The 72,089-nt window shown below is 37.7% G+C and overlaps 1 protein-coding gene and 1 non-coding gene across 2 annotated transcripts; both read left to right on the forward strand.

The window, feature by feature from the left end:
- Positions 1–30,110: 30,110 nt before the first annotated feature.
- LOC124233303 (zinc finger protein 345-like) lies at positions 30,111–53,302 on the forward strand. The gene is made up of 3 exons (XM_046650468.1): positions 30,111–30,517; positions 31,019–31,113; positions 51,117–53,302. The coding sequence occupies exons 2-3, from the start codon at positions 31,020–31,022 to the stop codon at positions 53,093–53,095; spliced, it is 2,073 nt and encodes a 690-aa protein (XP_046506424.1). The 5' UTR covers positions 30,111–30,517; position 31,019; the 3' UTR covers positions 53,096–53,302.
- A 13,094-nt stretch (positions 53,303–66,396) lies between these two features.
- Positions 66,397–66,469, forward strand: TRNAK-UUU (transfer RNA lysine (anticodon UUU)). Its single transcript has one exon. It is a non-coding gene; the product is annotated as a tRNA-Lys (tRNA).
- The last annotated feature ends 5,620 nt before the right edge of the window (positions 66,470–72,089 follow it).

A 72,089-nucleotide genomic window follows, 5' to 3' on the forward strand; every position in this document is an offset into this window, starting at 1 on the left:
TAGAACATTATTGTGAGTCATTAAAGAAGATTTAAATAAATAGAAGGTTATATTCATGACTTGATGTTTCAGTATTGTAAAAATATCATTTCTCCCCCAAGTGATCTAAAGATTCAGTTTGATTCTTGCTGCTGCTTTGTAGAAACTGTCGAGCTGATAATAAAATTCGTATAGAAATGCAAAAATCTACAATAGTCAAGATTCTCTGGAAGATGAAGAAAAGAAGGAGAGCTTGCCCTACCATCCATCAAGGTTTATTATAAAACTACAGTAATTAAGACAGTGTTGTATTGGCACAAGGATAGACAAAAAGTATAGAATATAGAGCCCAGAAACAAACCAATGTACATTTAGATGCTTGATCTATGACCAAGGTGATACTGCAGAGCAGAGGAAAAAGGATATTCTTTTCATGGTTTGGGACAATTAGCTGTATGAATGAAAAAAGAGGGAAAATTTATCCCCATTTCACATTGAATACAAAAATCAATTTCAAGTGGATTAACACACTAAATATGAGAGGTAAAACAATGAAGCTTCTAGTACATAATGTAGGAGAATATCTTTATGACCTTGCTATAGAGAAAAATTTCTTGATACCAAAGAAATCACTAATAGTTAAATTGGACTGCATTAAAATTAAGAACTGGTGTCAAAAGACACCATTAAGAGGATGAAATTGAAAATGATTTTGTAATACACAAGACTAAGAAAATTCCTATGCCCAGAATATTTAAAGGAGTCAAACAAATCAATAAGATAATCCAGTAGAAAACTGGGCCAGAGACTTAAATAGGTGCTCTATTAGAAGAGACATGCAAGTCGTCAATAAATTTATGAAAGGATGCTTAAAACTGGCTAGCAATTAAAGAAATACAAATTAAAACCACAATGAGACACTACTACACATCCACTGGAACGGCTAAAAGTAAAAAGACTAACTACTATTGGCAAGAATGTGAAACAACCATAACTCTGATGAGATTTTAAATTGGTACGGCTTTGAGAATGAGTTTGGTATTAACTAAGTTGAACATATATGTTATGACCTCATAATTCCATTCCTGGATAAATTCTCAACAGTGATGCATGGACAAGTGCCCTAAGCCATGTAAATGAATGTTCATAGGTGAATAATTCATAGTAGCCAAAAACTGAAAATAATTTGAATGTCCAAAAAAGTAGAATAGATAAATAAATTGTGGCATAGAATACTGCATCTAATTTTTGTTTTATGACATTAACATTTTTGAAGAATCAAGGTCAGTTGTCTGGTAGAAAGTTCGCAGTCAAGATTTGGCTAATTATTTCCATAAAATTAGATTCTGATTAAGCAGTTTTGGCAGAAGTACCACATAGGTAATGTGTTCTTCCCAAAATATCACATCAGAAGGCACATGATGTCAGTTTGTCCCACTATTGATTGATTGTTCACTTAGGTTAATATGGTGTCTGTGTAATATGTTAAGTTATATCTCTCCCCTTTGATCACTATTTTTACATACTCAAGGGTTCTTTTAAATAATTCAACATGTTATACACCATTACTGTCATCCTTTTTGATTCTCAAATTATCTAAAATTTTGCTAATGGGAGGCCCTTCAAGTTTGCTTCTGTGACTTTTTGCTATATCTCTGTCAGTCTTTGAGACCTTGTTTTCTGGCATAACTGGTTTTCTGCTTACTTTATATATCCCTTGCCTGAGAGTTGGATCAGTTATTTCTTCAAGGGGGCCTTTTTTTTCAGTTGGTTTGTTTGAGTTAGAGCCAGTTGGGGTCCATACATTGTGCTTAAGTCTCTCTCTCTTTTTAAAAGTAAACTTTTTATTGTAAAATAGTTTTAGATTTACAGGAACATTGCAAAGATAGTACAGAGAGGTCCTGTACACCCCTGACCTAGTTTCCCCTATTGTTAACATCTTATGTTACTGTGGTATGTTTGTCACAACTAGGAAACCAACATTGGTACATTACTATTAACTAAATTCTACACTTCATTAGGATTTCACTATTTTTGCTTCATGTTTTTTTTTTTTTCTGTTCCAGGATTCTATCCAGGATAGCACTTTACATTTAGATGCCATGTCTCTTTAGCCTCCTCTGATTTATGACATTTCCTCAGACTTTCCATGTTTTTGATGACCTTGACATCAACATACTGGTCAAATGTTTTTGTAAAATATTCCTTAATTAGGACTTTTCTGATTTTTTTCTCATGGTTAGACTGGGATTATAGGTTTAGGGTATGAAGACCACAGAGGTGCAGTCCCATTCTCATCACATCATCTCAAGGATACGTGCTAGTCACATGACTTGTCACTGATGATATTATTTTTGATCACTTGGCTGAGGTACTATTTACCAGCTGTTCCAACTGTAAAGTTACCCCTCCCTCTATACTCCATTCTTTGAAGCAAGTCGCTAAGCATAGCCCACACTCAATGAGTGGGAAGGAGGGAAATTCACTTCCCATCCTGGAGGGGAGAGTGACTGCATAAATAATTTGGACTTCTCTGTAAGGGAGATTTGTCTTTTTTTCTCCTTTTATTTATTCAATCATTTATTTATATCAATATCAATTCATAAATATTTATTTTATACTTTGTGTTATAATACAATGGTACATTACGTTATTGCTCAAATTATTTTAACTTTGGCCATTGTGAGCTCTTTTAGGTTGGCTCCTATGTCTCTTTGACATCTCCTCTCCCCATATCCTCTTTTTTTTTTCACTGAGGAAGATTAGCCCTGAACTAACATCTGTGCCAGTCTTCCTCTACTGTATATGTGGGTCGCCACCACAGCATGGCTGATGAGTGGTGTAGATCTGTGCCCAGGATCCAAACTCATGGACCTGGGCCCCCAAAGTGAAATGCACTTACTTTAACCACTACACCACAGGGCTGGCCCCTTCTCATTATTTTTTTAAAGCATTTCTTTACTTGCTGTCACTACAAGATGCTCCAGTCCCATCTTGTATTTTCTCTGTCCCAATCCTAGAGTCAAACATTTCTTCAAGAGGCCCAGATTCCCTTTATTGGTGAATGGTTTTAGAAACTAAGATCTAGGTGCTGGGTGTGCTCATTGTTACTGGAGTGCCACTGCTTCTAGGCCCTCTCAGCTGACAGTGTTAGAATATATATTTATATGTGTTTACCCATGTATGCATATCTATAATTATTTCTGTATCCATCCATATCTATATTAAGCTAAACATGAATTCATGTTGACATCTCTGACTCTAATCCAGTACCACAGGTATCACTTTTGCCTGTTCTCTGGCTTATGTCTAACTTCCCTCTCCAACACTGAGAAACCCAGCATTCACAGTCTACCATCCATTTACTTATTATATCAACTCCAGGCTACATGTATATCTATTTCAGAATTTCTATCCACATATTCCCATGAGAAACAAATTTACCAGCTAGGGTACATTGCTTATGTACGGTTTTTGTCTTTAGTTTTATAGTTCTCAGTCATTTCAGAAGGTACTTAAGTCATGTCCTTTAGTCCCCATCTCCCTTAGTGAGGTTATGTCATACATTTGTAATACAGTTAGAATCTTTTATCACAGCTTGCATTCTATAGGATCTAAGATCCTCAACCTCCTGATTGGAGTTTTTTAAAATTCTAATTTATTAAGGTTCAATATTTATGTTGTAAAGTTGTTGATTTTGAAAAATGCATAGTGTTGTTTTCAAAGTACAGTATGATACAGATTAGTTCCATCAGCCTAAAAAATCTTCTATGCCTCCCCTAGTCAAATGCCTTCCCCTCCCCAAACTACTGGCAACCCCTGATCTGTTTCCCATCCATATAATCTTGTCTTTCTAGAATGTTATATGAATGGAATCATGTAATATGTAGGCTTTTCAGTTTGCTTCTTTCATTTAACAAAATGCACTTAAGATTCATCCATACTGTTGTGTAAATTAATAGCTCATTCCTTTATATTTTTGGATAGTATCCTATTGTATGAGTGTATCACAGTTTATTTATCCATTTACCTGTTGAAGAACATCTTGATTGCTTTGAATTTTTGAAGATTATGCATAAAGCACCTGTAAACATTTGCATGCAAGTTTTTGTGTAGATTAAGCTTCTCTTGTTTTGTTGAGATAAAATTCACCTAACATAAAATTCACCATTTTAACCATTTTAAAGTGTATAATTCAGTAGTTTTAAGTATATTTACAATGTTGTGCAATCATCACAACTATCTAATTCCAGAACATTTCTATCATCCCAAAAGAAAGCTGGGGTCCATTGAGCAATTACTCCCTATTTCTCCCTTCCCCAACCCTGCCATGCACTAATCTATTTTGTCTCTATGGATTTGCATATTCTGGATGTTTCATATGAATAGAATCATACAATAGGTGGCCTTTTGTGTTTGGCTTCTTTCACTTAGCATAATGTTTTCAAGGTTCACACATGTTGTACCATCTATCAGTACTTTATTCCTTTTTATGGCTGAATAACATTCCATTGTATATATATATATATACCACATGTTTATCCATTAATCTGCTGATGGACATTTGGATTGTTTCCACTTTTTGGCTATTATGAATAATGCTGCTATGAAAATTCATGTACAAGATTTTATGTGAATATGTTTTCAATTTTCTTGGGTTTATGCCTAGGAGTAGAATTGCTGGATCATATGGAAAAATGACATCTAAATTTACAAGGAACTGCCAAAGTTTTCCACAGCAGCTGGACCATTTTACTTTCTAACCATTAATGCATGAGGGTTCCAGTTTCTCCACATCCTTGCCAACATTCATTGTTTTTCATTGTTTTGATTATAGTTATCCTAGTGAGTGTCAAATGGTATCTTGTGGTTTTGATTTGCATTTTCCTAATGACTAATGGCGTTGAGCATATTTTATGTGCTTATTACTCATTTGTATATCTTCTTTGGAGAAATGACTATTCAGATCCTTTGCCTGTGTTTTTTAAATTGGGTTGTCTTTTTGTTGCTGAGTTGTAAGAGTCCTTTATTTATTCTGTATACTAGACCCTTGTCAGATATATTATTTTCAAATATTTTCACCCATTATGTGGATTATCATTTCACTCTTTTGATAGTGTCCTTTTATCCACAAAAGTTTTTAATTTTGATGAAATCCAATTTATCTATTTTTTCTTTTGTTGCTTGTGCTTTTGGTGCCATATTTAAGACGCTGTTGCCTAACTTAAGGTCTCGGAGATTTATTCATATGCTTCCTTTTAAGAATTCTACAGTTTTAGGTCTTACATTTAGGTCTTTGATCCACCTGGAATTAATTTCTCTATATGGTGTGTGTAGGCGTCCAAATTCATTCTTCTGCATGTGGATATCCTATTATCCCAGCACCATTTGTTGAAAAGATAATTCTTTCCCCATTGATTGGTCTTGGAGCTCTTGTGAAAAATCAATTGACCATGGACACATGGGTTTATATCTGGACCCTGAATTATGTTCCATTGGTCTGCATGTCTATCCTTATGCCCATATCATACTATTTTGATTAGTGTAGCTGTGGTGAAATCAGGCACTGTGCATCTTCTTATTTTGTTCTTTTTCAAGATTGTTTTTACTATTTGGCATCTCTTGAAATTCCATATGAATTTTAGGATCAGCTTGTCCATTTCTGCAAAGAAGGCAGCTAAGACTTTTAATCATTGAATCTGTAGATCATTTTGGGAGTATTGACATTTTAACAATATTAAGTTTTCTACTCCATAAACATTGAGCATCTTTCCATTTATTTTGGTCTTCTTTAATTTCCTTCAACGTTTTATAGCTTTCATTGTACAATTTTTGCACTTATTTGGCTAAATTTATTCCTAAGAATTTTTTATTTTTCATGGAAAATGGAATTTTTTTAAATATCATTTTGGATTATTCATTGTTAGTATGAAGAAATACAACTGATTTTTGAATATTGATCTTGTATCCTGTAACTTTGCTGAACTCGTTTATTAGCTTTAATAGTTTGTGTGTGTTTATTCTTTAAGGCTTTCAAGATACAAGATCATGTCATCATGAATAGAGATAGTTTTACTTGTGCCTTTCGAATCTGCATGGCTTTTATTTATTTATTTATTTATTTATCTTCTAAATTTCCTTGGCTAAAGCTTCCAGTACAGTGTTGAATAGAAGTGGCAAGAATGGACATTCTTGTCTTGTTCCTGATCTTAGGGAGAAAGCTTTCAGTCTTTTACTGTTAAGTATGGTGTCAGCTGTGCGTTTTTTCATAGATGCCCTTAAGCTGGTTGAGGAAGTTCCTTTCTTTTCCTAGTTTGTTGAGTGGTTTTTGTATATTCTTTTAATTGTGAAAGGGTGTTAGATTTTGTCAAAGCTTTTTCTGCATCTGTTGAGATGATCAAGTGTCTTTTTTTCCCCTTCATTCTATTAATAAGGTGTATTAGATTGATATTTTTGTGTTGAATCATCCTGCATTCCTGGTATAAATCCATTTAGCCATGGTATATAATACTTTCAATATGCTGCTGGAATCAGTTTACTCGTGTTTTGTTGAGGATTTTGTCATCTGTATTGATAGGAGATATTAGCTAGTCTTCATATTATTTTGGTGGCATCTTTTGTCTAGCTTTGATATTAGGGTAATATTGGCCTCATAAAATAAATTAGGAAGTGTTTCCTCTTCTTATATTTTCTTTGAGTCATTCGTCCATCAAGCCACTAGACAGGTCAAAACAACTACCCACAGTTCTTTGTGGATGAGGTTTGTTCTGCTCCCTCTAGTACCTAGGCTGCAAATAGGGGCCATTATCTTCAAGGCCACTGCTGAACTGGGGAGCGTAGAATGGGACCAGTTAAAATGCCACAAAGTTAAAATGCCATAAAGCTTGCTGTTCTTACTAAGATTCAGCTACTTTTCTTTGATTAAGCATTCCACTGGTTGCTGCAAGCTTTTGGTTAATTTCTAAAATTTCAAAAATGTTGATTCTAGAATTCAAAAGCAGTTTTTGTGGGGCCACCTCATGGCGGAGTGGTTAAGTTCATGTGCTCCACTTCAGTGACCCAGGATTTTGCTGGTTTGGATCCTGGGTGCAGACATGGCACCGCTCATCAGGCCATGCTGAGGTGGCATGCCACATAGCACAACCAGAAGGATCTACAACTAGAATATACAACTGTGTACTGGGGGTGCTTTGGGGAGAAGAAGAAGGAAAAAAAAAAAAAAAAAAAGGAGATTGGCAACAGATGTTAGCTCAGGTGCCAATCTTTAAAAAAAAGTTTTTGCTAGAATTGCTTTGGTTGCTTTTTGGAGGGGGGACTTTTGGAGTTCCTTACTCTGCCATTTTCTCTGCCATTTTCAAGTCTCTTAATTTATAACAGTCTCCTTTCTTTTTCCCCCATGTCATTTGCTTGTTGTTGAAGAAACAGGGTCATTTGTCACGTAGAATTTCCTATAGTCTGGATTTTGATAATTACATGATAGTAATGTCATTTAATGATTCATTTGTCTGCTGTAATTTCTATAAACTGGAGGTTATAGCTAAAGACTGTATTAGATTCAGTTTCAGTTTTCTGACAAGAATCCATATATCTGGGGCTTTGTTCTTATTTCAATACCTCAGGAGGCATGTGATGGCTTAATGTTTCACTGTTAATGATCAGTGGGTTCAGGTGTCATCAATCTGATTTATACATTATAAAGATCTCCATCTACCTTCCTCCTAATAGTGTAACATCTTTTACGTTTGGAATTCTAGGTCCTCTACAGAGTACCGTTCAGTAAATGTTCACAATTGTGTTTCTGCCCACAGGTTCTCTGGATAGAGGCCTCAGTTTGGAGGTTAAAAGTACAGCTCAAATGCCAGAGATGGAGGTGAGCCTCCAAGGAAATTGCACCTCTGAAGAGAAGTCATAGTCTGAAGAGAAGCTTTAGCTTCCAGCTCCTTTCAGACATCTTCTGAACGGCTGTTTGGAGGAAAAGCTGGTAGTGCTGGATCAGTCAACAGACAAATAGGACAAAGCTGACTTAGAGGTCCTCAGAGCATTGGCACTGGCAAGATCAGAGAGATGGGGAATTACTTGTGCTGAAGCAATTCCAGACCCTCTTGAGCAAGGAATCTAAAATTTGTCTGAAAATAATGAAAACTCTGTGTCTCTGGAAGATTTAACCCAAATGAGGAGATAAGTATGACTTACAGAAAGCATACACTAATGGACTAGACTCAGAAGAAGGCAGTCGGTAAAGTGAAAGTAGGAAACATAATTTTTCCTTACCTTTCTTTAGGCATAGGGTCAATCCTAGGTAATTTTATTTTTTATTATTGCACAAGCTTTGTAACAGTAATGGAAAGGGGAAGAAATCAGCCAGAATCTCATTTCCATAACACATCAAGTGTATTTTCCATGTGTCCTTCCTGTCCTTGCCTATATAAATGCATACTTTTTACTCAGTTATAATTGTGGAGTAGAAACAATAATTGTTTCAGACTTTTCATTCTATCACAAGCATTTTATGCATTGGCTGTGTAGTTTTCATAATTACTTTGACAGTGGTGTGTTATTCCCTCAAGATGCCATTTCGATACTTTGTAAATTTTGTTTCTTTTTATGGGATATTTGCATTGTTTGGAATTTCTGATGTTTTCGTGATGCAGGACTCATCTTGTAGCATGTGGCATTTTTCTGTTTTGTTTTGTTTTGTTTTCTGCTAAGGAAGATTCACCCTGAGCTAACATCTCTGCCAATCTTCCTCTATTTTGTATGTGGGTCGCCACCACAGAATGGCTGCTGATGAGTGGTGTAGGTCCACGCCCAGGAACCAAACCCAGGCCGCCGGAGTGGAGTGTGCCAAACATAAATACTAGGCCACTGGGCTGGCCCCTGTTTTTTTTTTAAATGATTTCTTTATAAGTAATTGCTAACAGTACTATTACTGCAAAGAAATTCTGAACAATTCTGTGATATGAGGGGCCAAATTGCTTTCCAAAGAGGTCGTAACAATTTACACTGCTTGAGCACCTTAATGAAGTGGAGTTTCTCCTTAGTACTCTCATCTTCCTTTTTGTACCTATTTCTACCTCCTAGTGTTCCCCTGTCCAGGCAGCCTATGTCCTCATGATCCCCTTTCAGTTTCTGCCCGTAAGAGCATCCAGATAACTGTTGCCTGCAACCCACTTTGATAACAGAGATAGGAATTCTTTTCTCTGAATCTCGGGAACTGGAAATTACATCTATCCTTTTGCTTTCTTTGATAGCTTTCTTTGTAGAGCAGGTAGGGGTCACATCTGTTGTTCTGGGGGGCTTACTGACCAGTAATTTGTCTTTGGACTCCATGTTCTTCTGACATCTCTATCTTCGTAGGGTTCTCCCTCCCCTCACAATGGTGCACAAAGGAGAGAGTCTGGCTACCATGCTTCTGATTGCAAGGCACCAGGTAAGTAAGAGTTTGTTCCCAACAGAAATGACATTCAAGTGTTCACAGCATTAACACGTTTTACTCTCTCACCTTGAAATTTATGTTCTCATATGAGAATTCTGAAATCAAATGTTATTTGGCTTATTGTGGTAAATGGTAGGTTCTGTAGAGAAAGCTCTCTCTCAACAGTACCATTCTTTAGTAATTAGCTCCTCAAGCCATGCATTTATTTATGCATCCAGTAAACATTTTATATTAGTTTCCTATTGCTGCATAACAAATTACCACAGATTTCACAGCTGAAAACAACACCCATTTATTATCTCACATTTTTGTAGGTCAGAAGTCAGAGCAGGGCTCATCTAAGTTCTCTGTTGAGGTTATCATATAAGCTGAAATCAGGGTGTCAGCTGAAGTCACGAGCGCATCTGAGGCTTGCAATCCTCTTTTAAATAAACTCACTTAGTTTGTTTGGCAGAATTCAGTTCCTTGTTTGTAGGACTAAAGTCCCATTTTCTTTCTGGTTGTTTTCTGGGCATTGTTCTCACAACTAGAGGCTGTCCTCAGGTCTTAGACATGTGGCCCTTTCACCACATGGCAGCTTGCTTCTTCAAAGTCAGCAGGAGAATCTGTCCAGTCTGCTGCCATACAGTCTTATATAATGTAACCTAATGAAGGGAATGATTATCCAATTGTAGTCACGGGAGCTGCTCACACTCAAAGAGAAAAGATTATACAGAGTGAGTACAATGGGAGTAGAAAACTAGGAGACACCTAGAATTCTGCCCACCATACATTTATGGAAAACTTAGTAATTAATTCAAGCAGTGCTTATTAAGTATTCACTATGTGTTTTCTTGGGGATGCTAGAGAAGTAGGAAATAGAATTTCTACCTTCAAGGAGCTTGGCATCTGAGTGAGGAAGTCAACATACAAGTAATACCATTGTAGCAGTCTTAGGTAGTAAATGACTAGTATTTTTGAAAGGAGTGGTACAGAAAAGAAGTGCTCTAGGAATTTTAAGATAGAAAGTATGGACTGCAAGGAGCAGGAAAATTTCAAGTAAGAGGTGGAATCTATGTTGAGATGTGAAGGATGCATAGAATTTGAAAAATCTGGGAAGTGTGAGAAACACTATGATGGAGACTGTGGTTGTCTCCCAATATCCATATTCCTCTTCTCAGTAACAGAACCCCTAAATTTTAGCTAGCCACATGGCCAGAAAGAATAAATGCCATGCTTTTCCTGCTTCTTTTGCCCCTGTTTCATGTGACTAACTTCTAGTTGATGTATGCAAAAGTGTCAGGTGACAGCTTCTGGGAAACTTTCTGAAGAAATGGCTGATATGTGCCCTTCTTTTCCCTTCTGCCCTTCTGCAGCCATCTTGGATTATGAAGTAAGTTCATACATGATGGACCAACAAGATAGAAGAGCCTGGGTCCCTGATGCTTTGGAATGCCACGGCAGCCCTTACCACCTACCTAGACTTTTTGTGTGGTCTCTGGTTAAGTCACTGTTATTTTGAGGTTTTGGTTAGTTATAACTGAACTGAGTCTTAATTAATGAAAGTATATTTCCAACAAAGTGAATAATACAATCAAATGCTAAGAAATGAGACTAGTTCAGCTGATAAATGAGAAGTTCAGCTGGTAGAAATAAAGCAGTTGTGCTAGAAAATAGAAGAAAATAAGACTAAATTATATGGTAGTCTAGATTGTGACAAAAGAAGCACCAATGGGCCAGCTGAGTAATTTGTAATTTATCTTGCATATAAACTAGAGCCAATGGAGTATTTTTTAAAAGAAATAGGCCATAGTGAATGTAATGTTTGAGAATGAAATTATAACCAAATGGATATATGAGGTAAAGGAAAGTGAAGAATTGAAAATGGTATGCTGGTATCCTTGAGAAATGGAGTCCTGAGGAAGAAGGGACATATTTAGGATTGAGTTAGTTCTGAAGATATTGCTTTTGAGATGATAAGAACATGAAGTGAACATGGTTTATGGGTAACTGAAGATTCAGAACTAGAGCTTGAGGTGTCGGTTCTTTATTTAGAGGAATAGTGCTAATAGCTGAAACAAAAAGAATATAGAGAGAATTGCCATGCCCAAGGGCTGAGCTTTGAGAAATACTCCCATAAAAAGCATAAAAGGTAGAAGGTTTCATGAAAGATCAGAGAGATAGAAGAGCCAGAATAAAAGGAAGGGGAATGTATGGACAAGGAGTGAGTTTCATGACATGAAGGATGTCATCAAATCCAGCAGAAAAATTGAAAAGAATGAGGACAAAGATAGTGGACAAAGATAGTGGGTTTAGGTGTAGCAAAGGGAGTAATTGTTATCTCAAAGGCTGAATCTCAGAAATAGCCTGGGAAAACTAAAGATTTGCAGTTCCACAAGGAAGGAACTTTTCAGTCTTCAAGAAAAGAAATCCTAGCAGGCTGTAGTGTATAGAAGGAGAGACTAAAGTATAATTGGGGCTTTTGCTAGTTGGTCCCAAGCTTATTTATGTGGTTAAAGAGATCATTTACTCACAGTGAGGGTGGAGTGTGGAGGAGATTGAAGAAAAATCTGAATGATACCCATCAGAGAAGAGAATAACCTAGGGAGTCCATGTAATACAAATAGTAGTGTTGTCTAACAGCAGTGAGGGATATATTGAAGATGGTCTGAGAGAACTTTTATTTATTTATTTTTACCAAGTCAATATATCAATTGAGAATGCTTTTGGCTACAAATAACAGAACATTTAAACTAATAGCTTAAACTATAGTCTACAGCAGAGTATGGCAAACTAGGGCCTATAGGCCAAATCTGGCCTGTTTATGTAAATAAAATTTTAATGGAACACAGCCATGCCATTTGTTTACATATTGTCTGTGGCTGCTAGAGCACTATAATGGCAGAATTGAGTAATTGGGACATAGACTGGATGGCCTGTAAAGCCTAAATTATTTACTGTCTTTTCCTTTACAGAAGACATTTGCCACCGCTGGTCTAGACTAGAGGAACATTTAGTGCCTACTCAACCAGAAGTCTAAAGATAGACAGATTCAAGGTTGATTCACTGGTTCAATAATATAAGGAAATTATTATCCCTGCATATCTCTTCCTTATTTCTTATTGTTGCAAGATGGCTGCCACAGCTCCAACCATCATTCTACAGTGTTTAATGCAGGAAGAAAAGGCAAGAGATATGTGGCAGATGGCCATTTTCTCCTAAAGTGATTTTTTTCCTTTTATTAAGGAGCAAAAACTTCTAAGAAGTGCCCATCAGTGCCCTTAACTTTTCATTGGCCCAAACCATGAGACACTGAGAAATATTACTGCATAGAATACACAAGTGATGATAGTTCTCCTTCCCTAAGATCCAGTAGGTCATATTTCCAGTGTTTAAGGGGTGAGGAGAGGAAAAGGAACACACAGAGGAGATATAGGAAGAGTAGTCCTTCAGCTACAAGAAGAAGTAGAAGTGAGAATTGTTGAGGAAGACAAGGAAGTGGAGAGTTAAAAGAAAGAGGAGCAACCAAGCAGAGATTCTATAAGATAAGGACAAAAAATGCCCACAATATTTGGCAATTGAGTGGCCGCTGCTGACTTTAGTCTTTGCCGCAGTCTTTTAGACTTTGAGAGCAGAAGTCAGACTGAAGTTGAAAGTAAGGAAGTCAAACAGTGTAAGAAAGGGGAAAAAAAAAGACTGAATAAATATTAACCAGAAGAAAGATATGGGTTAAAGAAAGGGAATTTTAGGTTGAGAAATGACCTGAATATTTTTAAAGGACAAGGAGAAAGAGCCATTGAGATGAGAGAGTTGAGGATGCAAAGAAGAGACTGACTGCTGGAGTGAGATTCCAAAGGAGACGAGGAGATGAGGTCAGAGGTGCAGAAGATAAGATTAGCCTGGGGCAGGAGGGATGCTTAATCTCTGGGGTTGGAGGAAAACAGGTGAAGCGATGTGTAGAAAGAAACAAAAGTACCAGTTTGGGTGCTTTCATATGCTAGTAACTGAATACTAATGAGAGGTATCTTTAGCAGGAATTTTTAAATCATACACAAGAAATCCAGAGGTAGTTACAGCGTTGATTAATTCAGCCACTAAATGTGGAAAGTTCTGGAATGGCTTCTCTATGATTCTCTTAGCTTTCTCCTCTTAGTTGCAAGATGCGTGCCACAGATTCAAGCCCCATGTCCTCTCATAACAATGTTCAAAGGTGGGCCGGGGTAAGAATTCTTATCTTTCCCTGTCTGTCTTTTTTTTCTTTTGTTCTTTTTATTTTAATGTTTCAAACCTATTAAAAATTTGCAATAATAATGCGAGGAACTCCCATATGCTCTTCATCTAGATTCAGCAATTGTTTACATTTTGCATCATTTGCTTTATAATTCTGTGTGTGTATAATTTTTTTCTGAATCATATCTAAGCATGTTGCCAGCCCGATGCTTTTTTTCACTCCCATATACTTCTATGTATTTCCTAAAAACAAGGATATTCTCTTACAGTCATAGTATAATATCAAAATGTGGAAAATTAACATTGATACAATATAATTATTTAATCCACAATCCATATTCAAATTTCTCCTTGGTTGTACCACTAATGTCCTATATAGCTACCTTTTCCCCTTGTCCAGGATCCAGGCTGGACTCACTTGTATTAAGTTGCCATGTATTTAGGCTCCTTTGGAATAGTTCCTTAGGTTACTTAGCTTCTTTGTCTTTCTTGTTTTAACATGTTTGAAGAGCACAGGCCAGTAATTTTGTAGACTGTCCCTCAATTTGGATCTTCCTGATATTTCCTCATGAATAGATTTAGGTCACGCAGTTTGTGCAGGAATAACAGTGTGGTGTGGTGTCCTTCACCATGCATGATATCAGGGTTCACATGATATCTATTTGTCCCAATATTGGTGATATTAACCTTGATCACTTAACAGTTTTCACCACTGTTAAATTATTTTTTCCCTTGGTAGTTCGTAAGCAATTTGTGGTGAGACACTTTGACAGTATGTAAATATCCTATACTTCATCAACCTTTTACCCATTAGTGTTATCATCCATTGATGATTTTTAAATTCCGTCATTCCTTCTACATTTATTCGTTGGCATTCTCCTGTAGGGAAGAACTCTCCCTTCACTTATATTCATTTATTTATTTATATCAGTATAGCCTTATGGATTCTTATTTTAGTCAATGAGATACAATCCATTATTATCATTATTTATTTTAATGCTTAAAGCATCTCAGATTTGGCCAATGGCAGTCCCTACAGTCTGGCTTCTGTGTTCTTTTAACACGTCCTCATTATTTTTGGAGCAGTTCCTTGTTTTTTGGCACAAGATATTTGGGGCTTATCTTGTTCTTTCCCTGACCCAGCCAGTCTTCAAATCAGCTATTACTCTACAGAGCTCCATTTTAGTGGAGCATGAAATTTAGACATGAAGGTTGGGACACTAAGTGCCACTCTTCTTCTGGGATGTCATTGCCTCTAGGCCCTGTCAGTAACAGAGCTAACAAATAAGTCCTCCCCACCCCATTTACATATATATACACACATCTATTTTTGTATCATCTGTAGATAGATATAAAGCCATGAGTTTTTACTGATAACTCCAATTTCAGTCCATCAATAAAGAGTTCATTGTATTCTGCTGTCTTTCCGTAATTATTACTCACTTTTCTAAACCTGTCTCCCATTTGCCTCCACTTATTTAGTCATTTGCTCAAGCCTAGAATACACAGGCATTATTTTCAGATTTCCTAATCCATACAACTGTAATAGAAAACCTACTAACTAGAGTTTGACATTTGTTTACAGTTCTTTTTTGAGATAAGATTATATACAGTGAAATGCACAGATGATATGTTTAAATTTGATAAATTTTAATAAATGCTTATACCCATTTAATAACCACCTTAATCAAGATATAGAATATTTCTATTAACCCACAAAGTTTCTTCATTCTCCCAATCAGTTCCCACCCCACTCCCTGTAAGCAACCACTGTTCTGATTTTTATCTCAATAGATTTTGCCTGTTCTTGAACTTAATGTACATGGAATCCTATTATTATGTTCTCTATTGTGTCTGCTGTTTTCCCTCAACATAATGTTTTTCAGATTTATCCATATCCTGGGTGTATCAGTATTGCATTCCTATTTATTGCTGAGTAGTATTTATTGTGTGAATAGAACACAGTTTATTTGTTCAGTTACTTTTTGATGGACAGTCAAGTTTTTTCCAGTTTTTGGCAATTAGGAATAAAGCTGTTATAAACGTTCTTGTACAAGTCTTTTGTGTACATATATTTTACTTTCTTGTGGGTCAATACCTAGGAGGGGAGTTTTGGGGTCATAAGGTAGTTGTATATTTAACTTTATGTAGAACTGCTGAACAATTTTCCATTTACATTCCCCTTAGCAATATATGATAGATCTAGTTACTCCACATCCTTAACCAACAATCTTTTTAATTTTAACCATTCTAGTGGGGGCAAGTGATGTCAGTAAAATAGGGGCATAGGAATTTCTAACGCTCATTCCTCCCCCTCACCCACCATCAGTTTGAACAACTATCCATGCACAAAAATACCTTCAAAGAGCCAAGGATTCTACTTGAGGGATTATAGCACCTGAGTGAAGCACAGAAGTAAGAAAAGATGCATTGAGGAGGATCAGAAAGCTAGATTTACACTACTCCCATCACCCCTCCAATAAGCCCCAGGAGCCCAGCACAGAGAGAAACAGCCTCTTCACAGAAGAAGGAGAGTGAAGTGAGTGCCTGACTTCACCACAAACCCCAGAGCCAGCTGCCCCAGCACCAAGCTGACTTTCACAGTCCTAAGTGGCTTTCTGCTGGATCCCATAAATCCACGCCCCTGGCTCACCCCAGTGCCTGCTGGCTCCAGTGGCCTCAGGCATCCTCCGTGGCACCAGGATCCTGGCAGTCTTCTTTGAATCCAAGCCCTGGGTTCACCCCAGGGCCTGACAGCTCCAGGGGCCCCAGGTGGCTCCTGTGGCTCCAGGTGGCCTCCTCTGTTCCAGACTCCCAGGAGGCCCTCATTAGCCAATTTCCTCAGCCCACCCAGGTGCTGGCTGGCTCCAGCAGCCCCAGGTAGCTTCTATAGCACCAAGCACCAGGTGGGCTCTCATGAACACAGGCCCCCAATCTGCCTTGGCACCTGCTGGCTCCCATGGCCCCAGGAGGCTCCTGTGGCCTCAGGCACCCAATCACTCCCCGTGAACCCAGGTGCCAAGTGAGCACCTATGAACCCAGGTTCCCAGGCAGGCCAAGCACAAGGCTAGTTACTGCAGTACCAGATTCTGATCTACCCCGGTACCAGGCTGGGTCCCATGGCCCCGGGCTCTCAAGTGCCCCAACATTAGGCCAGCCCACATGGTCCTAGCCTTGAGATTGGCTCTTACACACCCAGGCTCCTACCCTGCCCCAGTGCCAGACTGGCCCCTGCAGACGCAACCTCCAGGCTGGCCCCTAAGTCCGCTGGTTACAGGCTGACTCCTGTGGTCCCAGGCTCCAAGCTTACCCTAGTGCATATAAAATTACAAATTTCCCTCTAGGCAATCCCTTTTAGCTATATCTCATGAATTTTGCTAGGTTGTACTTTTACTATCATTTAATTTGAAATATTTTCTAATTCCCCTGGTGATTTTTCTTTTGACTCATGAGTTACTTAGAAATGTGTTTTTTTAAATTTCCAAATATTTCAGGCTTTTCTGGATACCATATTGTTACTGATTACAAATTTGGTTCTGCTGTGGTTAGAATATATTATATTCAAGATTTCAACTCTGAAATTTATTGAAACTTAGACATATGGTGAAATAGTCTACTTTGAAAGATAAAATCAGCTGAGTAACTGACTGGTATGTAATCATCAGACAGACCAAGCTGTCAGAAAAATCGAGTTAAAGGAAAGGCATTCATCCATTCATTATGTATTTAGTAAGTATCTACTATTTACTCAGTTCTATTCAATATGCATAAATGAGCAAAAATTTCTGTTCTCATGGAATATGCAAGTAATGGGAGGAGGAGAGACAATTAGCACAATAAGTAGACTAGTATATTAGAGGCTGGTTCTGCCACCAGTTTGGTGGGATTTTCAGTCCTTCTTGGAAGCTACTGTTTGTTTTTTTCTCTCAAATAGGGCCCTCCAGGTCACCCTTCTGACCTCAAGATACTTTCCACTCTCCAGTTCTCACCTCCTAGATAAATTAGAAGATAATTTCTCATGGTTTCCCCCAAAGACCTCCCTTTGTCCTTTGGATCTTAACTGAACTGTGAATATGTTGCTCAGTCTGCTTCATGGCTTCTATCACCCCCACCCCAAGAAGGACTGAGAATCCCACAAATTTGATGGCCAAGCTAGCTTCTGTCTATATCCACAGAGAGAAGTTCAAGTTCCTGTAGGGCAGAAGTGAGTGGCATCATGTAGGATGAGAGATATGTACTCCCTAAACTTGCCCACTTCCAATCTTATATTTTTATTCTTAAGTAGAAGCCCATCTTTAAAATGCCACCCTCACCTTATATAAAATGAAGGAAAGAGGGATGTCATGATGGGTTGGTACTCTCTGTACTCTTGGAACGTCCTGGCAGGAGTAGCTATGCAGGCTCCAGAAAGTGGGGCTAGCACAGAGTAAGAAGGGAAACCTAGAGGGCAGCGATGGTGACATCTGTTAGTGTTGCTCCTTCCCTTCCTGGTGTCTGATGTTATGTACTGCTTCTGTGCTGTCTTCTCGGACATTTAAATTTCATCACAGCACTTGCTGCTCAGAAGCCTCCAGTGACTTCCCGCCTCACTCAAGAGTAAAAGCCAAAGTCCTTACATTCACTTATTAGGCCTCTTATTTCTTACCACTCTCCTTCTCACTCATTTTGATTCAGCCATACTGACTTCCTTGATAAACCTCAAACCCACTCTTGTACTTGCCATTTCTTTTCTCTGGAATATTATTCTTATGTATCTGCAGCCTTGCTCCCTTACCTACTCCGTCTTTGCATAGGATTCACCCTCTCAGTGATACTTGCCTTGACCACCTTATTTAAAATCGCTACCCTCATCCACCGCCCCCCCCCATATTGTACCTACTCCTCCTGTTTGTGAAATAAAGCATCTTATAATATGTGGTTTATTAATTTTATTTTTATCACTGCACACACTAGAAAGTAAGCTCTATGAACACAGGGATTGTTCTGTGTCGTTTATGACTTTATGCCAGGCACCTGGTGCTTGGCACACAGTAGGAGTTGGACAAATATTTACTGAATGAATCTTGACCTCTGTGTTTTGAATTTTTTCTCCATTAAAACTCAGATTTTGGGGGAAATTTTTCTCAGATAAAAACTCAGCTTTTATCATACACAAAATATAATTATTCTATGTATTCTTTTTTTTTTTTCTAAATGTTTGTCAAAACACAGTATTGGGGGCCAGCCCGGTGGTGCAGTGGTTAAGTTCGCACGTTCTGCTTTGGCGGACCAGGGGTTTGTTGGTTCGGATCCCATGTGCAGACCTAAGCACTGCTTGTCAAGCAATGCTGTGGCAAGCATCCCACGTAAAATAGAAGAAAATTGGCAAGAATGTTAGCTCAGGGCCAGTCTTCCTCAGCAAAAAAAGGAAGGAAGGTTGGCAGCAGATGTTAGCTCAGGGCTAATCTTCCTCAAAAAAAATCCCAAAAAACGTCAGTGTTGGAAGATGCATTAGAATTCATCTGAAGCATAAATATTCAACCCAATCAAAGCCAGTGAACCCTTTTTATAATAAATATTTCATAATGCTTCCTTTACCTTCTTGAAATTTCATAGATAATTAAAACTATATACACACTTCATTTTAAAAATCAATATAATGCTCTAATTGTAACATGAAGAAAAAACAAAAGGAGAGCAATTTATATAAAATAATATGTATGTCAACTTGTAAATGCTCAGGCATGACTGCCCTGGACCACATAATGAAGGTGCCAAATGCTTGCACCTAAAAATGAGGAACAAGCTTGGCTTTAAGACAAGGAAGACAATATTGAATTGAATATCATCTAGAATTTTTAAAAATATTTTATGTATTCAAATAAGGGCTAAATAAGTATATTAATATATATGTAGAATATCCATGAATGTACAGTTAGAAATGTAGACCAAGGACAAGTGTCTCGTCCTCTTGTATCGACAACTCAAATACCATGAGTGGCATTGTATCAATGAACAACTCTTGGCAAATATCTGAACAAAACAAAGTCCTCTTTTATCTTGATTCATCTGGCAGCTGCATCTTTGGAAAATTCAGACATTGTTAAAATCACACAAAAAGTACTGCATGTTTATTTAAAAAATGGACTTAGGTTTATATTCAGATAATTAAAAACTAATTTTTCACGTATACGAATGCACAATTTTTTACTGTGTGGGACTGTCGAGCAGTACATTGCAGAATATCTGGCATATCTGGTCCCTGCTCACTAAATTCCATTATATCCTTTAATCATAGTGACAACTAAGAACTGCTCAACCCATTCCAGAATGCCTTCTGGGGTATTATACTGTCCCTGTTGAGAACAACAGATCTAACCCTATCACCTTTTCAATGACTGAGTCCTTTTTCTAACATCCTACCAAATAACCATCCAGGCTATGCTCGAACACATCAAGGGAGGGGGATTTGCTGCTTTTCAAGAGAGCCTCACCCAGTGTCGGATTATTTTGACAAACTTTCCCCTTATAAACAGACCAAGTTTATTTCTAGTTATCCATCCTTTAATGTGTATAAGCAAATGTATTAAGTTTCTTGAGGGCACACAGACAGTATTTGATACTTCTTTATCCTGGCAAAATTCTTAGCATAGAGCAGGTATCCAAAATATACTTGATTGACTTCAGGCACTCAGAGCCTTAAGCTCCACTAACCACTTGACTTCATTCTGTTCATTCTCCTAAAACGTCTGGCGAACAAGTATTTGTCTGTTTTTTAGGAATCCGTGACTTTTTGAGATGTGGCTGTGTGTTTTACTCAGGAAGAGTGGCGGTGCCTGGACTCCATTCAGAGGGATTTACACAGAGATGTGATGCTGGAGAACTACAGAAATCTGGTCTCCGCTGGAAATCACAGTTTTCCCTTGAGATTCAGCATTGATCCAGTAGAGCAAATTGGGCTGTTAATAGCTGTGTGAAAAGGGCATACTTAAGTGGTGATTTGGGGTCATGCATCACAAACTGCACATGCTCCTTAGGTTTAGCAATAGTGTTTCTGCTACTCATTCCCAAGGGAATGTCTACTGTTAGAGTTGGAAATAGGCAGTGGGGCTGCCATGTCTTTGGCTGCCCTTAAGGATTCTCTCCAGGGAGCAGGGTTGATGGGGTGAGAGAGCCCTTTCTCAGTAGCAAGACAAATAATAAATGAATCTTCCCATGTCGGAATGACCTCCTTACCATGGTCCCCTTCCTATGAACATAATGCTGACTCACTTTCCCTTTCCTCTCTTTGTTGCCTTCAAAAGAAGTCTCGTGAGCCTCCTTCCAAGACTCCCTGTATTCTTATGTGATGAAATAATAAACAGTTTCAGATCTTATTATGTCTACTACTAACTGCCAGGTCACATGCCTTTCCTTATGAGTAGGGCTGCCAGTTTCCAAGCCTGATGCGATCATTTACCTACAACAAAGGGAAGAACCATGGCTGTTGAAGAGAGAATTTCCTACAGAAACCTCTTTAGGTGAGTGAGAACAATGGAAGTCAATGGAAGAAGCAACCCAATTGTTTGGTAACATATCTGAGGTAAGTTAGAGTTGTTCCTCATAGCCTAGCAAATCACTCTCCCCACATATTATCTAACATGTGTTTCTGGTCTCAGAGAAAGTGGCGTTCTTCCCTAAAGCTAATTACTCTCCCTGAGTTCTGGATCTCACCTCTGGATGTGGTTTTTTGGGACCTACCTAGCTCCTTCTCAAGCATCATCAGTATTTCATTTTCTATATTCTCCTTCCCTTGTGCCTTCAAACATTTATTGCTTTCCCTTATCTTAAAATTGCCAATTCTAGCTACTATTAAGTTTTTTTCTCCTGTCTTCTCTCAACGAATTCCAGGTTTGTGTGATATGCACCTGCTACCTCCACTTCTTTACCTTTTGTTTTTCTCCTTTGTAATTTGCCTTTCATTCATTCTCCTGAAAGTTATCTTCAGGAAGTTCTCAGCTTGCTTTGTTATATCTACCCCCTGCCATTTTATTTATTTATTCCCTTTTATCCTCATTCTGCATGCCTATTTCCCTCACCCTCTGTAGGCAACATTGTTTTTGAAATTAATCTATGTTGTTTGTGTATCAGCAGTTGGTTCTTTTTCACTGCTATGTAATAATGTGTATTTTTTTGGTAATGTTATAAGATTTCTATGGTTATTTTTAATTTACCTAAATGATTTTGTGTTACAAAGCTCATTTTGTTTCTTATTTTCTTCTCTTAATACTGTGTCTCTGGAGGTTGCTCTGAGCATCTCTAATCTGGTGCTTCTAATTGCCGTATGGTGTACACCCATCACATTTTCCCAGTGATGGGTACTCAGATTGCCTCCAACTCCCCATGACCAAAGTCATGCTGCTATAAAATCATGAGACTTCTCCTAGTGATCTATGTGGGAATTTCTTTGGCATGTATATCTGTGACTTGCTCACTTTATTCTAGTCATGTTCATGGCCTCCTTTTCTTCTCTGTCATTTTTGACACAGTGGACTAACTCTATTTAGTGCTCTCCACTTCCCTCTAGTATCTTTCATCATTCTTCTTTCTGTTCTCTAATAGTGTGTCTAAATTATTCATTTTTCATACTTCTGTTTCTCTTTGCCAGTGGTTTTCAACCAAGAGTGCTACTACTCCAGTAGGGGATATTTAGGGGGCATTTAGAAATATGTGGGGATGTATTAGAGGTGGAAGCACTACTAGTATTTAGTTCCTAGGGATGTTAAACATTCTATAACGCATGGGACATTCTATACAATGAAGAATTGCCCCTCTCACAATGCCCATACTGTCCCTATGGAAACCCTGCATGCTGATGACTTGGCTCTACCTCTCCAGCTCTAACCTCTCACCTTCCTCCATCTTCTTGTGTCACGTGCCCACATGTATGACCATCCATTCCCATAAGCTCAACTTGTCTAAGTCTAACTCATCATTGTTTCATAATCTCTCTTCTCAATATCCTGTTTCTTCAGTGAATTTGCTTTATAAACATTTTACTTTTTAAAAACTATTATGGAAAATCTCAAACATTTACAAAAGCCAACAAAATACTATAATAAAGCTCCATGTACCTATTGTCTAGCTTCAACAATATTCAACACATGGCAAATCTCATCTCATTTCCTTATTTTTTGAGTCTCTTAGGCTGAACATGATGGAATCATCTAACTATTCATTATCTTTTACTATCATATTCCTTTACTAGGATTGCTGTCATGTCCTATAGGGTCTTTAAAAGGTCTGTTAGATTAATCTTTGTTTTTTAAGACAAGTGGGAGTGTTCATTGATCTATTTACTCAAGAAGTATTTTTTGAGTGCCTGCTGTGTGCCAGGCGATCTTCAAAGTGCTGATGATGCAGCAGTAAACAGAACAGACAAAAATCCCACCCTTCAAGGAGGGAGTTTTTATAGTTGAGGGAATAATTTAACAAATAAGATAGTGTTAAGGGTTAGGGAAAAATAAAATCAGAGAATAGGCATAGGGAAGGCCAGGGTGAAGGAGAGATGCAATTTTAAATATGATGGTCAGGGAAGGCCTCCTGGAGAAAGTGATAACTGAGCAAAGATTTAACAGAAGGAAGTGAGTCATGGGGGTGTTAGGTAAAAAAGCAGACCAGGCAGGGAGAAAAAAGTGCCTGGCATGTCCAAGGAACACGAAAGAGACCAGCATGCTTGGGGGTCAGCTAGCAAAGGAGAAAGAAGTAGAAATTCATGTCAGAGGGTAACATGGGGCAAGATTGTTAGAGTCTTGTAGGCCCTTGTAAGGATTTTGATTCTACTCTGAGTGAGGTAGGAGACATGACAGGGTCCTGAGCAAAGGAGTGACATGACCTAACTTGCCTTTTAACCAGATCACTTTGCTTGTGGTGTTGAGATTGTGGGGAGCAGATTGGGAGAATATGGATGGTTGCAATGAGGAGAAACTGTCAGTCATGAGTTAGCCAGGAGACTCGCATAATTTAAGCACAAAGACCTGGATTCTAAGCTCAGATTCCTTTCCACAATTACTGTACATTGCATGTTTAAAGTAGGCTCGGGATTGGTGGGAAGAGAGCCTTCTCACAACGCCCCCAAAAAGAAACCCTGGACATTTCTAAACTAATTAGCCAACCATCTTCAAACTTGAAGGTTAGGTGGTCTGATAGAGCAGGAAGGAATGCAGCGTATCTCACCCTGGCTCACTACATTCCCCAGAACCCCCCCAACAAAGGCCAGATACCTGAAGATGATACTGTTTTGCACTTGGTGAGGTTTTCAGGTCATAAAGCTTAGTTTCATGATGTACCACATAGTTGTATATTTTGGGCATTTGTCACTATTCAGGAAGCACAATGCTTTCATTTAAAGAATGTTTACTCATATCGGGCTTTACTGGTTCTGGTATTGAAAACACCAGCAGGAAATGATATTCTCATTTGAGTGCCCAAGCATCTCTGAGCAATTGCTCTGCCTCCAGCTTTTCAGTACTTTCCCCCTCATCTCCCTAACACTCATTCCCCTACCCCCACCCCAATGCATTTCCCTGCAAATCCCATCATCATTTTCTTTTTGTCTGGGCCATGTGTCTAATTTCTGAAGATGCTTCCCACTGGATCACCTTCCTTCCTTCCCTCACATTTTGAAATATGCATATAGATTGATATGGCCCCCTTTCCCACAATTCTTTTCCTATGTCTGCCTTTTCTCCTTCCCGATCCCTGTGTGCTGTTAAATGCGAAGACATATTTTAGAGTGTAAGAGCCATATATATATATATATCTGTGGACATATTTTCATGATACCAGTTCATCTTCACCAATTCCCTGTCACTTAGCACAAGAGACATACATTAAAAAAATTTCTTTCAGGCTGGGAAAATAGTCTGGAGCAAGGAATCTATTGAAAACCAGGATGTTTCTTAAGAAGACTCAGCCTTGTGGCAGTAATGGAAAGACCCACCAATGATGGTCCTTGGAACTTAAACTTGGGAGAAGATGGGGAATGTGAGAATAAGTTGGAGAGCCAAAAGGGAGACCAGCAACAAGTATAGGATCAAAAATCAGTTGCTAGCAAGAAAATACTCAACAAAGAGAGGGGCCAGGCAAAGAGAAAATTTGCAAGAACTTTTCTTATTACACAACAAGAAATTCCTACAGGAAAGAGACCATATAAATGTGATATGACTGAAAATATTTTCAAACGGAATACAGAGCGAATGAAACATCATAAAATATGCAGTGTAGAGAAACCATACAAATGTAAGGAATAAAAACTCAGTTACCATTCTTTTCTTAATAGTCATATAATGATTCATTGTTTCTCATTTCATTTTGGAGAGAAATCTTCTGAATATAATAATTGGAAAGTCGTCAGAGATAATGTAACTTTTTTCAACATCAGAAAATACACAGTGGAGGGAAACCCTTTGAATGCAATGACTGTGTGAAAACTTTCAGCAGGAGTTCTTCTCTTATTAAACATTAGAGAACTCATGCTGGTGAGAAACACTATGAGTGTAAGGAGTATGGGAAGTCCTTCAGCAAGAGTTCATCACTTATTAACTATAAAGAATACACACTGGTGAGAAACTCTGTGAGTGTAAATAATGTGAAAAAGCCTTCCAAAACCAGTCAACTCTTATTCAGTATCAGCTAATATACACTGGAGAGAAACCTTATGAATTTAATGAGTGTGGGGAAAGCCTCTGGCCAAAAGTCATCCCTGACTCATTATCAGAGAACACATAAGGGAGAAAAATCCTATAAATGTGTTGATTGTGGGAAGGCCTGCAGAGACCACTGCTCTCAGAAGTCATTCCAGAACTCACACTGGAGACAAACCCTACAGATGTAATGAATGTGGAAGAGTCTTAGCCAGAGTTCACACCTTACCATACATCAAGTAATCCACACTGGAGGGAAGCCTTGTGAATATAATGAATGTGGGAAGGCCTATAGCCAGAGTGGAAATCTTGTCAAACATCAGAAAATCACACTGAAGAGAGACCTTGTGAACATAGCCAGTGTGGGAAAGCCTTCAGTCAGAGTTCACACCTTACCACACATCAGATAAACCATACTGGAGAGAAACCCTAGGAATATGGTGAATGTGGCAAAGTCTTCAGCCACAGTGCAAGTCTCACCAAATATCCAAAGAATACTCACTGGAGAAAGACCCTGTGAATGTAGTCAGTGTGAAAACGCCTTTAACCAGAGTGCAATTCTTTAAGCAACTGCTAACTCACACTTCCTAGAAAGTCTGTGAATGTGATGAGTACTAATGACTTCTAGTAAATACTAATGACTTCTGGTAAATATTGGTCATCACCAGAGATCAAAGATTTTACTGGTAGGACAAGGAAAATTTAAGTAAGTCTTGACATTTCATGAAAGGTCAGCAAGTTAATGTTGTGAGCAAGAGACCACTAAATAAATTTTGTAAGATACTTGAGGAGAGGTATTGCGTGGTTTTGACATTCTTTAGTAGCTTTTTATTAGGGTTTTGTACAAAGACTCAACAGTAAATGCTTGTATCATTTACTGATACATTTTTGGTCAAATCTTTTGTACGCTCACCCTCAGAAACTTTCTTAGGATTTTTAAAATAGGAATGCCCCAACTGGAAATGGAACTACCTAAATAAAATTGAGAAAGTGCTTTTAAGTGGGAAGAGCATCCCAAATTCTATATCTACAAGTTCTATTCAGAGAAGCCAGGAATCCAGGTATCTATCATGGGTCTTCTCAACTGTGAGAGACCAATACCAGAGGACTTGTAGGAGCAAAAGGATACCCTTTAAATAACTGACCCCTTTAACAGAGCAGTTCCATCACTATGCTTCTCTTTACCTCTTCATCCTCAACATCACAAGGTTGTATCTAAAGAGGAAAGACACGTGGGAAGAGAGTGACGTTCAAGATTTATTTCACAAGAATAAATTTTTACAGGATGTAGGCATGTACTCTTTGAAACCTATCTTGTCTCCTTTGAACACACCAGTGAACAAGTAAAAGATTAGGAAAGACACACAGATACTATATCTCTGAGCCTGTTCCTTATTTCTTGGCACTTGGTTTACAAAGCACCATGTAATTTTTCTTCATGCATGAATCCTAATTACTCATATTAAATGAGCCCATGCCGTTTTAAGAGATTGGGCCTTAGGTAGAAAGGTAAGATGATAGTAAATCAGAGTTCCCTTGAGATACCCACAACATACGAAGATGAAACCAGAAATGACCTAAACATGATGAAATCAGGAAACCTGACTTACTTCTTGCTTTCCCTTCATAGAAATGCTCTGCTCCCTCTTTAAAATTCATTTATATTTAGCTTTAGTTTACTGTTAATCAGTATAAGTTCAAATACGACTAAAGTATACTCCAAATTGTATGGCACTGCAGTAATTGCAATACAGACAAATAATGACAACAGAAATAGCAGCAATATATGGAAATTATTTCTCTAAACTTTTAGGCCCGTATTCAGTATGATAAAATGGAAAATACAAGTTAAACTTCAATTAACTTCAATTTTATCCATCCATTGATGAGTTAATGACAGTGTCCTTATTTGGGTACAGCTCTAACAGCTGGCATTTTGGGCAGTTTGAGTATGTTAAAGTCAATAATGCTAGTTTTCATTTGAAAAATCAGTCAAAGTTAGTTAAATGCCAAAACACATAGCCTCAAACAAAGTACTACATAAATTTTCATTACAGAATCTATGAATCAAATATATTTTTAATAAAAATTTCTGATTTCATATATTTAATGGGAATACATTAAAATGTTATATACAGAGATACTGCCTGCCAAAGGGCACAAAGGAACTTTCTGGGGAGATAAAAATGTTCTATATCATGATTGGGGGTGGTGGTCATTCAGGTGTATACGTCTGTCAAGCCGTTTACCTGTATACTTAAAAATTATACATCAATAAACCTTTTAAATAATAATATGTAAACAGCCCATTCAAAAATTTCTATTATTTCTCTTTCAAATCACGTAATTTTTTTTCTTCAAAATATGTACACTTTCTTGAGAAGTTTGTAAAACTAGGTCTTTATTTAGATTTGCAGTCTACAAGATCCAGATTTGAGTTCAGCAGCATCTACTTCTCTCTCCACACATACATGTATGTCACACACACACATACACGCATTTTCATCTCTTGCTGCATCATTGAAGGCCATGAACTTTAATCTTGCCTAGTTTATTTTAACAATAACTATTCTCATTTTTTCAGATAGCATTGCTTGTATTTTTCCAATTTTGCTTTATTTGAATCTTTCATGGCAGTTTTTCATTTGGGAGCACTGAGTTTCTAGATATTTAATTCTGAGTTCTGTTTGACTCTCTCTTAACTTCCCAGTTTCCTTGAGATGCTCCTTGTGTCATTTGCCAGGCTGTGTTCTCAGCAGCATTACATTATTAACGCGTTTAATCTTCACAACAACCTATAGAAGGAACCACCGATATGCACTAAAGGAGAAAGCCACATACTTGGAGGGGTCTCAAATTTTGCCCATTCGTAACCAAAGGATTGTGCAAGACTTGTTTAGATATAGGAATCAAGAAATGTAAAGAGCCAATCAGACAAATCCATTGATCGTTGTTTTCCCAGGCTTGTCCATTTAGGAAGGAACTGAAGAGCTTAAGACACTTTAAGAGAGACAGATATAGCAGCACTTATTCAGCACCATGCACTGTGCTTTTCTGTGCATTACTGACTTCTCAAAACAACTCATGTGCTCCTCAGTGCTAGGCCCCTTAACGTTCATCACTGTTAGAATGAACAACTGACATCAAGGCCATACCTTACCAAGGAATGGAACCTGGTTTAGTTTCCATTTTAAGTATGAAGCTAATGGAAACTTTAAGCAAGTGATATCTTGGGCCTGTTTTTATTTTTGCCTTTGGAAAGTAGTAAGGCACATAGCACAATAATTAAGAATGTGAGCTCCTGTAGCCAAATTGTATGGGTGACTTTGGGGTGAGTTACTTCTCTGAGCCAGTTTCATCATGTGTAAAATGAAGTTAATTATGACCTCAGTCATTCGTTCAAAAAATATTTGATTATCTACAATGTGCCAGTCTCTGTTCAAGCTTATGTTTTGAAGTAAAATGTGTTAAAGCACATCTGATAAGAACTACTAGGAATAAATTTATAGTCCAACAAAATTAGGCTTACTCATTCTCTGCAACAAAGTAGACTAGCACGAGCAGAAACCATGGGGCATCTCACAAAGGATGAAACGGGTATTGTAGGATTTTGAGGGAGGGTTTAAAAGAAGCAGTCTTTTGATTGGCTCAATGCAAGGCCACTCTGGATTAAAAGGTGGACTTAGGGTCCTGTTTCTTTGGAAATCTGTTAAGATAAATGTGATATGTCGTGACTGCAAATGCTGTATCTGAAGCTCTGCAGCTGGTTTGGAAATAGAGAATTTTTTTCTCTGCCAAAGATGGCTCTGATTCTCCAGGCAAGACTGGGATGTTCATTTATTATGATATGATGTCAATTAGTCTCTAACAGCCTATGATTTTAGCAAACAAGATTTCTTAGTAATTTTTTTTTTAGTGGCAGTAGCAAGGCAAAGGCGGAGATGTCATTTGTAAGAAAGCAGTAATTATTTAAAGAGGATCATTATGACACTTTACAGCTGCAGTATGATTTTGGGAGAAATAACGTTTCCTGTTAACTTTGCAGCAGGTTTTATCAGTGTCATCCAGGTCTGGTTAATGGTGGGCAGGTTTTTGCTTTTTCAAAGGAGACAACACATAAAATGTGTTTAAAAGAGGGCCTGGCACACAGAATGTGCTTAATAGTAATTGACTATTGTTATTATAAAGTAAAGGAGTCTGATTTTCCTGTGTTCCAGTGACTTTTAATTAGCTGTTTATGTTGTAAAAAAATAATAGGAACCTACCTTTGTCCTTTGCTTAGTAGAGAACAGTCAATGTTGTAATACAGAGGAACTCTGCTACATGCAAATTATTGACGTATACCCTAGTTACCGCAGAAGAGTCTCATAAATCAGGACCCCAAGCAAAATAGCCAGACAAGCAACGCTCTCCAGTGGCCACGCCTCTGTCCAATTAGGATCACCTGGGCCGGCTCTAGCCACGCCCCTGTCCCTGAATCAGCACAGCCGCAGACATGCCTGGGAAATGTAGTCCGCGGAGGGAGAGTGGCTCCAGCCGTGGCCAGCACCGCCCAGGCGTAGTTCTTCTGGGACTGGGGAACCCTTTGTTGGTACTCCTGCCGCGCGCCGTGAGGCTGAGGTGTCTGCAGCACGGCGCAAGCGGGTCCTAAGTTTCACGGGTTCTGAAGCTTCGCGAGGCCTGGAGCTTCGCGGGGGCTGGGCCTTGCCCTTTCGGAAAGATTGGGGGAGAGGGGCGGCGGTGTGCGGGCTGGAGAGGTGGGAGCGGTTCACCTTTTTACCTGCGGCTGTCTCTAACCCAGGAGGCGCGGGAAGAAACCAGGACGGTCCCTCCAGGCCACTGGACCTGCAGTGTCTCCGCGGGTACTCAAACCAGCTCAGGACCGTGCGGGATCGGGGGTCCCGAGCCCCGGGGTTGGGGCGGCTTCTGGGCATTGGAGCCTGGGGCTGAGACTATCCAGAGAGTGACGGCGGCTGGCCGGCGCCAGTGATAAAATACGAGGCCCAGCCTAGTGCCAAGGGGTCAGAAATAGGTGGGGGCAGAGAGGAGAACTCCCTGAGAGCCACAAACTGGAGAATAGACGCCCCTTGGCTAGTCTAGGGGCTTGTCTGGAGGAGGCCCAGGATCACTAAGGAAGCAGAACTAGCGGTAGTATAGGAAACAGCCTGTGTGATGTCACAGAGCCGGGAGCACTGCAAGGTGCAGGGGACGACTTTCCGTGAAGAAAGAGGTAAGAAATAGACCACGTCGGGTGTGGGAGTGATCCGAAGACTGAATTTGAGGAAAGGTAGCCTTCCTTTTGCTCACCTTAAGAATCCTGGGGAAAGAGCTTTGTGTGAGAAGGTGGGAAGAGAGCTTCTTTCCACGCCAGTGGTGGGGGCTGCATGAGAGGGAACGTTTGAAGCCTTGGCCGAAACCCCTCGTGTCACTTCGCATGACGCATTTTTCCCACGCCAGCCTTTTATCTATCATGGCACAATGGAAACAGTCTGGTTTGTTTTACTTAGTTATTTTTTAAAATGTCATACGGTGAAATTGATATGAGAGGGGCGTACTGTTCTAACATATGTATAGATTCGTGTAAGCACCACCACAATCAGGATGCAGAGCTGTTTTATTCACTCCAAAAACCTTCCTTGTGCTATCCCTTTATATTCACCCCCCCCCCCCCCGCCATTAACCCCTGGCAGCCACTGATTGTTCTCCATTTCTATGGTTTTGTCTTTTCCAGAATGTCATATCAATGGAATCATATGCTGTGTAACCTTTTGAGACTTGCTTCTGTCACTCAGCACAATGCCTTTCAGACTCATCCATCTTGTGTATGTGAGTTCCTTCTTACTGCTCAGTAATATTCCACTGAATAGTACCACAGTTTTTTTAATCCATTCATCTGTTAATGGAATTTGGATTGTTTCCAGATGCTTTTGGTAGTTATGAATTATGCTACTATAAATGTTCATGCACAGATTTTTGTGTGAACTTCAGTTTTCATTCAGCCTAGTGTTTGAAGGCAAACACATCAGAATTTGAATCCTGACTTTGAGACTTATGGCCTGTGTGGTAACCTTGGGCAAGTTAACTTTTTTGACTACCTTCATCAGGGAGTTGTTGTGAGGTTAAATGACCCAATGTATCAGTGTTCTCAACTCTTTCAGACCCAACAGGCCCTTTTTATAACAAATATTTTGTAATGCCCTTGTTTCTATTCTGAAAAGAAATTCATTAAATTGGTAAAACTAACCTACATGCATAAATTTTTAAAGCTATGTAATGCCCTTACTCTAAAATTAAGGAGAAATAAAAGGGAACACATTGCAACTCAAGAGAAAAAAATCACTGTATATTAGCACTGGGAAAAAAACCCCAAAACCAAAATTCTGTGGTTATGTATAAAAAAAGAGGTTCTGAGCTCTGATAAGTATCAACAGATTTTCACCCATGTGGATGTTCGGCAGGACATTTGAAAATTGTATGGAACTGTCCTGTGCTGAAGGGTGTGTAGCATCGCTGGCTCTCACACATTAAATGCTAGTGGGGCTCCTTTCTCTGGTCATAAGGATTGGTTCCTGTCCACTGAGAGCCTCTGATTTATGTGAAATGTTCAGTATATTTACTAACTCATGGCAGCCGCAAGCAACAACATTCTGAAACTCCAAGAGGAGATTCTCCATTGTTTTAGTAATTTGGGGACTGGCTCAACAGTTTCACCTTCTTCTAAACCAGTGCTTCTCAAACTTGAGTGTGCATCAGAATCACCTGGAGGATTTGTTCAACACGGATTACAAACCCACTGCTGGAGTTTCTGATTCAGTAGGTCTGGAGTGGGACCTAAGAATTTGTGTTTCTGGGAAGTTCCACGGTGATGCCGATGCTGCTGGTCTAGGGAGCACATTTTAAGAAGCAGTGTTCTAAACCTCTCCCTTCAAATGTTTAAATTCAGTAGGTCTTTTAAAAATTTTAATCTTGGTTAATCTCCGTAAAATTCTGTAAAGCAGTGGAAACAGATACTCTTATCCCTGTTATTTTGTCACTGAGGAAACTAATGTTCAAAGACATTAGTGACTTGCTCAATGCTTTACAGCATTTTGCTCACCTAGATATTAGAATCCAAGGTTCTTCATTCCCAGTTGAGTGTTTTTTCCTTTAAGTAACACTGCTTGTGATAATAAAGGCAGTATGTGCTATATTGAAAGAATTTGAAAAGCAATTTCTCCTAGATCCTTGAAGAACCAAGGGAGATGGCACTATTTTATATCACTTAATGATCCATTCTTCATTTCTTACACTCCTCTAGCTTACTACACTCTCCAGCCCCGCTAGCCTCCTGTTCTTCCTAGAGCATGCTGAGGGTATTCCTGCCTCAGGGTTTTGATGAAGGGACTTTGCACTTGCTTTTCTCTCAGTGTACCCTCAGATGTCTTCGTGGCTCACTCCCTGTTTTTATTCAAGTCTAATCAAATGTTGCCTCCCCAGAAAATCTTCCCTGGCCATCCTATCTAAAATAAAGGTCTTCTTTATCCACTTACCCTACTCTTTTGATAGCATTTATCACTACCTGAGGTTGTATATGCTTGTATGTATTTGTTGGGTTTTTTTTTGCTGTGTCTTTCTGAGGGACTTTTTTCTGTTGTGTCATTGTCACATCCCCAGTGCTTACAAGTGTCCTTAGCACAGAGTTGAATAGATACTTGAATCCAGTATGTTAGTAATTGGATTATGACTCCAACACAGATTTCAGCCCAGTTTATTCAGTTCAGCAAACATGTTGAGCACCCATCATATGTAGGTATGCACAGTGTTGGTATTAGGGATGTAAAGATGGATAAAATTTGATTCCTGCCTGAGGGAAGGGAGGAGAAAAGACACTCAAAAAAGTCATTTCAATACAGATAGTAAGTGCTATGATAGAGACTAGATTACTGCTCTTATTCTCTGGAACCTACTTTGGTCATTCATAGGATACAGCATGGGACTGAGGCCACAGTCTCTGTGGCCCCTCTGTGGTCATGGGATGGCACAGAATATCTAGATGCCCTTACTCACTGGAACTGAAGATTCAGTTGGTGTCGTCTCACAAAGTACCACATATGTGGATTTCTAGACCAGTGCTGTCCAATAGAACTTTCTGTGAATATGTTTTAAATCCGTGCTGTCCAGTACCATAGCCACTAACCACATTGGCCTTTGAGCAATTGAAATTTAGCTATTTCAATTCAAGAATTAAGTCATTAATTTTATTTAAGTAACTTAAATTTAGACAGCTACATGTGGCTAGTGGCTACCATATTGGAGAGTGCAGTTCTAGAATGTCAACTGTTGTAGCTGTAGACACAAACTGACTTCTTCATAGCTCCTGTCTCTCCCCTCAGTGCCACCATCTCAAGACTCTGCCCTTCCTCAAGAGCCCAAAAGAGGAGGGAAAGGCTGACACTAGGCCCATGATAGCCATGTTCAGGGTGAGTTGGATCTCCTTCCTAAATCCTAAAGTGTTAGCTTACATTTCCTACTTTCATTCTGTTGGTTTAGGTCCCAACAAAATCCAGTACAGTGATCTGACCCCAGATATTTTCTTCCCCAGTAAGTAAGGCCTAGTCTCTGACCATAGGCTTCATAAGGCTTGTCATCATTTGCCTCCTGCCTTCCCATGGTTTTTCTGTCTTTCATTAGGTAAGCAGCCGTAGCAGTTAGGTTCTCAAGTAAGCCATTGTCTGTGGTACTTAGTCCTTGAGGAGTCTATGGCCCAACCAAGGAGTTAAGGAAAAATTCAAGGAAAGACATAAATTATTTTCAAGTGATAAAGACAAAATATCCCACAGAAGTTCAGAGGAGAGAGAGTATAATTTGGAAAATTTCATGAAGGGGATAGAATTTTGGTCGGCACTAAAATATGGTTGGAATTTAGTCAAAGGCAGGACAGAGGGCCTTTAAGGGGAGAAAACATAAGGCCAGCCTTAGGAGTAGAAGTGAGCATGTTTCCTGTGGGGCAATAGGTGGTAGGTTTATATTGAAAATTGTGAGGGTGAGATTGAGTATACTAGATAGGAATGAGGCGTTTGGATTTTACTGTATGGCTGATGGTGAATTAGTAGAAATTTTTGAAAAAGAAAATCCCATAATGAAGCTTGTTTGGTTTGATTTAGATATAGGGGATAAAAGAGAGTAGAGTTAAAAATGACTCCAGTTGGGGAACCTGGAAGATTCGAGAGAAATTAGATGATTTGGAAGGGAAACCAGTGTGCTGTGGAGAGGATTCTGGTGGGAAGCTAATTAGGATGAGCTAATTTTTTAAGAATATATTTACAGCAAGGCATATAAGGCAAGTGAAAAGAGACCTCAAACTTAGATGAAGATAGGATTCCAGAGGTGAGGACTTGACGTGTACAGGCAGGGACCTGCCTGTGGTCTGCGTTATAGTAAGCACACTTTCTGAAGCTCTACAGTCTGGCCCTCATTACATCTCTGACCTCATCTCTTATCATGCTTCCCTTTATTCCTTTATTTCCAGCTGCGTTGATTTCTGTTTTTTTTGCATTGACTTCTTTTCTTTTCCTTGAATGTACCAGGCTCATTCTCTTGCCTCCTTCAAGTCTTTGCTCACATGTAACCCACTCAATGAAGCCTTTCCTGACTACTCAAGTTAAAATTGCACCACTATCCCCCTTACTCACGTCAGCATTTTCTATCTCCTTTGCCTGATCTATATTTCCCTACCGTACTTTTCACCTTTTAATATAATCTACAATTTATTTATGTGGTTAGCATATTTTTTGTCTTCCCCTACTATGGAGTACGCTCTATACAGGCAGAGTTTCTCTTTCTTTTCTTCCTTGTTTTTGTTTCTTATCCACTGCTATATCATCTGTGCCTAGAATAGTGCCTGATATATAGTAGCTACCCATTAAATTTGTGTTAAATGTTGAATGATTTAATACAATTATAAATTTATGATTTCCAGCCTCACATTGCCCCTTGATAATCTTGGTAATCCTTGACGCTTCTGTGGAAAACTTAGACTGCTATATCTATTTCACACTTCTTTTGTTTCCTCAGACCTTGAACCACTCTATTCTCTTCACAGATTACAAAGAAAATACAGTCTCTTAGATGGGAACCCTTTCACCATCCTGAAACGAACATCAGCCTGCCTAAATCTGTATAGTCCCGTTCTTTATCCCTCCCGTTTGAATTGAGGAGCTCTATCTACCCTTCTGTAACAATTCTTCTGCCTGTGCTTTGGATCTCATCTTTCCTGTATCTTCAATACCTTTATTCTGTTTCCCTTCTCCCTCTTTCTATTTTATACACCCTTGGCAGTTGTATCCTTCCTGTTATTTTTTCCCAGCTTTAAGGTATATTTTACATGAAAGAAAATTCATCAATTTCATCTGAATGTTTTGAATTTTAACAATTGTTTACAGTTGTGTAACTTCTACCACATCAAGATATAGAACTCTTTGTCCAGTATAGTACCCACTAGCCATATGCAGCTATTTAAAATTAAATTAATTAAAATTAAATGAAATTAAAAGTTTATTTCCTTGCTTGTACTAGTAACATTTCAAATGCTTAGTAGTCACATGCGGCCAGCAGCTACTGTATTTGACAGTACAAGTATACAGTGCTTTGATCATTTCAGAAAGCTCTATTGGACAAGGCTACTGAGTGCTGCTGTAACTATGTCTCATAAATTTTGATATGATTACATATATTACCATTATATTTGAAATATTTTCTTATATTTTTTGTAATTTCTTTGACTAATTGACTTAGCACTACATTGTTTAATTTCCAAATATCTAGGGATTTTTCCAGATATCTTATTGTTATTGATTGCTAGCTCAATTCCACTTTCCTCAGAGAATATATTCTGAATGATCTCAATCTTCTTATGTCTGAAAAATGCTTTTATTTTACTTTCATTTTTTAAAGATACTTCCTCTGGGTGTATAATTCTAGGTTGACAAGTTTTGTTTTTCTATTAGTACTTTAAAGAGGATGAGCCTCTGTCTTCCCAACTGCATGATTTCTGGTGTGAAATCTGCTGTCATCTTATCTTTGTTCCTCTATGTGTAATATGTCTTTTTTTCCTCTGGCTGATTTTAAGATTTTCTCTTTATCACTAGTTTTGACCAATTTGATAAAGTGCATTGGTTCTGTTCTCCATGTTTCTTGTGCCTAGAATTTGTTGAGCTTCTTGGGTCAGTGGTTTAGTAGTTTTCATCAAATTTGTACAGTTATAAGCCACTATTTCTTCTAATATTTTTTTCTGCCTCGCTCCCCCAATTTGGGAATTCCAGTTACACAAACATTGGTCTGTTTAAATTTGTCCCACAGTTCACTGATGCTCTGTTCATTTCTTTTTTAAAAAAAATTCATCATTCTCTGTTTCTTTTTGGATAGTTTTTATTGCTATGTCTTCAAGTTCACTGATCTTTTCTTCTGCAATTTTTAGTCTACCTTTAATTCTATCAGTGTATTTTTCATCTTGGTCATTTTAATTTTTATCACTAGAAATTCAATTTCAGTCTTTTTTATTTCGTCCACGATTCTCTACTTAACTCTTTGGACATATGGAATATAGCTATAATAATTCTAATTCTAACATCTGTCAGTTCTGGATTGGTTTTGATTAATTGTTTTTTGTTGTGAGTTGTAGTTTTCTTCTTATTTTTCCTAGTAATCTTTGTTTGGATTCCAAACATTAATTTTATCTTCTTGGGTGTTAGATGTTTTTGTATTCCTAGAAATATTTAAGAGCTTTTATCTGAGATGCAATTAAGTTACTTAGAAATGGTTTAATCCTTTCCGGTCTTACTTTTAAGATTTTAAGGTTAAGATATATATATATAGTAGATCTATTTTCCTTTAACAAACCTTTTCTGATGGGTAACACACTCCTGTGTGTTTCTCCTTTACTCTCATACTACTACCACACTCACAGCACTTCTGACACCAGATGTGTGGGATGTTTTTCCCACACCATGCAGTTCACTATGACACCAGCTGTGTGTCCTACAATTCAATTCAGTTCTGACACTAGTCAGAGTTAGTGAAGACCCCACAGGTTAAGGGCTTTTTCCTACAGGATTTCCTCCCCCTTCAGATGCCAATTGCAATTAGTAGGCCCCCAGGTTGCCCACAACTTCTGTCTGACTTGGCTACAAATTGGACTGTCCCATGACCTCCCTTTTTGGATTCAGTCATTTGCTGTAACAGCTCACAGAACTCAGGGAAACACTTACGTATTTATTCCAGTTTTTTATGTCATAAAGGATGCAGATGAACAGCCAGATGAAGAGATATAAAGGGCAAGGTACAGAGGGTTGGAGCATAGGAGCTTTTGTCTCTATGGAGTTGAAGTGTGCCACCCTCCCAGTACATAGATGGTTTCACCAACCTGGGGGCTCTCCAAACTTTGTACTTTGGGGATTTTTTAGGGAGGATTCATCATATAGGCATGACTGACTATTCATTCAATCTGTAGCCCCTCTCCCCTCCCTGGAGGATGGGAGGGTGGGGCTGAAAGTTCTAAGCTTCTAATCATGGCTTGGTATTTCTGGTGACGAGCCCCTATCCTCAGGCTGTTCAGGAGCCTATCAAGAGTAACCTCAGAACAAAGGACACTCCTATCACTCAGAAATTCCAGGGGATTTAGGAACTCTTTGTCGGGAACCAAGGACAAAGACCAAATATTAGAACAAAAGATACTCCTGGTGCTTTTATCACTTAGAAAATTACAGGATATTTTAGGAGCTCTGTGCCAGGAATGGGGTCAGAGACCAATATATGTTCTTTCTGTTATTTCTCACCTTATATTTTCTTTATGACAGTGCATTTGAGTACTTGTAATACCGAATACTTTGTAAATGCTTTTGTATTATATGAATAATTTCTGTGTTTAAAAGAAAGAGTCATGCAGTATATTTTAGATCCTACATTGCTTCCCAGATAGAGACTGATGAAGAGTCATTTATTTATTCAACCATGACTCATTGTACACTTTCTATGTACCAGGCACTAAGTGTGCCCAGGCACTACTTTGTTGTTACATGTTTTATGTATTGGCTATGTTCTCTCTGATATTCCTGGTGAGAGAGGCAGACTTATTTTTATCTGATCCTGAGCAATGTCACAATTCTCTTGTTCATTGTTTTTTATTGCTTCAACTATACCAGTTTGCATACTAAGTTTTCAAGATATTATTTGTCAAATCTAGTTCAGTTATATTTGGCCTTCAACATAATTAGCTGGTTGCTACTCTCCATATCCTTCTGCCCTCACACATGCATAATCTCTCTCATATCAACATGACTCATGAGGATGGTGCTTTTTTTTTTAATCAATGATGAACCTACAGTGACATGGCATAATCACTCAAAGTCCATAGTTTACCATAGGGTTTTCACTTTTGGTGTTGTACATTCTATGGGTTTGGACAAATGTATAATGCCATATACCTGTCATTATTATGTCATACAGAGTATTTTCATTGCCCTAAAAATCACCTGTGCTCTGCCTATTCATCTTTCCCCTCACCCCCAACCCCTGATCTTTTTTTTTAATTAAGATTACATTGGTTTATAACATTATGTAAATTTCAGGTGTACATCATTATATTTTGATGTCTGTATAGACTGCATAGTGTTCACCACCAAAAGTCTGGTTTCCATCCATCAGCACTGGTGTTTTTATTGTCTCCATAGTTTTGCTTTTTTCAGAATGTCATATAATTGGAATTATACAACATAGAGTCTTTTCAGATTGACTTCTTTTACTTAGTAATATGTGTTTAAGTTTTCTCCATGTCCTTTCATCACTTGATAGCTCATTTCTTTTTAGCACTGAACAATATTCCATTGTTTGGGTGTACCACAATTTATTTACCCATTCACCTACTGAAGGATATCTTGGTTGCTTCCAAGTTTTGGCAGTTGTGAATAGAGCTGCTATAAATATCCATGTGCAGGTTTTTGTGTGGACGTAAGGTTCAGCTCATTTGGGTATATACCAAGGAGCATGATTACTGGATCATTTGGTAAGAGTATGTTTAGTTTTATAAGAAACTGCCAAAGTGTCTTCCAAAGTGGCTGTAGCATTTTGCATTCCCACTAGCGATGTAGGAGAGTTCCTGTTGTTCCACATCCTCCCCAGCATTTGGTGTTGTCATTGTTTCAGATTTTGGCGGTTCTAACAGGTGTGTAGTGGTGCCGCTTTGTTTTGATTTGCATTTCCCTGGTGACATATGATGTGGAACATTTTTTCATATGCTTTATTTGCCATCTGTATATCTTTTTTGGTGAAGTGTCTGTTAAGATCTTTGGTCCATTTTTAAATCAGCTTGTTTGTTTTCTTATTGTTGAGTTTTAAGAATTTTTCTGTGTTTTATTAACAATGCTTTAACAGATATGTCTTTTGCAAGTGTTTTCTTTCAGTATGACTTGTCTTCTAATTCTCTTGATACAGTCTTTTGCAGAGCAGAAGTTTTTAATTTTAATGAAGTCCAGCTTATCAATTATTTCTTTCATGCATTGTTTTGTATCTAAAAAGGCAATCAGCATACCCAATGTTATCTAGGTTTTCTCCTATGTTACTTCCAGGAATTTTATAGTTTTGCAGTTTATATTTGGGTCTGCAATCCATTCTGAGTGAATTTTTCTGAAGGGTGTAAGGGTCTGTGTCTAGGTTCACTTTTTGCATGTGGATGTCCAGTTGTTCCAGTACTATTTGTTGAAGAGACCATCTTTGCTCCATTTTTTAAAGTCTTTATTCCGTTGTCAAAGATCAGTTGAGTATATTTATGTGGGATTATTTCAGGGCTCTCTATTCTGTTTCATTGTCTATTTTTGACCACACTTTCTTGATTACTATAGCCTTTATAATGAGTTTTGAAGTTGGGTGGTGTCAGTCCTCCAACTTTGTTCTTCACCTTCAATATTGCGTTGGCTATTCTGGGTCTTTTTCATTTCCGTATAAACTTTAAAATCACTTTGTTGATAGTCATAAGATAACTTCTTGGGGTTTTGATAAGGATTGCATTGAATCTATAGGTGAAGTTGGGAAGAACTGATATCTTGAAAATATTGAGTCTTCCTATCCATAAATATGGGATATCTCTCCATTTATTATTTCTTCTTTGATTTCATTCACCAGAATTTTGTAATTTTCTTCATATTGATTTGTACCTATTTTGTTAGATTTATGGCTAAGCGTTTCATTTTCTTTCAGTGCTCACATAAATGGTATTGTGGTTTTAATTTCAGATTCCACTGTTCATTGTTTGTATACAGGAAAGCAGTTGGCTTTTGTGTATTAACCTGGTATCCTGCAGTCCTGCTATAATGCCTTATAAGTTCCAGGAGTTTCTTTGTCTTTTATTTCAGATTTTCCACAGATGATCATGTCATCTGTGAACAAAGACAGTTTTATATCTTTCTTCCCAATTTGTATGTGTACCTTTTAATTACTTCTCTTGTTTTATTGCATTAGCAAAGACTTCTGGTACAGTGTTGAAAAGGAATGGTGAGAGTGGACATCCTTGCATTGTACCTGATGTTAGCCAGAAAGCTTCCAGTTTCTCACCATTAAGAATGATGTTAGCTGTTAGTTTTTTAAAAATAGTCTGTATCAAGTTGAGAAAGTTCCCCTCTATTCTTAGTTTACTGAGAATTTTTTGTCATGAATGATTGTTGGATTTTGTCAAATGCTTTTTCCGCATCTATTAATGTGATCGTATGGTTTCTCTTTTTTAGTTTGTTGATGTAATGGATTACATTAAGTGAAACCAGCCTTGCATACCTGGGATAAATCCAACTTGGTTGTGGTGTATAATTATTTTTATGCATCGTTGGATTCAATTTGCTAGTTTTTTTGTTGAGGATTTTTTGCATCTATGTTCATGAGAGATATTGGTCTATAGTTTCTTTTCCTGTAGTGTCTTTATCTGGTTTTGGTGTTAGGGTAATGCTGGCCTCATAGAATGAGTTACAAAGTATTCCCTCTGCTTCTATCCTCTGGAAGAGATTATAGAAAATTGGTACAATTTCTTCTTTAAGTGTTTGGTAGAATTCATCAGTGAACCCATCTGGGCCTAGTGCTTTCTGTTTTGGAATATTATTAATTAGTTATTCCACGTCTTTAATAGCTATAGGCCTATTCAAATTGTGTATTTCTTCTTGTATGAGTTTTGGCAGATTGTCTTTCAATCTGCCAAATAGACCAGGAATTGGTCTGTTTCATCTAGGTTGTCCAATTTGTGGGCATTGAATCATTCATAGTATTCCTTTATTATCCTTTTAATGCATATGAAATCTTTAGTGATGTCTTCTCTTTATTTCTGATATTAGTAATTGGTATCATTTTTCTTTTTTTCTTCATTAGCCTGAGTAGAGGCCTATCAATTTTATTGATCATCTCAGCTTTTGGTTTTATTGATTTCTCTATTGATTTCCTGTTTACAATTTCATTGATTTCTACTCTAATTCTTTTTTTTTTTTTCCTTCTGCTCACTTTGGATTTAATTTGTGCTGCTTTTTCTAGTTTCCTAAGGTGGAAACTTAGATTATTGATTTTAGATCTTTCTTCTTTTCTAATATATGCGTTCGGTGCTATAAATTTCCCTCTAAACACTACTTTCACTGCATCTCACAAATTTTGATAAATTGTTTTCATTTTCGTTTAGTTCAAAGTATTTTAAAATTTCTCTCACGAATTCTTCTTTGACCCATTTGTTATGTAGAAGTGTGTTTTTACATTTTTTTCTTTTTGAGGAAGATTAGCCCTGAGTTAACATCTGCTGCCATTCCTCCTCTTTTTACTGAGGAAGACTGTCCCTGAGCTAACATCCATGCCCATCTTCCTCTACTTCCTATGTGGGATGCCTGCCACAGCATAGCTTGCCAAGCAGTGCCATGTCTGCACCCAGGATCTGAGCTGGTGAACCCCAGGCCACCAAAGCAGAATGTGTGAACTTAACTGCTGCACCACCAGGCTGGCCCCTGTAGAAGTGTGTTTTTAAATCTCCATGTATTTTGGGATTTTCCAGTTATCTTTCTCTCATTGATTTCTAGTTTAATTCCACTGTGGTCTGAAAGCAGATATTGCACGATTTCTGATCTTTTAAATTTGTTAAGGGGTGTTTTATGGCCCAGAATGTGGTCTGTCTTGGTGAATGTTCCCTATTAGCTTGAGAAAAATATGTATTTTGCTGTTGTTGGATGAAGTAGTCTATAGATGTACATTATATCCACTTGATTGATGATGATGTTGCATTCAGCTGTGTACTTACTGATTTTCTGCCTGCTGGATCTGTCCATTTCTGAGAGAAGTTGAAGTCTCCAATTATGGCAGTGGGTTCAGCTGTTTCTCCCTGTAGTTCTATCAGTTTTTGCCTCATATAGTTTGCCTCTCTATTGTTAGGTGCATACACGTTAAGAATTATTATGCCTTCTCGGAGGATTGACCACTTTGTCATTAGCTAAATGTCCTTCTTTATCGCTGATAACTTTTCTTACTTTGAGGTCTGCTCTGTCTGAAATTAATATAGCTGCTCCTGCTTTCTTTTGATTAGTGTTAGCATGATATATTTTTTCCATCCATTTATTTTTAATCTATATGTGTCTTTATATTTAAAGTGGATTTCTGGTAGACAATATATAGTTGGATCTTGTTTTTTGATCCACTCTGACAATCTCTGTCTTTTAATTGGTTCATTTAGACCATTCAAATAATCACCATTCAAAGTGATTATTGATATAGTTGGATTAATATCTACCATATTTGTTAGTGTTTTTTATTCTTCCACTCTTATTCTGCCTTTTGTGGTTGTAATTGAGCATTTTATATGATTCCATTTTCTCTCCTTTCTTAGTATATCAGTTATGCATTTTTAATTTTTTTAGCGGTTGCCGTAGAGTTTGTAATATATGTTTACAACTAATCCAAGTCCACTTTCAAATAATACTATACCACTTCACGGGTAGTATGAGTACCTTATAATAACAAAATAATCCTAATTCCTTCTTCCTTTGTCTTGTATCATTGCTGTCATTTATTTCGTTAATACACAAGCATACGTATTATACATAGATATAGGATATATACATAAGCATACGTAATCTATTATTGATATTTAAAAAAAACTGTTATCTGTTAAATCAATTAAGAATAAAAATATTAAGTTTTTATTTTACCTTACTTATTCCATCTTTGGTGTGCCTCCTTTCTTTATGTAGATCTGAGTTTCTGACCTATATTATTTTCCTTCTTTCTAAAGAACTTCTTTTAACATTTTTTGCAAGGCAGGTCTGCTGGCAAATTCTGTCAAGTTTTGTCTGAGAAAGTCTTTATTTCTCCTTCACTTTTGAAGGATAATTTCACAGGGTATAGAATTCTAGGTTAATTTTTTTTCTGTCAATACTTTAAATGTTTCACTCCACTTTCTTGCTTGCAAGATTTCTGAGGAGAAGTTGGATGTAATTCTTATCTTCGTTCCTTTCTAGGTAAGGTATTTTTGTCCTCTGACTTCTTTCAGGAGTTTTTCTTTATTTTTTATTTTCTATAATTCAAAAATGATATGTCTAGCTGTAGTTTTTTGGGTGCTTATCCTGCTTGGTGTTTTCTGGGCTTCCTGGATCTGTAGTTTAGTGTCTGACATTAATGTGTGTCATTGTTTCAGATATTTCTTCTGTTCCTTTTTCTCTTTTCTTGTCCTTCTGTTATTCCCATTATACTTATTATACTTTCTGTAGTTGTCCCACAGTATTTGGATATTCTGTTCTGTTTTTTTCAGACTTTATACTCTTTGCTTTTCAGTTTTTGAGGATTCTGTTGATAATATCCTCTTGGAGATTCTTTCCTCAGCTGTGTCCAGTCAACTAATGTGTCTCTCAAAGGCATTCTTCATTTCTGTTACAGTTTCTCTTTTTATCTCTGGCATTTTTCTGTTATTCTTTCTTAGGATTTCCATCTCTCTGCTTACATTGCCCATCTGTTTTTGAATGCTGTCTACTTTATCCTTTAGAGTCCTTAGCATATTAATCATAGTAGTTTTAAATTTCCAGTCTGATAAATCCAGTATCCCTGCTATATCTGGTTCTGATGCTTGCTGTGTCTCTTCAAATTGTGTTTTTTGCCTTTTGGTAATTTTTCATTGATAATTGAACATGATGTACTGGGTAAAAGGAACTGCTGGAAATAGGCCTTCAGTAATGTGGTGGTAAGATATTGGGGGAAGGCAGGCATTCTATGGTCCTATGATTAGGTCTTAGTCCTTTAGTGAGCCTTTCTCTCTGGACTGTGAACCTCAGAAGTGTTTCTTTGTTTTTTCCTTCTCCCTTCGTCCCACAGGATAGCAGGAATGGGTTAGAGGATTTCTGCCATGTCAAAGGCCAGAGCCAGTTGGAGTTGGGTATTTCCCTTCTTTTAAGGTGAGTTAGGCTCTGATAAAACCCAAGCAGGTTAGGCTGAGGTTAACTAATTTCCCCTGAGGGTCAGCCCTGTTAAGAAGAACAGAATGTTCTGAGTTATTTCAGAATGGATCCTTTCTCCCTTCCCCTGCCAAAAGCCCAAGAGGACTTTTCTCAGATGTTTACTTTGGGAATTTAGTTGAGCTCTTGGAGCTAAATCTCACAATATTATGGATGCCCTCCCTCCCAATGACTGCATCCCCCTAGAGTGTTTTACTCTCAGAGTTGTCCACACTGAGCCTTCAGCAATTCATCAGTTATAGTTCAGATTTTTCTACCCCTGGCACTGGTTCCTGCAGCATTTTCCACTGGTGAGTCTCTGCTCCTATAAGTTGTGACTGCCTGTATTCCTCTGTCTTTCCCTTCTCGGGGGCAGTGGTTTGCCCTGTGTCCTGTGGTCTCTTAAGGATCAAAGAAGAATTGTTGATTTTTCAGTTGTCCACCTTTGTATTTGTTGTTAGGATAGAGTGGTGACTTCCAAGCTCCTTATATGCAGAAGCAGAAACCTGATATTTCTTAAAGTATGGATTATTCCATCATGTAGACTTAGGAAATTTGATTTTTTTGGGGGGGGGGCGGCCTCCACATAGAGCTACAAACTGCTAAAGTCTAAGAGTAATGGAATGGACAACCTGGAAGAATCAAAATAGGAGGTTTTGGTGAGAATGTGTGTGATGTTTGTGAGTTCAAATTTCAGAGATTTAGCACTCTGTGGAGATGGCTCAGTCTTACAGTTGACTTTGGGAATGGGTACAAGAATTATATAGAAAAATTAGAAACAAGATTTCTATATAAAATGAAAGCTGAAAGATCAAACATGCCACTTATAATAAAAACTGTAAATTGGATTAAAATACTTTCTAAGTATTCTAAATGCTTTACATATTTACATATTATTTACATATTAACTCATTTAATCTTTGTGATAAGCCTGAATTGTAGTACTTGTTATTGTCCTTATTTAAAGTACAGCCTCTTGGTTTAGTTGTGTTTTGGTTTTTGAACCAAAGTGATAAAGAAAGATTTCAAATAAAAGATTATACAGATATAAATAAAAAGGAAGCTGAACTACAGAATTAATTTAAAAATAGAATTTATAGCCAAAGAAAATAAGACAAAGGAGGTCTTTTAGGATTATGATTAAGTTTGCTTTTTTTGAATATCTAATACATCCATATAGTTCAAAAATAAGAAATTGGAAAAGATATACAGTGAAAGGCCTTCTTCATGTTCTTTTTCTGCCCAGTTCCAGCTCCCCACCCTCCTTAGATAATCCTGTTCTTATCTGACCAGACTTTATAACAAAAAAAGAACACGTTATGCATACTGTTTACCATCTTGCTTTTTTCACTATATCTTGGGGATCTTTCCATATCAGTATGTAGATCTTCCTGTTTTTTTACAACTGTGTATAATTCTGTTTTTAAATTTAACCAGTCAGTTCCCTATTGAGGAATATTTGGGTTTCCAGATAATGCTGCAATGAATTCCTCCATATATATGAATTTCCCAAAGTAGAATTGCTAGATAAAAGGTTCAGTTATGTACCTGTAATTTTGGTAAATATTACCAAATTGCTTACCATTAGGGCTATCCTAGTTTATACACCCTTCAGCAGGGTATGAGTATGTCTGTTCCCTATGGCCAAGATAAGCATTTTTGTTAATTTGAGAGGTATAATCTACAATAAAGACATACCATGGCTTTTTCTATCCTGAATAGCATAGCACCAGAGTTTATAAATATATATAAATAAAATATACATATGCGATATACAAAATAAATGTTAAAAATGCAAAAGAAATATTGACAAGTGTACAAAGATAATATGCCTTTCTTACTACTAGACAGAATCAAGCAAACAAAAAATGAAGATGTGTTGGTGCCGGGCCAGTGTCATAGTGGTTAAGATTGCAAGCTCCGTTTTGGCAGCCCAGGGTTTACAGATTCAGATCCCAGGCGCAGATGTAGCATCACTCATCAAGCCACACTGTGGCCGCATCCCACGTAAAATAGAGGAAGAATGACACAGATGTTAGCTCAGGGCCAATCTTCCTCACACACACACACAAAATAAATAAATAAAAAATAAAGATGTGGAATGTCTGGATAATTCATTAAAGTTGATTATGTACCTCTACAAATGGAGCATACATTTTCTACTATAAAATCCAGGGAAAATTACAAGGTTAATCATATATATTACGCAACCTAGCAAACCCTAATAAAGTTGTTGAAAACTTTCAGGCTCAATTATCTGAATCTCATGCTCATTTTTATCTTAGTCTCTTTATTCATGTTCTTCCATCTACTGTGCATGCTTCCTTTTATGCCAATCCTTGTGGCGGGTATTTACAGAGTTCCGCAGAATGATACACAAAAGAACATTATTTATGCTAACAGTTATATATTAGTGGAATTAGTTATAGTATTCATGATCTTGATATATATAATTTTTCTAAGTAAATACTTTTTTGAAGCAAGTTAATTTCTTTTAAAAGTGGTCATTAATGTTGCTTTTTTAATGATCACACATTTATTTCTTGACTCTATAGTTTATTTATCCCTCACCACTGTACTATAAATATGCTCATGAAGGGCATTCATTATTCCTTTCCTTTCAAAAGAATCTAGTGACTTTTTCTTAGCCCTCTTTTATCTTCTTAGATAAAATTGAGTTCATTGTCCTTATGAAACCATCTTTTTATGCTGTGCATGAGAGTGTAAAACTCTGATTTACCTAATTTTCTAACTACTCCATGAGTTCCTTTCGTGGTTTCTCTTTCTGTCTCTTAGTAATGGGTATCTGTGAAAAGTTGTCTCTGCAGTGGTTGTTACGGTTTATAGGTTGAATCTCCCCCTTAGCATTTATGCCTGTAATTATTTAAAAAGTAGAAACTTGCCACCAAACATTTACTTTTCCAAAAATTAGGATAGTGCTTTTATCTTAACTTTTGCTTTGAACAGTTTCCAGGGCTTAGTTAAAAAAAAAAAGTGACTGGACTGATTTTTAAAAACTACTGTCATTGTGGCATTCTCATTAAAAAAAAAAAAAACAACCAACATTTGTCCACTCACCAAACATTTGGCAAACATATGCTGTGTGCCAGATATTGTGCCAGGAGTTGAGGGCTCAAATGTTAAAGACTTCAGTCTCTCATCTCCAGGAGTTCAGGGTCTAGTAAAAGAGGCTGTGATAAGTGCTGTGGTGAAGAATATGCTGACCCAACATGGGGAGCAGTGGTGAAGAAAGTGGACTCTGGGCCCCAGCTGACTGGGTTGAATCCTGGCTCTGCCACTTACTAGCTCTGTAGCCTTGAGAAAATTTCTTAATCTCTCTAAGCTAGCACTGATCAATAGAAATATAATGCGAGCCACATATGTAATTTAAAATTTTCTAGTAGCCATGTTTAAAAAAAATAATGAGAAACAGGTAAAATTAATTTTAATCTTATCCCATAACCTAAAACATCGTCTTAACATGTACTCAATATAAAAATTTATTAATGAGATATTTTACATTTTTTTTTGTACTGGATCTTCAAAATCTGGTATATATTTTACACTTATAGCACAGCTCAATTTGGACTAGCCATATTTCTAATGCTCAGTAGCCGCATGTGGCTAGAGGTTACTGTATGGGATAATACAATTTTATGCCCCATTTATTCATTCATAAAATGGGGATAATAATAGTTTCCATCTCATGGAGTTCTAGTGAGGAATAGGTGATTAAATACGTGTAAAGTACTTAGAACAGTGATGGTTCTAAGCATGGTAAGCACTCATTAAATGTTAGCTGTTATTATTTTTAAGGATAATTATTTTATTGTTGTAGAGGCCATGAGAATATAGATAAGGAGCCTAGAAGAGGTGATGTTAAAATTGAATCCTGAAGAATGGGCAGGAATTAGAGCAAAGACTAGGTGATGGGAGGGGAGTTCTACATGAAAAGAGCATGTACAGGGAGACATAAGAAATTTGATGGAATACTAGGAAGTAAAAACAGTATGGTTAGAGTATAAGGTATGTGTGAAACTGACAGATGATGAGGCTGGATTGGTAGGTGGATCAAATCGTTAAGGACCTTTATCTCAAAGGGTCGGTCAATGACAAGCCACATATATGATGGTGATCCCATAAGATTAGTACCGGATAGCCTAGGTGTGTAGTAGGCTATGCCATCACATATAGCATGTGTGAGTACAGTTTATGATGTTTGCATAAGGATGAAATTGCCTAATGACACATTTCTCAGAACATATCCTGGTCGTTAAGCGATGCATTTCTGTATTTGAAAGATCACAGTATCAGCAGTATTGAGGGTTGGAAAGGGGCCAAATGAGAGGACTTCTTCTGATTTCACAGAGAGAGTCAGTAGAAAGCTGAGATTAAAACTGAGGATTTTATGAACCTGTAGCCATAATAATTTCTACTACTTCAGAGAGAGCAGTAGAGATTAAGTGCTTGGACTCTGGAGTTCTGGCTTATGTGTTTCTTGGGGCAAGTGACTTCAGCACTCTGAACCTCCTTTGAAATAGAAATTCCATTATCCACCTGATAGGCTTCTAATTAACTATTGTTAATATTGTGAGGCAGCTTGGCATAAACTCAATACAACCAAAAAAGGCATCAAAGTTTCTTTCTCTTTCCTCTAAGACATGAAGTAGTGACTCTGGAGACACATATATGCACACATGAAATAATAGATAAACGATGTAAAACACTGCTTTTAAGTGCTAAAATTAGAAGTTAAAACAGTAGAGCAAATATTGTGGGAGATCAGGAAAACTGGGGAATTAGGAATGTCATGGGAATAGTATAATTTGAGTGGGGCTATGAAATATGGTCAAGAATTAGATGAGCAAAACAAAGCAGGAAGGGCTTTTTGGGCAGGAGAAGCAACAATAAATTAGTTACAATGAGGAATGAATGTTGAATGTTAGTACAGTTAATTAAGTCATTAATTCCTCTTGTTTAATGCTTGCTTATTATATGCCAGCATCTAGGGGTCACACTGAAGGCATGTTTAAGTGAAAATCTACATACTGAATAAAGAGGCTGCCCCTCAATTTTTTCTTTCACTTGACTCAACATGGGCAGTCAGGCTTCTGCATACCACTCCTTCCCCAAGTAGAAGGTTGAAGTATTTCATTCTGGGGAAACTAATCAGCCCAAAATGAAAGACAATAGGTGCCAACGTTTGGGGGGTCCATTAACGATATGGGCAGGTGTCTGCCCAGTAATCCTGCAGTGAAACCCATTATTGATCATGCCTTTACACACAGACACTTAACTTTCAATCAACATATTAGAAACTCACTCTTAAGTATTAACCCATAGTGAAGGACTACTTCTAGATATGCTGATATATAAAAAGAAGGATCATCTGTCTTTTGTCCTCTATGCTTAATGTTTCTTGCCTTTCTGTCCATGACTGAGAGTAAAAACAATCTAGATTTGTCTTAGGAAAGCCCTAAGAATTGTTTTTCACTTTAAAAGAGTAAATTTTCCCCTTTTCAACCTTTCTTTTTTCCTTTAGACCTAGTTTCTGCTCTTACATCAAATGTAAAGCAGTAATATTAGCAATTATTCTGCAAAAAGGGATTAGGTAAAAGTATTGCTTTGTGTAAGTCAAAAAACCAAATCTAGTAGAAAAGTTTATTTAAAATACATTTAAAGAGCTCTTAATTGGCTTTAAGATAATAGTTTAAATGTTGATTAAGTAGTTTTCTCACTGGAGGCTCCCTAAAAGACCATCTCTCTTTGATAACAGTTTTTCTTTCTTTTTCTTTTTGTTTTTTTTTTTTTTTTTGAGCAAGATTAGCCCTGAGCTAACTACTGCCAGTCCTCCTCTTTTTTGCTGAGGAAGCCTGGCCCTGAGCTAATGTCTGTGCCCATCTTCCTCTGCTTTATATGTGGGACACCTACCACAGCATGGTGTGCCAAGTGGTGCCATGTCCGCACCTGGGATTCGAACCAGCGAACCCCAGGCCGCTGAGAAACAGAACATGCAAACTTAACCACTCTGCCACCTGGCTGGCCCCACAGTTTTTCTTTCTTAATCCTTGCTTATCTTCATGTGTTTTTTTTTCCACTCTCTGTAATTTAGCATTTTCCCTAATCATCCTTCTCTCCTGACAGCGTTTGCTTCATTCTCTTTGATTACATTATGTCTTGAATCAGACTCTTTCATACCACTAGCATTTTGAGTTAACCCCTCCCTAGATTACAAGGCCATGTTTATATTCCCAGTATGGTATGTTCTCGGTATTTGTAATTTCATTATCTCATTCCTAATATAGCAGCTTCTTTTCTCCCAGCATTGGACATATAGTAGATTTGTATTTTTATGTCTTTTAGATGAGAAGTCTGGACCTAAAGCCAACAAATCAACAGTAAAGCAGCAGGACATTTTCAACGAAGGTTCATTCCAAGGAATAAAGATGGAAGAAATTACAAAGAGAAAGTCTTTATTGGGAGAAACCTGGAAATCTAGAGGCCAGTTTAAGAATCAGCACCTAAACCAGGAGAATTATCTGGGACAAGATATACTCACCTGCATGGAAATTCCTGCCAAAGAAAGAGATATAGAGTCTAATGAATTTGGAAAAGGTTTCAGTATAAGATCAGTAGTTGTTTTGGAGCAGAATGATCCTGTAGGAGAGTGTTGTCATGAATATGGTACACCTGGAAAAATATTCCAACAAAACTCAGATTTAATTAGACAGAAGAAGTGTGATGGAAAGAAACCTTGTAAATGTAGTGAATGTGGGAAAACCTTCAGAGACCACACTACTCTTATTCAGCATCAAAGAACTCATACTGGAGAGCGACCCTATAAATGTAATGAATGTGGAAAGAGGTTTAACCAGAGTTCCCACTTAACAAACCATCAGAAGACTCATACAGGAGAAAAGCCCTACAAATGCAATGAATGTGGGAAGGCCTTCAGTTATTGCTCAGTCCTTATTCAACATCAGAGAATTCATAGTGGGGAGAGACCTTATGAGTGCGTTGAATGTGGCAAGACATTCAGTCGTAGTACATACCTTACTCAGCATCAAAGAATTCACACTGGTGAGAAACCCTATAAATGTCTCGAATGTGGGAAGGCTTTTAGCCAGAGCACACATCTTACTCTACATCAGAGAATTCATACTGGAGAGAAACCTTATGAATGCAATGAATGTGGTAAAACCTTTAGTCAGAGTGCACATCTTACTCAACATCAAAGAATTCATACAGGAGAAAAGCCCTATGAATGTAATGAATGTGGGAAAGCCTTCAGTGATCACTCAGCTCTTATTCGACATCATATTGTCCATACTGGCGAGAAACCTTATGAATGTAATGACTGTGGGAAAGCTTTCAGTTACTGTTCAGACCTTATTCAACATCAAAGAATGCATACTGGAGAGAAACCATACAGATGCAATGAATGTGGGAGTTCCTTTAGTGATTGTTCAGCCCTTATTCAGCATCAAAGAACTCACACTGGAGAGAAGCCCTACGAGTGTAATGAATGTGGGAAAGCTTTTGGTAACTACTCAGCTCTTATTCGACATCAAAGAATTCATACCGGAGAGAAACCCTATGAATGTAAGGAATGTGGAAAAGCCTTCAGCAGAAGTACATACCTTACTCAACATCAGAGAAGTCATACAGGAGAGAAACCATATAAATGTAATGAATGTGAGAAAAGTTTCACCCAGAGTTCATTCCTGACTCAACACATGAGAGTTCATACTGGAGAAAAACCCTACAAATGTATTGAATGTGGGAAAGCTTTTAGTGACCGCTCAGGGCATATTCAGCATCAGAGAACTCACACTGGAGAGAAGCCCTATGAATGTAATGATTGTGGGAAAGCTTTCAGTTTCTGTTCAGCTCTTATTCAGCATAAGAGAGTTCATACTGGGGAGAAGCCCTATAAATGCAATGACTGTGGAAAAGCCTTCAGTGATCGGTCAGCACTTATTCAACATCAGAGAACTCACACTGGAGAAAAGCCCTATAAATGTAATGTATGTGGAAAAGCCTTCAGTCAGAGTACAAACCTCACAAATCACCAGAAAACTCATACTAGTGAAAAATCTTATAAATGTAATGAATGTGGGAAAGCTTTTAGTTACTGTTCAGGCCTTATTCAACATCAGATGACTCATAGTGGAGAGAAACCTTATGAATGCAGTAAATGTGGGAAAGCCTTCAGCTGGAGGACAGACCATAAAAAACATCAGAAAACTCATACTGAAGAGAAACTCTACAAATGTAATGAGTGTGGGAAAGCCTTTAGCCAGAGCACATATCTTACAAAACACCAGAAAATTCATAGTTGAGAGAAAGCAAATACACATACTGAATGTAGGAAAACCTTCAGACAAAACTCTTCTGTTCCGCATGAAAAACCTCACACTGGAGAGAAGTCCTCTGAATACCTTGGGAGTTTGGCCAGTATGGTGACTCTTCCCAAGGAAACAGAAGGAGGATCTTGAAAACTGTCAGCTACCTAGAGTGGCCACATGGCTTAGTGGAAAGAGCACAATTCTGAGTTTTAGAGGTCCTGGACTCTAATTTCAGCTCTCTTACTAACTAGGTCTAGTACTTACTTCAGGGTAAGTGACTTTACCTCTTTAGACCTTAATTTATTCATCTGAAAAATTGGAATGCCTGATTAATCTTTAAGATTCACATTTATTTTATTTACTACTAGTGCAGGCTTTTATAGATGTGATTCTTAATTTGTGACTTATTTATAATAAATACATCAGGTGTGATTCACAGTGTGAGCATGTAGTAGTCATTAAGGATTCAATAAAAATGTAGACCACATGCTATATATACTATTTATTACCTTTGCATTGGTTCTCCAAAGTTCAGCATATCATGAATATTGAAGAAAATTGAGAGATAAAATAGTATAAGTTCTATGAATTATTGCAGTGGGAAAGTTGAGATCTTTTCTTGGTTAAGAATCTGGTTGTTAGATAAAACCTTAGAAAAGAATGAACTAAAATGTTGGTAAAGGCTAGATTACCTAGAATCTGTCCAAACTTAGTCTTGAAATATAAACTTTCTCTACTAAGTTTAGTATGGTTGCCATCATGTCCCAGATGAAAAGGAACTAGAAAACATGTCTTGGGCAGGTTACCAAGAAAAGATGAAATTGGAAAGTTTGTTATTTCCATACCTAAATATATGAAGGCCAGGTGGATGAGAATAAATGCTGAGATCCAACACATCTAGAAAAGTCTATTGTTCTATTGTCTGACTTTTTCCTGTGACTACAGAGACAATGGCCTGAAAATATGAAGATTTACCCCAGAAACCTGTGATTTTATTGGCCAGCTAGGGACAGAAAAAAGATAGAACTTATCCAATGTATGGTTTTGGAGACTCTTCTAGACTTACTGAATCTGGAGTTCATTTTGGTGTCCAAGAAGATTCTTCACACGTAAGGGTAGATTATTATGGACTTGCTACACAAGCTTTGAGAAAACCTGGACTTAAGGAAGTTGTGTTTAAGCCTGACTGAATTTATGTATCCTTCTAAGAACATGTGAAAGTCATGCTTTCTCATCAGAAAAATATGGGACAGATTTCATACAGTTTTGTGAGCAGTTACAATATATATATATAATACTGGTAGTTCTATAATCACATATATATTATACTAACGATAGTTCATTTGAAAGTGTAATGGAGAAGAGATTCTATTCACAATAGCTATAGAAATATAAAATATTTAGGAATGAATTTAGTAAGAAATATGTAAGACCAAAAATTCATTAAAAATTTTTTTATAGTGTGGCCCCGTGGCCGAGTGGTTAAGTTCGCGCGCTCCGCTGCAGGCGGCCCAGTGTTTCGTTGGTTCGAATCCTGGGTGCGGACATGGCACTGCTCATCAGACCACGCTGAGGCAGCGTCCCACATGCCACAACTAGAAGAACCCACAACAAAGAATACACAACTATGTACCGGGGGGCTTTGGGGAGAAAAAGGAAAAAATAAAATCTTTAAAAAAAATAAAATAAAAATAAAAAAATAAAAAATAAAAAATAAAAAAATTTTTTATAGTGGCAATAAGTTAATCAGTACACGAGAAATGTATCATGTACCTGTAGGGGATGAGTGAATAAAATTGTTAGTTAAAATCATTAATTAGCAAATTTAATTTGAGGTTATTCTAAGTTTAATATGAAAGAAAAAAGGGATGAGAATGGGCAAAATATTTCCAAAATATAATAAAGCTGGGGTGGGGAGGTGTGCAAAAACAATTGATCCATAAAGCAGAAAAGAAGACTCTGAAACAGGCCCAGTACATAAAAGAATTTAGCATGTGAAATTCTTCATTAGGAGTGGTTGGATAACTAATTCAGTAACAGTTTTCAGGCAAGTAGCTAACCTTTATAGTAAATAAATTTACCAAGTGGATTAAAGATCAAATGTAAAAATGAAACTATGAGAGAAACAAATATGTGTAGATAAATACCTAACTGATCTTGAGTTGTGGAAGCTTTCCAAACTGTTCACAAGAAACAATAGTTATTACTGCCAAAAAAAAAAGCTAAAATTTGTGTTTCAACATACCTCAAAAAGTGAAAAAGCAAATGACGGATTAGGAAAAGAACTTTCTTGGTGGTATATATGATGAAAAAAGGGTTAATATCTATTATATATGAGATTTTATGAAATAAAAAAAAGTAAAGGAAAACAAGGATATGACACAAAAGAAGAAATACAAGTAGCCAATAAAATGTGAAAAATAGCCTTATTTGTTTTCAGAGAATTGTGGATTAGAACAATTATTTATACATTTTTTGTTTCAACAAATTGACAAAGTACAAAAAATACAGTGTTATTCAATTTTGAAGGATGAATGCTCTAACCCAACCTTGAATACTATGTTTATTGGTACAGTATTTCTGGAGGCACTTTGACTCTATGTAACATGAGACTTAGGAATATATGTGTTGGTTAACCTAGTTAGGTTGGTTAACCGAAGTGGATATCACTTCTAGAAATGTATTCTAAGCAGCAGTCGTTGATGTGCACACACAGTTATCACCAAGGATTTCTATTTTAGCATTGTTACATGGATGAAAAGCTGGAAACAACCAATTTGTGTCAGACAATAAGAAACTGGCTACATCTGGAATATTTTGCAATCTTTAAAAATAATCTTATAGAAGAATATTTAGTGAAAACTAATTGATATGAAATAAAAAAACAGGTAAAAACAGTAAGTACTATATATATCTATGTATAGGAAAAAGGCTGGAATTATATACAGCAAAATGTGTTTATTTTTGGTGGTTATAGTTAATTTTGCCAAATTTTCTGTAATGCCTATGTATTGTTTTATAACCAGAGAAACTATTTTTTAAAGGAAATTGATAACTAAGCAAATTTAATGGTTTTGTAGAATATGAGAACACCTTAGTGAATTATGCAGTGGATTTAAATAGTATGGGTACAAGTGTAAGACTGTCATAAAGCTGTTACTTTATGACTTTTTTGTTGCTATTTCAACCTGAGACAATGTGTTCACTTCTTACACCTTCTCCATACAGCAAACACCACTCCACTAACTGAGATAGTTTCAGTCAGGCAGTTCTCACACTCCTGCTCCCGACAATTTGACCGTTGTGCTAACTGCAATTGGAATACCTCCTCATTTACTTTCCTTATTCCTGTCTCTTTCAAACTACATTTTATGGCCTAGCACATACATAGTGTCAGATTATTATTATTATTTGCCTTCAACAGCTCCTTGCAGTACTCATTTCTTCTTTCTTTGAATTTCTGTGGCATTTATTCACATGGTATTTAGTACTTAATGATTCTTTGATGTTCAATAATAAGTTATTTGAGTAGGATTCATACCTTAGAGTTTTATGACTTCACAGAGGCTAAGTAGAAGTGGATATATAGTAGATGCTCAGTAAATTTTCTTTGACTAGGAAGGGAGAGTGCTGTAGTAATATGGACTGAGGAAGGGATGATGCTGTAGTATGAAGACATGTGCTTTATCTGATTTTCAAGATGGCTCTTAGAACTCGCTGTCTTGTTCAGCCTACAAATATATAATCACATTTGCTTTTTACAATATATATTTTGTAAACTAATTAAAATTTATAGTGATTATATTACAATCGAAAGTGATACCATACATCAGTCTTTTTTCTTCTCTAAGAGACAGCTAAGGTCCATGAATATAGTTCTCCACAATAATTTCTAATTCCTATTTCAACACAACTATCTCGGAATTTTTTTTAACCTAACTTCCTCAATCTTCTCCAGCAACTTGCCACTGAACTCCAGCTACGAATACTGGACCTTCACACATATTTATTCTGACATGTTCTTTCATAGCTTGCTTTGGAGATAACTCTTCTGCTGAATTATTGAATCAATCATTCATTTTGGTCTCCATGAAGTATCCAGTTCCCTTCTCCTGTTTATAATAGAAGCCAGTTAGTTTTTATAAATGTAAGATCATTTCTTCCATTTTCTCTTTAGATGAGTGAGGTTAATTATTTCTTATACCTAGTTGATTTCCTTTATCAACCCGTTAGCAACCAGGTTTGACTTTGTATTCAAAGAGTTACATTTGTTAGGATATAGGGATATCTCTTTTAACAGACCCAAAATATCAGTGGTTATACAGAATATGGACATAAACAACCCAGAGTTCCTAGGTGTAGGAACTCTGTGATGTCAGGAACACAGGATCTGTTAATCTTGGTGCTCCACCATCCTCAGTGTGTGCTTCTATCTTGAGGTCCAGGCATCTTACCTGTTTTCAAGCCAGCAGGAATGGAAAGACATCTCATTCCCATTAGGGGCATGACCAGGAAGTTTTGTGCATTATATTACTCATATCCCGTTGACCATAAATGAGTTATATGACCTCATGTACCTGTGAAGGAGAATGAGGAAAGTTTTATATATAGTTTTAAGGGGAAGAATGATGATAAACAGCAGAGATCTTAAAGCAATTGTCTCTCTTATTGGTTAAATTGCAATCGAAAATGACCTGGTTTCATAAAGTCATAGGCCATGAATTCAGTCTGGAGGGTGGGCTGGTTAGATGTTCCAACTAGGGTAATCCAATAACAGAGGAAGTGGAAAGACTGAGAGCAAGCGTCTCCCTAGGCCAGCTGCACTCTCAGCAGGTGCAGGCCATGTTCAGCATGTGGCAGGTTAGCCCCATCCAAAAGGGGGATTTGAGCTTAATTCATTAACTTTTAATAGGCCTTTCTTTCCAAGTGATGTGCCCAGTTCTGAGTCAAGCCGAGTATAGGCACCCCCAAAACATATTACAAAGGAAATCTGAATCACATTTCAAGCAAGGTGAAGGTTTGTTGCTCTGTTATGTACTCATGTGCTCTCCACTCAAATCTGTCAGGGGAATTGGAGCATTTGTTTTACTCCAGCTTACCTGGAAACCAGAGTGATCTCTCTGCTACTCTTTCAGGCTAGTTCAGACGTAAAACTTAGTAACCAGACTAGATCCTGTGCACCCCTGACAGTATAATGTGGAGCAGTCCACATATTCCCTTAAGAAATGGAATGCTCAGTTGAGGAAACTAGTACGAAAAATGGTTAAGGGCACCAATTCCTCCACAAACCAATTGTGTAATATTTCCTCAGATAATATAATCTCTCAGAGTTAATTCCTTCATCTGTAAAATAGGGACAAGATTACCTATGTCAGAGTTACCTTAAGGATTAAATGAGATAATTTATAGAAAGCGTCACTTTGTTGGTACTTTATTATTGTTGTAGTTATATATTATACCTATTATATAACTTATGTGAACTGCTATTTTTATAATGCATTGATGACATAAGTTATGAATTATTGAGTCAGTCATAAAATGATAGGCTCAGAGGGAGTAGGAGATATCCTTTCTATTGAACAATAATACATAATGGCCCTGAATCCAAAATTAATTGGAAATGTCAACTTGCCAAAGGACATTTTTACAAGTTAGGTTTATTGAGGTATACTTGGATCAATAATTTAAAATCTTCCCACAACAAAGGCTCTAGGCACTGATGGCTTTACCAATGGATTCTATCAAACAGTAAAGAAAGAACTGTTCCATTGTTCCAGAAAGTAGAGCGTGTGCTCTCCCCAACTCATTCTGGGTGTAGTATAATCCTGATACAAAAATTGGACAAGGACAATATTTAGAAAGGACGATTATAAGCCAGTCTCATTGATGAACATAAATGTAAAACTCTTGAGTATATTATTGACCCACTGTCTAGTAATGTATGTGTGAAGGATAATATAGTGTGGCTAAGTTGGAGTTATCCAAAGAGTGAAAGATTGGCTGAAAGTCATAAAAATCAAGCCACGTTAATTCATCACATTGAAAGACTGAAGGAGAAACACATCTGGTCATCTCAATGGATACAGAAAAGGTGTTTGGTAAAATTCAACATACACTAATAATAATAATTTTAAGCAAACTAGGAATAGAAGAAAACTTCCTTTATCTGAAAAAGAATGTGTACAAAAAGCCAAAGGTAACGTCATACTTAAGTGAAATTGTGAAAGCTATCTCAGAGAGGAAATAAGGCCGCTACTCCTCATCACTTTGCTGTAGGTCCTAGCCAGTGCAGCAAAGCAAGGTAAATTATAAGAGAATTGGAATGAAGAAATTATTATTATTTACAGATATTACTTTAGTATGCAGAAAATTTTAGAATCCTCAGATAAATGATTAAAATCATTAAGAGATTTAGCAAGATTGCTAGATACAAAGTTTTTTTCTATATAGCTTACCAACAAATTAATCTTAAAAACACACCATTTAAAATGGCATGAGAATAAATTTAAGAGATGATGTAAAATCCTTCATAGTAAAAATAAAACTCTACTGAGAGACATTAAATAAGATCAGGTAAGTGAAATTATATATTATGTTCATAGATGGTAAAATGATACAGTATTGTAAAAATGTTCTTCTAAAATTGAACAGATTAAATCCAATTAAAATCTCAACACTTTTGCTGAACTTAATAAGCTCTTTCGAAACTTTTTTTATGGAATGCAAAGAGCCAAGAATAGCTAAACATTCAAGAAAAAGAAGAAGAGGCGATAGGGAGAGAACTTGCTCATCCATAAATGAAAACTTATTTTAAAGCCTTATCAACTCAGATGGTATAGTATTGATGCAAGGATAGACAAATGGCCAATGAACAAAAAAAGAGCACATTTGATATATAATAAATGGGATACTGTAGAAGAGTAAGGAAAGGAAGACGTGTTCAACAAATTTTGCTGGCTTAATTAGATATCTATATGGAAAAATATACCATACATAAAAATTAATTCCAGGTGTGTTTATGCTGAAATGTATAAAGCATTTAGAAGAGAATAACAAAAAATATCCTGAGGACTTTGGGATAGAAGAAGGTTTCTTAAGGAATAAGATACAAGAGCACTAAGCATAAAAGGAAAATTGATCAATTTAATGACATTGAATTTATAAAATAAGAATAAGTGGAATTAAGAACTCTGTTCATCAAAAGACACTATAAAAGAATGAATCTAAGTCACAGAATAGGAGAAGGTATTTGCCACATAAATAACTTACACAGACTAGCATGAAAATGCAGAATCTATAAAGACCTTCTATGACAGAGAGAGTGAGCCAGGCAGAAGATGCTTTGTCTTTTCCGATTTACCCTGAAATGTCAGGCATAGTATCACTTCTGCTTCATTCTGTTAGAAGTGAGTCACTAAGTCTAGCCCATAGTCAAGGAGATAGGATTTAGAATCCACCTTTTTTTTTTTTTTCAAAGATTGGCACCTGAGCTCACAACGGTTGCCAATCTTTTTTTTTTTTTTTTCCTATATTTTCTCCCCACGTCACCCCAGTACATAGTTGAATATTTTAGTTGTGGGTCCTTCTAGTTGTGGCATGTGGGACACCACCTCAGTGTGGCCTGTTGAGCGGTGCCGTGTTTGCGCACAGGATCCGAACCAGCGAAGTGGAGCACATGAACTTAACCACTCGCCCATCGGGCCGGCCCCTAGAATCCACCTTTTGATGAGAGGAGTGCTGAAGAATTTGTGGGCATATTTTAAAAGAACTACAGCAATCAGTTTTTATAGAAATGAGGAAAATGCTAATTAATCCTAGATGCTACTGATCTTCCATCAGAATTGCTAAAATTAAAAAGACGAGAAGCACTAATTATTGACAAGGATGTGAAGTCATAACTTTCATCGCCACTATTGAAGGTTTAAACTGATATAACTACTTGAGAAAACGGTTGGACTTTATCTAGTAAATTGAAGACATACATACTCTATTATCCTAGATATGTACCCAAGACAACTGTGCACATGTACACCAACAGATCTGTGTAAGAATATTCATAGTATTGTCGTTTGTAAAGGCAAGAATTGGAAACAACCTGAGTGAACATTTATGGTAAATTAGAAAATAATGTTTAATACTATTCAACAATAAACAACAGGTCAGAGCTACAGCAACAATACGGATGAATCTTACCAACATAATTGTGTGAAAAGAAGTCACAAAGGAAACATTTAGTATGATTATACTTATATGAATTTCAAAACCAGAACAAATAATAATATTTAGGCATGTATATGTGTGTGGTAAATGCATTAGGAATATAAAGAAATGATTACCATTAAAGTCAAGACTGGTTTTCTGGGGGAATAAGGAGAGGGTGGAAGACAGAGGTTGAGAATGGAAGGGACATATAGAGGGTTGCCTGAGTGCCAGCAATGCTCTATTTTTTTTGTCGTGAGTAATGGCTAAATGAGTATTCACTGTATAATTACTTGTTAAGCTATAGATACAGATTTTATTTACCTCTCTGTGTCTGACATTTTACAATAAAAATGTAAAACAAAACAGATAAGAAGCTTTCTATGTATTGATGTGTAAAGATTTCCAAAATATATCGTGAAGTATGAAAAGCAAGGCCCAGAACATTTGAATCTCTATATTTACATACAAGTGGATAAAGAAACTCCAGAAGAAGAGGTAAGAAATTAATAATAATAGAACCTGTGGAAGATGGAGGACAGAGTGGAAATCAGGTAGGCGGGTGACAGAGATGGGAGGGAAACTTCTCTGGAGAACTATTTATACTTTTCTTGAACTCTGTGAGTGTATTACCTTTTCAAAATACTAAATAAACAAATCTCTTAAAGCAGTATTCAGAAGCCTCACAGGAAAGTGTGTCTTCTTTAGAACAGATTCTCCTTCCCCCGGAGTCTCCTGTGTTATCTTCATCTTTAGGCACCAGTAGCTCAGGAGTCAGTTTATTCCTGGATAGCCTGAAGCTTTGGAAAGGGGAAGAACTAATGGTTACACAGATGAACATCTGCCGCTCTCCGGATGGTACTGGAAGTCTCAGGTGCTTAGTCCTACTGCAGGGTCAAGCTTTTAACTTCTTGCACAAGCATGAACCAGCATGGTGGATCACGTGATTAAACAGAAGACCCATGATTAGCAACTCCATCAGGTTTATACACACAACCACAACAGAGAGCTGTAGAAACAGAATCTAGAACATTTACCTATGAATAGACCATTCCTGTACCCTTTCAGGGTTAAACTCTTGAAATTTGCTTACACATCTACCTGTGGAAAAACATTGAGTGCTCCCTATGTACTCCAGTAGGGCATTCATTCAACATTTATTCAACAAAGTATTGAGTAGCTGCTGTATTGTAAGTGAAGAAAAGTGAGGCCATCTTGTTTCGCTAAATGGCCTCCTCTGTGTGACTAATCGCTGCTCTGCACATACTGTAAAAAGTTCACATTTTCTCCTGATGTATGGCTTCTGCTTATGTGTATACTCCCTGAGAGTTTGATAAATTAAAACTTTGTTCTATGAATTTCTCTCCAGTTACAGGCTGACCACAGGAGGGAAACACACTTACAAGGTATCCATCAGAGCTGACAGAAGAATGGAACAATAAAAGACCCTGGAATCCGTCATGCCTGAATGAAATCCCCTCCTAACTGCTCATTTTCCCTGTGTAACTACTTCAAGATTCTGCAATTTTTGAAGACGGGTTTTTTTTTGAGACATCAGTCTGCCATCTTCCTGATTATGCCGGCTAATCAAATTAAAACTTCCTTTCTTGATCCCTGACTCCTTGTGATTGATTGGCTCAGATCATGGAGAGCAGAGCCAGCCCAATGCTTGGTATCAATATGACATGTACTCCTCTAGATACTAGAGCTATAGCTATGAACACAGTGGGCAAAAATCTCTGTCCTCACGGAGTTTGCATTCCAGTGGGAAATGCAGACAAATGAAATGAATAAGTAAAATAGTATAATAACTAATGAAAAATAGCAGGAAAGATAATAGGGATGGCTGGTTTTTTAAAAAGTATTTTCTAATTTTAAATATGTTGAACAGTTAAGCCTTCACTGAGGAAGTGGTATTTGACCAAAGACCTGAAGGATATAAGGAAATGAGTTAAGCATATATTTGGGAAAAGTTGTTTCCAGGCAGAGGAATCAGCAAGTACAAAGGCCTGAGGCAGGAGGATGCCTGACTTGTTGGAGGAAGAGCAAGGAGGCTGGTGCTGGCTAGAGAGGAAAGGAGGAGAGAGGAGAGGGGAGGGCTCTTACAGGCCACTAGAAGCACTTTGGCTTTTATACTGGATGAGAGAAGAACCCTTGAGAGGTTTGCACTACTGCTGTGTCTAGACTAGTCAGGGACAAGGATAAATAAAAAACAGGGAGACCAGTGAAGCGTCTATTGCAAAAATCTAGGTGAGAAGTGATAGTAGATTTTCTAGTGTGCTAGCAATGGAAATAGTAAGAAAAACAGCTGGATTATGGATATATTTTGAAGGTGGAATTGATAGATGGGACGTAGGATCTAAGCAAAAAGGATTTACAGATGACGGCACAGATGGAGCAGTTGTTTACGGAGGTGGGGAAGATTGGTGAGGAGCAAATTTGGGAGGAAGATTAGGAGCTCAGTTTTTGACAATAAGTATAAAATACTTGTTGAGAAAGCAGTTGCATATGTGAATCTAGGGTTTCATGGAGCAGTCCAAGATGGAAAGAGATATTTGCATTTACACGGTATTTAAAGACTCAGCCTTGAGCATGCTAAGGTTTAGGGAAAGATTATACAAGGGATAGTTATAATATGTCATAAGTGCTATTAATAGAATTGAAATAATCTCAGGAACCCTGGGTGTATTCCAGGAGCTTCTAAACCAGTCTTGAGGAGTCAGCAAAAGCCTCCAGATGGAAGTAACAGAAAATGTCTGACCTGAGATCCAAAGGACTAGTAGGAACTGGGAAATGGGAAAAGGGGAAAGAATTCCAGAGGAAATGCAACTGCAAATCCAAAAACAAGAGATGACATGAAACAATGTGGAATTTCACTGTCCCTTTCCACTCCAACTCCTCTGTCATACCCTCCTGTTGGAGGAGAGACTACAGACGTTTAGGGGAAGTTAAATGGAGAGATTTAAAATTTGGATTTGGTGAGTAATATTTATGTGGCTTCTAATCATTTCTATGTGGAGTAAAGTTGTTATTGAACATCTAGTGGTATAATTTCTGGCATATACAGTGCAGAGGCAGCTTCAAACGACAGGAGCCTTCATGTACAGAGACTTCCAAAAGCCCTATTTCCCAAGATAAGTCCCGGGAACAAAAATCTTGTTTTCAGACACAGCAACTCCTGGTCCCTGTCAAAATGGACCCAAAAGTTATCCAGTAGGAAATGGAATTCTGAAAGTCTGGCTCCCTTGCAGGTAAAGAAAAAGCTTTGATACCAGCTGGTTAAAACATCGCTGCCCTGGAGGCAGGGGTGTTAATTCCACACATCCTCAGGTTTTTCTCAAGTGAGAGTTTCCTCAGGGCTTTGCTCTGTGGGCTCTTCCTGGGCTCCCTCTGCAGTTCCCCCTCAAGCCCAGAAAGGCGTTTGAAGAAGAGGGTTCAGAGGTTGGAGCTTTGGCCGATTGGGAAAGCGCAGACTTGCAAGCACTGCTGGAACCATCTGGTTCTCAAGGGGGCTGATTTTAAAGAGGTCAAGAAAAGGGAGGAGCGAGCAAGGAAGAAGGAAGGAAAAAGATGGATGCGGAGGAAAAATATGAAACCATTCTCCTGTTGGAGAAAAACTAATTGCGATAATGGAATTGAATATTAGCGGGGGAACATCAGTTTATAAGCAGAGTAGCACAGCGGAAGCCTGCTGGATCGGTAACCCAGATAGCAATGAATTAAGACCATCATTAATTCTAAATTTATAGCAACTTCATTGCTAAGCTGTATTCAAACAGTTGAACTAAATCTAGATCTTATATATTTAACCTTTCCTAAGGAAAAATCTTTCTAAAATTTGCCTCTCTGAGACTTAGTCTGCCATAGAAGTGTGGCACATAAGTTCAAGGAAAAAATCTCACCTTTCTGCTTGATAAATTAAGACATTTCTGATAAATTAAGGCTCAGTTGACGGTGGCATATTGCCCCAAGGGTGTAAAAATGCTTTCCTCTAGGTTTCTTGACATGGAAACAATTGGAAATACTGAGTCAGAGACACCTCTTTCAATGGAGGTGGTCTCTATATGATTTCATGGAGGAGGCGGAATGACAATTCCACATTTCCTTCCATTACAACTTCCAGTAAAGGGTTTTTCAAATTCTTATCCATTATTCTGCCTTAATGATTATGTGCTACAAGTAGATGCAAAAGTAACACAATCCACGAGAAATATTTTTAACAGAGATTTGGGGCCACAGGAAATAACAACATCAGATTTCAATATTTATACCAGTACTTGGCACAGAGAAGTATGGTAGGAAGATTTGAAAGACTACAAAATGATGTTGTATTGGGATAAAATTCTATGGGAAATATGGAATCAAAATAACGAAATCAAGGAGATAAAGGATCATTGTAAAATCTTCCACAGAGAGGGGCCTCTCTCTCACCCTCTCTCAAGGGATGTTGCTAAGTATTAAATTACTGTAGTTTTTAGATTCTTTTGATGTAAGTCACTATATCCTTCAGAAGAATTTAAACTTATGAAGAAAAATGTTAGATGTCCAGTGAAAACATGTGATAGGGAATACCAAGTTTGCCAAAATTATTTTAGGAGGTTAAAAAAATCCCCAAAGCAGTGAAATGTACAGAGTAGGTCCACCACAGTCACCACATGACATTTCCCTCCTTTTTAAGGACTTGATTTTTTTCCTTGGACTAAGAAAAACATTGGTAGACTTTACCAAATTTGGCAAATTCTTACCATTGTTCTCCACTGGTTGCTTTCACTTTTCTCTCCTTGTTTTGTTTTTTTTTTAAATTTTTTTGTTGTTCCTTATGTCTTTTTTGGGTTATTTCTTGGTGCCCAGTAACTAAGGGCTAACAGACGTAACTAAGCATTCCATAAATATTTATTGGGAGCAATCAGTTGGTTTTTTTTAATTTCCCATTCTATAACTGTACAGAAAACAGAAACAAGTGCTGGGTAAGTTGACTGTGGAGGTTAAAAATCTGCTCAGTTGCTTTTCCTGAGTGCAAGAATGCATGTGCCACACCGTTGAACTGAAAAAGTCATTAATCCTATTTCTGTCCATGGCTATGCCATACCCCTGGAGCCTGGGTAGCTCAGTTGGTAGAGCATCAGACTTTTAATCTGAGGGTCCAGGGTTCAAGTCCCTGTCCAGGCGCTGGGGTGTGCTATTCCCTTGGTCCAAAAGATACTTAATTCTCATCTGCTGAAGACAGAAATTTGGGTTAAAGTTTGAAGACTTTTACCTGTATGGAGTGAGTAAATGCCAAGTCAGTTACTTTAACCAGGAGCTGAGATTTGCTATCCTATTCCAAGCAGAAGATGACTTTAGCAGTTTTTAATAATGGAGATTTCCTGAGTAACACAGTACAAAGGCTTACGGCCCATGAAATATAAGAAAGCTATCCTTCTAGATAAGTGTGTTTTAGAAAAGGAACAAGAAACTGTATTTATTGAGTAAAGTATTCACTGCATCAGAACCCAGGACTTTTAGATTTTCAGTTCTTCACTCTTACAACTGAACTACATAACGGATGAGGAAAGCTCTCCACCAAACCATGGTAATGTCACATTCTGATGATAAACACACATGGTAGGGAGTTATATGACAAATACTGCAGTATGGTCTTTAGGCGAAATACTCACCCTATCCAGAAATAGCAGGACACTTTAACATTCAGTTCCACAGTTTTGGCCAATTGTTTGTTGATGGTGCAGTTGATTGCTCAGTGGATTGCATTTTTCTTTAGAAATATGCATTTCCCCTCTCTCTTTGCCAAAGAATTGTACTTCCCATTCCATTTGAAGGTTATATGATGATCTACATAGAAAATCGTAAGGAACCTAAAAACAAACAAACAAAAAACTTCCTAGAACTACTAAGAATGTTCAGTAGAGTCACAGAATACAAGATCAAAACAGAAAAATCCATAGTATTTCTATATACTAGCAATAAACCCGTGGGCGCCAGAATTAAAATACAGTACCATTTACATTGCTAAAAAAAGACAGAAAGAAAGAAAAACTTAGATGCAAATCTACCCGAACATGTACATGCTGAAAACTACAAAACTACACAACGCTGATGAAAGGAATCAAAGACCTAAGTAAATGGAGAGATATTCTGTGTTCATTGATAGGAAGACTCAACATAGTAGAGATATCAGCTCTCCTCAAAATGGTATACAGGTTTAAGACAATTCCTATCAAAATCTAGTAAGATGTTTTTGTAGATTTAGACATGACTATTCTAAAATTTATATGTAAAGGCAAATGAGTTAGAATACCTAAAATGACTCTGAAAAAGAGGAAGAGGGGCCGGCCCCGTGGCCAAGTGGTTAAGTTTGTGTGCTCTGCTTCAGCTGCCCAGAGGTTCGCCGGTTCGGATCGTGGGTGCAGACCTAGCACTGCTCATCAAGCCATGCTGAGGCAGCGGCCCACATAGCACAGCTAGAAGGACCTGTAGCTAGAATATACAATTATGTACTGGGGGACTTTGGGGAGAAGAAAGAAAAAAAGAGAAAGATTGGCCGCAGATGTAAGCTCAGGGCCATTTTTTTTTTTAAAGAGGAAAAAGTGTAAAAAAGTCTCTCACGATTTCAATACTTATTCTACTGCCACAGTAATTTAAAAAATGTGCATTATTGGCAGAGGGATAGACAGATAAGTCAATGAAACAGCATAGAGAACCCAGAAATCACATATAAATATAGCTAAGTTATTTTTGACAAAAATGCAAAAGCAATTCAGCAGAGGAAGGAAAGTCTTAGTCTTTTCAAAAAAATAGTGGTGGAGCAATTGGATATCCACGGGCAAAAAACGTGAACCTCAACCTAAACCTCACACTTTATTAAACAAATTAACTGAAAACAGTTCATAGATTTAAAATAAAATATAAAACTTTTAGAAGAAAAAAATATAAGAGAAAATTTGTGGGACCAAATTGTGCTGCTGCACAATCTCCCACTCAGAAGTGACTGGACAGTGGTGAAAAGAAATCCTCCCAGTGGGTAGAGCTTTAGATGGTTCATTTGATCATCCACTTTATATGGAGAGAGGAGAGGCCTAAGGTAAGGCTGGATATGGAACCCTAGGCAGTAGGGAATGGTTGTCTGGATGGTCGGGAATCTGAAAAGAGCAAGATTTGAAGATTAGAGACCAGAAGAGTGGGGAAAGTCATGTGGACTGATTTATGGGAACTGTCACAATGCTGAGGATCTTTTTGTCATATATTAATGCCTACCAGATAAACCTCTACTTCAGAACAGGCACTGAACAATCAGGTGGACAGATCGACTCATCCTGTAGATGTTATCACCTTTAGGTTTCAATAAATAGGAATTTGCATTATAAAAAAATGAAGAAAGATGTCTACCCTCCTTTATTTTGGTGGGGGCTTAAGTGTGGTGAGTCATGTCTCTAAGTATCTCAAGTGATCCCAGATATCTTAAGATGCAAATTTCCCATATACAAATATCCAGCGGATGCTAGAAAGCCATAAACCACAGCTGACAAAAGTAAATGCTGAATGAACGGAGTAGCGTTTCAAACTACTGTACTGTGACAACAAACACAACAAAGGAAGGTGAGAATTACTGATCCTAGAAGAAGTGTAAGGGGAACTCAATATACAAATCTCTTTGAAGCATATACAGAAAACGAGGGCAGGTGCATCTATGCAAAGCCTTTAGAGCCATTGGTCCTGACATTTGAACAAAGGCTTGAGGGAAGCCGTGGAGTAAATCCTACAGACATCTAGGTAAGTATTTTCCAAGCAGAGAGAACCACATGAGAACAATATGTTGGATGAGGTAAAATAGAGGAATAAAAAAATTATTGGAACAAAATATGCTCCAAGAGATGAGGACCAATATCTACTTAACCACACGGGCAAGAATTCTTCAGCAGATGAGAGGAACAAGAAACCACCTCACAAGTGTGGGACAGAGGTGGAAAAAACTGAATCCAAGAGGACTGTTTAGACCAAGTGTGATTTTCCTTCGCCCACCGCAGGAATCAACACAGATAGGGGCAGATGGAGTGTAGCCCCTGGAGAGGTAACGTGTTTACTGTGTGATATCAAAAATGGCTGGTGGCATTAGAATACTCCTTTCAGTCTTTGACTACTGGTCCTACCATTAGGGAAAGGTCACTGTGTTCTACCCCATTATCTGACTCTAGAAGGACAAACCATTTCTAATACCATTATATAGGTAATAGTGTTTTTCAAATCGCTTTGTGACTCAGAAGTGAATGAGTGTGAAATCAATGTAAAAGAAAAGGTCATTATTAGTGTTTTAATAAATGAAACAGAATGTAGTGGGAATAGGAAATATCAGAATAAGCCCCACGTAGTAAAATATTGTTTTGTGGAGTTTGGCTTCTCTCTTTCCCTCTGTATATAATTAGATAGATACAGATGTGGATATAGATATAGGGAGATAGGTAGGTAGATTCAGATAGATATATCTCTCTATATAGACGTATATAGAGATGTTTGCATATTGCATTGAGTTTTGATTTAAAATGTATTTCTGACTCTGGGTTGCAGTCAGAAAAGTTTGAAGAAAGACTGACTTTTGAGAGGATACAATTTGAAGATCGCAGCATCTGCTTGAGAGGACAAAGATCTGGGAGGACAAATGCCCAAAAGGAATAATCGAGTTTCACTATCCTTGGATTCAGAACATCCCTGAAGACTTAAGAGAAACACATTGCTTGTCGTCTGGTTACTGTCTGTGGGCTCCCTTCCCCTTCACGTGAAGTCTGGGGAAAATATATCAAAATTCAAGAACACTCTTGTCCCAGTCTTGGTAAGGAAATCTTCGCTGAACAGAACATCCATCCCACCTGGGCTGCCTTAAGAAGGCCCACATAAACGCTGTTTCAAGTGAGGGCCTCCGTGTTGGAAACGCTGAAAGCCTGAAATTGTCTAGAAGGTGACAAACGATGTTTCTCTCTCAGCCTGTCTCCCCTGCTGACCTGGGACCAGGGGACCCAGCTCCCGGAGCTGCGCCATCGCGGTGCGCGCCCCAGCTCTGCTCCGGTGGGGCTGTGCGCACGGCTGGGAACTGGAGGAGGGTCCTCAGCTGTGCGAGCAACCTTCGCTCGCCCGTGTACCATGAAAGAAAATGCTGCAGAGGCTGTTCCTTAAGTTCCATTGTGGACAGGGAAATGGAGTAAAAAGAGAGAGAAGCAAACAAACAACAAACCCTAGCATGCAACCCATGGCCTAGCCGTGTGACTGAATGAACACATTACGCTCATCATCCAAAAGCTTACATTACTGAAGATAAAAGGTTTACAACATCCCAGATGGGCCCTATCTAGCGTCATCACAGAGGCAGCTGCAAACCAGAGCTGGTGTTCAGGGACTTCCTAAAGGTTCTGCTCTCTGATAGAAGCCACGAGAAAAGAAAGGTCCTATCTTTATTAGTTTAGTTTTTTTTTAATTATTATTTCCTTGGGTTTTTTGTTTTATTTATTTTATTTTTATGTCAAAGCAGCCCTCAACGAGATCCAATAGAAATTGAGGTCGCCATGTAATAAGTTGAGCAATAAATTTCGTTTATTCTCTCTGTTCCAGGGGCACCGTCCTCGTGAAAATCTTGTGCCCTTGCAAGCAGATAAAAACCTCTCTTTTATCCAAACGATGTTTATGAGATTTTTTTTTGCAGGAAACAAACAAGACGGTTAACACGATTCCTCTCCGGTGGCGGCAGGGTTGGCTCCACGACTCCTCAGATCTTGCCCGAGAAGGGTCCACCAGAGTTTTGTTCCGCGCGCTCTTCCTCGGCTCTCCCTGAGCAAGGAGAGGCTCCTGGAAGAAAAAAAAAAAGAAATCCGAGTTTGGACACTCCGGCAGCTTAGAAAAGCGCAGTCCTGGACCCATTGGTGGTGGAGGAGTGGATCTCCGACGTGCCTGGGAGAGAGAGGGGCGGAAAAACGTTCAAAAGGAAAGGGACAGAAAAGATAAAGAGTACTTTCTCTGCGCGGGAAAGGTGATCTTGATCATTGAAATGAAAAACAGGGAAAAACTAAAAACGCTAGCAGAGTGGCGCAGCGGAAGCGTGCTGGGCCCATAACCCAGAGGTCGATGGATCGAAACCATCCTCTGCTATGAGGTTTTTTTTTTTTGTTTTCACGCTTATTCCTTGCTAAGTTTTATTCCAACTAGGCTGTGAGTAAAAAAATAAAATCAGTTTCTATGTCTAGTTCATATTTAGCTCTTCCATGTGTAATCAATCTTAAAATTCACCTGTCTGAGAATCCTTCTCCAATTTGCGTTCTTCTTTTCCACCTTCCTTTGAAATGCCGTTTTCCCACTAGACAATTCCTAAACTCTTCTTCCTACCTGAAGTGGCATACTGCCCAGAATTGTAGAATTCCTTCCATCCCTGGCGTCCAACAAAAGGAAAATTGGAAATCTTCCTTCAGTTGAGGTAGTCTTGTACATCGTACACCATTTCATGGAGAAACACGAGACAAATTCCACATTTACTTCTGTTAAATCTTCCAGTAAAGGGTTTTCAAATTTATTATCTACTTATGATGTTTTGATTGTGTGTTACCAGTAAATGCAAATATAACTCAAACCCAAAGAATTCATTATAACACAGATTTGTGGTCCCATCAAATAGCAAAACTTCGGATTTCAATATTTACACATATATTTGGTGCAGACTAATATAATCGAATGATCGAGTAAAGACTTTAAGTGTAAACATTCATTATATTGGCATAAAATTCTGTGGAAATACAAATTCAAGGAGAAAGAA

The sequence above is a fragment of the Equus quagga genome, unplaced genomic scaffold, assembly GCF_021613505.1.
Source record: "Equus quagga isolate Etosha38 unplaced genomic scaffold, UCLA_HA_Equagga_1.0 188_RagTag, whole genome shotgun sequence".
Classification (NCBI taxonomy): Eukaryota; Metazoa; Chordata; class Mammalia; order Perissodactyla; family Equidae; genus Equus; species Equus quagga.

What these genes read in the sequence shown, in the direction of transcription:
- LOC124233303 (XM_046650468.1), top strand. Translation starts at nt 31,020, where the DNA reads ATGTCATATCAATGGAATCATATGCTGTGTAACCTTTTGAGACTTGCT. An exon ending in GACTCATCCATCTTGTGTAT is followed by an intron (nt 31,114 to 51,116) that starts GTGAGTTCCTTC and finishes TATGTCTTTTAG; the next exon opens with ATGAGAAGTCTGGACCTAAA.